Source organism: Nomascus leucogenys, chromosome 16, assembly GCF_006542625.1.
Source record: "Nomascus leucogenys isolate Asia chromosome 16, Asia_NLE_v1, whole genome shotgun sequence".
Lineage (NCBI taxonomy): Eukaryota > Metazoa > Chordata > Mammalia > Primates > Hylobatidae > Nomascus > Nomascus leucogenys.
In genome coordinates, this window is record NC_044396.1 from 25989584 (window position 1) to 26061672 (window position 72089).

General features: G+C 38.2%; 4 pseudogenes across 1 annotated transcript; 3 read left to right on the top strand and 1 right to left on the bottom strand.

The window, feature by feature from the left end:
• Positions 1–11932: 11932 nt before the first annotated feature.
• On the bottom strand, positions 11933–12441 carry LOC100587752 (annotated as a pseudogene). Its single transcript, XR_179519.3, has one exon. The product of XR_179519.3 is annotated as a calmodulin-like (transcript).
• A 1210-nt stretch (positions 12442–13651) lies between these two features.
• LOC100605339 lies at positions 13652–17749 on the top strand (annotated as a pseudogene).
• Positions 17750–20010: 2261 nt separating this feature from the next.
• LOC100604999 lies at positions 20011–45972 on the top strand (annotated as a pseudogene).
• Positions 32515–33590, top strand: LOC101177777 (annotated as a pseudogene).
• Positions 45973–72089: the final 26117 nt, after the last annotated feature.

Consider the following 72089-nt stretch of genomic DNA (forward strand, 5'->3'; position numbering starts at 1 on the left):
GAGACGGGGTTTCGCCATGTTAGCCAGGCTGGTCTTGAACTCCTGACCTCAGATGATCCACCTGTCTCAGCCTCCCCAAATGTGAAGATTACAGGCGTGAGCTGTGGTGTCCAGCCTAAGCTCCTCAGTTTTCAAACAGGGTTCTTAGGCATTCAGTTCAATAATAATTGCAAATAACTAAGTATGTGGTCTGGTATGTAGGAACCACACAATGATCATTATCTGATATTGTTTTAAATTTTACAATTACAGGATTTCAAATTGTTTTGTTCCCAAGTGCATAGAGCTATGCCTGACACATGGCAGGCATCCAATAAATATTTGTTGACTGACTTTAAAGATGAAGAGAACCATGATGGCACAAAAAGACAATAATGGAGATGAAATTAAACCACAAGGAAAATTCATACACTATTCGATGGAGCCTTTGTAAATTTAACATAACAAAGTGTTTCTTCTTCTTCTCCTCCTTCTTCTTCTTCTTTGAGATTGTGGCCTCACTCTGTAGCCCAGGCTGGAGCGAAGTGAGTGATGGGATCGTGGCTCACTGCAGCCTCAACCTTCTGGGCTCAAGCAATCCTCTCGTCTCAGCCTCCCAAGTAGCTGGGACTACTGGCATGTGCCACCACACCTGGCTAATTTTTAAATTTTTGGTATAGATCGGGTCTCACTATGCTGCCCAGGCTGGTCTGGAACTCCTAACCTCAAGCGACTCTCTTGCCTCAGCCTTCCAAAGTACTGAGATTACAGGCATGAGCCACCATGCCTTGCCTCAAAGTGTTACATTTTTGGGGAAATCCTAGCCAGAAAACAGAATTAGTGCTCAGAAATTGAACTCATAACTATCCCTAAGTGAAAAACTCAAATACGTTCTTCTCCATCTTCATCCACTAGAGGGCGTATATTACTTAACACAAGTCAGCCTTTCCCAAGCACGGCTGAAGCTGTTTTAAAACGATGGTTAATGGAACAACGAGTAGACCTAATGACCTATCCTGTACATTTTGATTTAGGCAGATGATTAAACTAAATGGTCTCAGATAAAAAATAAATAGTATCGAAAAGAAATAATCAAAATGTGATTCTTATAGTTCCTCAAACTTTGTAATAGAAGAATAAACATTAAAGAAATTACGTCATTTTCTTTTTCAAACATTTGTCAAAGTCATTTTGTTTATATCCTAACTCAAGATAATTCAGTTAAAATGTACTTAAGAACGAAATCATGAATAATATTAACATATTTCAGGACATTACACCAGTAATGTGCCAGTAAGAGTACAGTTTTTCATTTGGAAGAAGCTTAGCAGGTGCCAAAGAATAATCAAAAATTAACTGCACAAAATGACATTTGTTTTAAGGGGATCATTATGTGATGATTTTACTTGGATCATGTTTGTCAATCTAAACATTTATGATATGGCTGAAAAAAACTGAGAAATAAAAAAGTCCAAAACACCTATTTTTAGTTTGAAACTTGCTTCTAGAGATTTTTTTTTCCCTTATTTTGGTAGTGGAGCTTCAATCATTTAAACCATAAGATACCTCCTCTTTAGTCAGGCAGTTGTTTTATTCACTTCTGTGGAAGGAGGAAACAGTAAAATTAAAGGTATGAATCGACTGAGATAACATTTGTTTCTTTCAAATTTCACTGGGGAACACTTTAGACTGAAAGAAAGGATTCTTCTCCTCTACTAAATATTTTACATCCTTAAAAATGAAATTGTGACTGGTCACCAAAACAGACACTTGAATTGAATAAATGTGTCAGACTCTGTATTGAATATTAAATAATTATTTTGTCTCAGGCAAATGCTCATTTATGTTCTGTGTAAACCGCTGTGACTTGCTATATATTTCCTGTTGTTTATTTCCCAAGAGCCTGCAAACTACTTGAAATGAGGACTTTAGCCTGCTTTTCTATAAGCATGGAATGATTGCCATAGGGCTAGAATATAATTCATGCTCAATAATTACTTGTCGAATTATGTTTTTAATACTATAAGCCAATATTTCCCTAAATATGTTCTGTTGAGAATTAGGCTCTCTAGACAGAAGCTCGTAAAACATTATCTCCGTGGTCAAATAAATTTGAGGAACTACCTGGTGTATTCTTTTTTTTTTTTTTCATTCAACAAACATTTATTTAGCTTTGACAGTGTTGGGTGCTAGATTGGTCTTTGCACACAAGAGAGTACGGCAGAGAAACAAAGGCCATCTGGAAAAGTGACATCTACTGCTAGTGTAATAGTGTGAAAATAACTCATATATTATTATAATAAAATGTATTTTTTCTGGATTTATTATAATTCTCATTATAAAATGTTTAAATTTTTTTAATTTTTAATTTTTATAGGTATATAGTACATACATACGTGTATAGGGTACGTGAAATGTTTTGATGTAGGCATACAATGCATAATAATCACATCAGGGTAAGTGGGACATTTATTACCTCGCTTATCATTTCTTTGTGTTAAGAACATTCCAGTGATACACGTTTAGTTATTTGAAAATGTACTGTAAGTTATTGCTGACTGAAGTAACCCTGTTGTGATATCAAATATTAGATCTTATTTATTCTATCGAACTATATTTTTGTACCATTAACCATCCCCACTCACCTTGCCTCCCCTCTACCCTTCCCAGCCATCATTCTGCTATCTCCATGAGTTCAATTATTTTAATTATTAGTGCCCACAAATGAGTAAGAACATGTGAAGTTTGTCTTTCTGTGCTTGGCTTATTTCACTTAACATAATATCCTCCAGTTCCATCCATGTCCTCTAGTTCTTGCAAATGACAGGATATTATTCTTTTTTATGGCTGAATCATACTCCATTGTGTATATGTACTGATTTTTCTTTATCCATTTGTCTGTTGATGGACACATAATTTGCTTCCAAATCTTGGCTATTATACCACAATAAATCTAAGAGTGAAGATATTACTTCAATATGCTGATTTCCTCTCTTTTGGGTCTATGCCTAGCAGTCAGATTGCTGGATCATTTGGTAGCTCTATTTTAGTGTTTTGGGGAAGCTCCATACCGTTCTCCATAGAGGCTGTATTAATAATTTACATTCCCACCAACACTGTACAAGGGTTGCCTTTTCTCCACATCCTTGCCAGCATTTGTTATTGCCTGTCTTTTGGATAAAAGTATATAACTGGGGTGAGATGGTATCCCATTGTAGTTTTGATTTGCATTTGTCTGATAATCAATGACATTGAGCACCTTTTATATACCTGGTTGCCATTTGTGTGTCTTCTTTTGAAAAATGCCTCTTCAGATCTTTTGCCCATTTAAAAAATAGGATTATTAGACTTTTTTTCCTCTTGAGTTGTTTGAACTTCTTATATATTCTGGTTATTAATCCCTTGTCAGATGAATAGTTTGCAAATATTTTCTCCCATTCTGTGGGCTGTCTCTTCACTTTGTTGATTGCTTCCTTTGCTGGGCAGAAGCTTTCTAACTCGATATGATCCCATTTGTCCATTTTTGCTTTAGTTGCCTGTGCTTATAGGGTATTACTCAAGAAATCATTGCCCAAACCAATTTCCTACAGAGTCTTCCCAATATTTTCTGTTAGCCCTTTCATAGCTTGAGGTCTCAGATTTACATCTTTAATCCATTTTGATTTGATTTCGTTTTTCTTTTTTTAGGCAGGGTCTTGCTCTGTTGCCCAGGCTGGAGGGCAGTGGTGCGATCTTGGCTCACTGCAGCCTCTGCTTCCTGGGTTCAAGTGATTCTCCTGCCTAAGCCACCCCATTCACTGGGATTACAGCCGCACACCACCACACCCAGCTAATTTTTTGTATTTTTAGTTGAGATGGAGTTTCGCCATGTTGGCCAGGCTAGTTTCAAACTCCTGGCCTAATGTGATCTGTCAGCTTCAGCATCCTGAAGTGTTGGAATTACAGGCATAAGCCACCGTACCTGGCTTGATTTGATTTTTGTATGTGGAAAGAGATAGGGATCTAGTTTCATTCTTCTGAATATGAATATAGTTTTCCAGGCACTGTTTATTGAAGAGACTGTTCTTTCCCTAATATATATTTTTGGCACCTTTGTCGAAAATGAGTTCTATGAAGATATATGGATTTATTTCTGGGATCCTTTCTGTTCCATTGGTCTGTGTATGTGTTTTTATGCCAGTACCATGCTGTTTTGGTTACTATAGCTCTGTAGTTAATTTTCAGGTAAAGTGATTCCCTAGTTTTGTTATTTTTGCTCAGGATTGCTTTGGCTCTTCTGGGTCTTTTGTGGCTCCATATTAATTTTAGAGTTTTTTTTCTATTTCTGTGAAGAATGTTATTGATATTTTGATAGGGATTGCACTGAATTTGTAGATTGTTCTGTGTAGCATTGACATTTTAATAATACCATTTCTTCTAATTCATGGACATGGAATATTTTTCCATTTTTTGTGTCCTCTTCAATTTCTTTCATCGATGTTTTATAGTTTTCATGGAGAGATTGTCCTTATCTTTGGTTATATTTATTCCTAGGTACTTTATTTTGTTTGTAGCTATTATAAATGGAATCACTTTCTTGATTTCTTTTTCATATTGTTTGCTGTTGTCTTATAGGAATGCTACTGATTATTGTATATTGATTTTGTATCCTCAAACTTTACTGAATTTGCTTATCAGTTTTTTGGTGGAGTCTTTAGGTTTTTCCAAATGTAAGTTCATATCATCTGCAAATAAGGATAATTTGACATCTTTCTTTCCAATTTGGATACCCTTTATTTATTTCTCTTGTCTGATTGCTCTAGCTAGGACTTCCAGTACTATATTGAATAATAGTGGTGAAAGTGGGCATTCTTGTTTCAGATCTCCTCATTCAGACTGATACTAGCTGTGGGTCTGTTGTATATGACTTTTCTTGTGTTGAGGTATGTTCCTTGTGTACCCAGTTTTTGAGGGTTTTTATGATGAACTGGCTTTTCTACTTCTTCAAGATGCATTGTTAGGTTGTTTATTGGAAGTTTTTTCACTTTTTTGATGTAGGTGCCTATAGTTGAGTTTTATCAAATGCCTTTAAGCATCAATTAAAATGATCATATGATTTTTGTCCTTCATTGTGTTGATATGATTTATCACACTGAATGATGTGTGTATACTGAAACATCCTTGCATCCTTATGATAAATCCTACTTGGTCATGAAGAATAATCCTTTTAATGTGTTGTTGAATTCAGTTTGCTAGTATCTTGTTGAGGATTTTTGCATCAATATTCATCAGAGATATTGACCTATTGTTTTCTTTTTCTGATGTGTCTTTGTCTGGTTTTGACATAATGTTAATATTGGCCTTGTAAAATGAGCTTGGAATACTTCCAAGCTCATTTTTGGAATAGTTTGAGTAGGATTGGTATTAGTTCTTCTTTAAATGTTTGGTAAAATTCAGCAGTGAAGCCATCAGGTCCTGGGGCTTTTCTTTGATGGGAGACTTTTTATTATGACTTCAATCATTACTTGTCATAGGTCTTATTCAGGTTTTGGATTTCTTCATGGTTTAATCTTGGTAGGTTGCATGCATCTACGAATTTATCCCCTTTTTCTAGGTTTTCCAATTTATTGGCATATAGTTGTTTGTACTAGTCGCTAACAATCCTTTGAATTTCTGCAGTGTCTGTTGTAATGTCTCCTTTTTCATCTAGGATTTTATTTATTTGGGTCTTCTCTCTTTTTTTCTTACTATGGCTGAAGGTTTGTTGATTTTGTTGCCAAAAAGCATCTTTTTGTTTCATTAATCTTTTGTGTTGTTTTCTTCATTTTAATTTCATTTATTTCTGCTCTGATCTTTATTATTTCTTTTCTTCTACTAATTTTGGGTTTGGTTTGCACTTGCTTTTCTAGTTTTTAAGATGGGTTAGGTTGTAGGGTTTTTTTTTTGTTTGTTTGTTTTGAAGTTCTACTTTTTGATATAGGCACTTATAGTTCTAAACTTTCCTCTTTTTAGTGCTTTTACTATATCCCACAAGGTTTGGTATGTTGTGCTTCTATTATCGTTTGTTTCAGGAAATTTTAAAATTATTAATCTCTTTATTGACCCACTGGACATTCAGGAGCATATTGTTTAATTTCCGTGTGTTTGTATAGTTTCCAAAATTCTTCTTGTTATTGATTTCTAATTTTAGTCCATTGTGGTCAGAGCAGCAGATACTTGACATAATTTCAATTAAAAAAATTTTAAGACTTCTTTTGCTAGCTAACATATGATCTAACCTTGAGAATGATCCACGTGCTGAGGCGAAGGATGTGTATTCTGTAGATGTTTAATGAAATGTCCTGTAAATACCTATTAGTTCCATTTGTTCTATAGTGCAGATTAAGTCTGATGTTTCTTTGTTGATTTTCTCTCAGGAAGATATGTCCAATGCTGCTAGTGGGGTGTTGAAATCTCCAGGTATTATTGTTGGAGTCTATCTCTCCCTGTAAATCTATACATACATATATGTGTGTGTGTGTGTGTGTGTATACACATATATGCACACACATACACACACACACACACACACACACATATATATATACCCTCAGTGTGTGGTGCATATATGTTTAGAATTGTTATATCCTCTTGCTAAATTGATCCCTTTATCGTTATATAATGACCTTCCTTGTCTCTATGGTTTTTTCTTTTTTTGGAAATCTATTTTATCTGATATAAGTATGGGTACTCCTGTTCTTTTTTGGTTTCCATTTGCATGGAATATTTTTTTTCCATCTTTTCATTTTCAGTTATTTATGTCTTTATAGGTGAAGTGTGCTTCTTGTGTGTTTTTTGTTTGTTTGTTTTTTTTCTTGAGATGGAGTTTTGCTCTTGTTGCCTAGGCTGGAGTACAATGGTGTGATCTCAGCTCACCAAAACCTCCGCCTCCTGGGTTCAAGCAATTCTCCTGCCTCAGTCTCCTAAGTAGCTGGGATTACAGGCATGTGCCACCATGCCCTGCTAATTTTCTATTTTTAGTAGAGACAGGGTTTCTCCATGTTGGTCAGGTTGGTCTGGAACTCCCGACATCCAGTGATCTGCCTGACTTGGCCTCCCAAAGTGCTGGGATTACAGGTGTGAGCCACCACGCCTGGCCAAGGCTTGTTTTTTTAATCCATTTAGCCAGTCTCTGTGTTTTAGTTGGAGAATTTAGTCCATTTATATTCCATGTTATTATTAATAGGTAAGGATTTAATACTGTCATTTTCTTACTTATTTTGTGGTCTTCTTGTGGTCTTCTCTTCATTATTTCCTTCTTTCCTGTCTTCCTTTTTATTAAAGTGATTTTCTTTGGTGGCATGTTTTAATTTCTTGCTTTTTATTTTTTGTGTAACTGTTGTAGTTTTTTTATTTTTTAATTTAACTACCATGAGGCTTGCAAATGACATCTTTTTTTTTTTTTTTTTTTGAGATGGAGTTTCTCTCTTGTTGCCCAGGTTGGAGTGCAGTGGTGCAATCTTAGATAACTGCAACCTCTGCCTCCCAGGTTCAAGCAATTCTCCTGCCTCAGCCTCCTGAGTAACTGGGATTACAGGTGCCTGCCATCACACCTGGCTAATTTTTTGTATTTTTAATAGAGACAGGGTTTCACTATGTTGGCCAGGCTGATCTTGAACTCCTGATCTCAGGTGATCCACCCACCTCGGCCTCCCAACTGGGATTACAGACGTGAACCACCACACCTGGCCACAAATAACATCTTATAACCCATTATTTTAAGCTGATGGCAACGTAACTCCAATTGCAAAAACAGCCAAACTAACAAACAAGCAAAGAAAAAACTAATAAAAATTATATACTTTATCTCCCCAGTTTTTAACTTTTTATTTTCTATTTCTATTATATTATACTGTATATGTCTTGAGAAGTTTCTGTACTTACTATTTTCAATAGGTTCATGTTTTAGTCCTCCTGTTCATCATATGAGTAGTTTATACACAACAATTAGTGTTATGTTATTCTGTAGTTGTCTATGTATTTACTATTACCATTGAGTTAGGTACCTTCAATGATTTATTTCTCATTCATATCATTTTCTTTCCCATTGAAGAACTCTCTTTAGCATATCTTGTATGACAGTTCTGGTATTGGTGAAATCCTTTCTTTTGTCCAAGAAAAGCTTTCTTTTTTATGTTTGAAGGATTTGTTTTGATATAATTTTCTAGGATAAAAGTTTTTTTCCTTCAGCACTTTACATATGTCATGGTACTCTCTCCTGGACTGTAAGATTTTCACTGAGAAGTCTATTGCCAGATGTATTGGAGCTCCATTGTATGTTATTCGTTTCTTTTACTGCTTTTTGGATCCTTTCATTATCATTCACCATTGGGAATTGGATTATTAAATGCCTTCAGGCAGTCTTACTTAGCTTAAATCTGCTTGGTGTTCTATAACTTTATTGTACTTGAATATTGATACTTCTCTCTAGGTTTAAAAAGTTCTGTGTTATTATCTCTTTGAGTAAACTTTCTACCCTGATCTCTCTACCTCCTCTTTAAGCCTAATAACTCTTAGTTTTGCACTTTTGAGGATATTTTCTAGATCTTGCAGGCATGCTTCCTTCTTTTTTATTCTTTTTTCTGTCTCTGCCTGCATATTTTCAAATAGCCTGTCTTCAAGCTCACTAATTCTTCTTTCTGCTTGATCCATTTTGCTATTGAGAAATTATAATCCATTCTTCAGTTTGTCATTTGAATTTTTCAGCTCCAGAATTTCTGCTTGATTTTTTTTAAATTATTTGAATCTCTGTTAAATTTATCTGATATGATTTTGAGTTCCTTCTCTATGTTATCTTGAATTTCACTGAGCTTCCTCAAAACAGCTATTTTGAATTCTTTCTCTGAAAGGTCAGAGGACATATTTGTGTCACCCTGGGATTGGTCATGGTGCCTTTTTTGTTTCATTTGGTAAAGTCATGCTTTCCTGGATGGTCTTGAAGCTTGTGCATGTTTGTCAATGTCTGAGCATTGGAGAGTTAGGTATTTATTCTTCTCTTCAGAGTCTGAGTTTGTTTATACCCATCCTTCTCAAGAAAGTTTTCCAAGTATTCAAAGAGAATTGTGTTTTGATTTAAGTATTTGGTCACTGTCACCAATCTGCATGAGGGGTCACCCCAAACCCCGTAATGCTGTGACTATTGCAAACTCAGTAAGAGGCCTTCAGCAAGATCAGGTAGAATTTCCTGGATTAGCAGGCAGAGTCTCTTGTTCTCTTCCCTTGATTTCCTCCAGACAAATGGAGTCTCTCTTTCCATGCTCTAAAATTTGGAGAGTGGTGATGCATGCACTCCCATTGGCCACCACCACTGGGACTGTGCGGGGTCACAACTGAAGGTAGCACAGTACTGGGTCTTGCCAAAAGCCCATGGTGACTACTGCCCAGCTATTGCTGATGTTTATTCAAGGCCCAAGAAGGGCTTTTTAGTCAGCAGATGGTGAATCCTGCCAGTCTCATGTCTTTCCCATATGGGCAACGGGCTCCTTTCTGGTCCAGGGTGGCTCTAGAAATGTCACCTGAGAGCCAGGGCCTGAAAGAGGGGATTCAAGATTCTGCTTGGTGCTTAATTTTACTGTGGCGGAGCTGGTATCCAAGTTGCCAAAGTTCTCTTTACATTCCCATCTCTTCTCCTCAAGCAGAAAGTCTCTCCTAGCTCTGTGAGCTGAGCTGCCTGAGGTTGGGGGATAGGTGGCACAAGCACTCCTTTAAACACCCCAGATGGTATCTCACTGGGTCACCTGCACCCCAAGTCCACTGGCTTCAAGCCCAGCACAGCACCAAAACCTGCCTAGGAATTGCAGTCGTTGTGGCCTAGACTACCTTTCAGGTTTATTTAGGACCTGGAGCACTTTAGCCTGCAGTGATGGGACTTGTTGGAACTCAGGTTCCGACCACTGGGGTGAACTATTCCCTGTTGGCTGGGGCTGGTCTAAATGCTCCCTTTTTGGATACTGGCTGAATTCTTCCCCATGTTGCTTTTCACTGTGTACAGCATTGACTTGAATTGCAAAGCCCCACGGTCATTTCACTCTCCCTCCCGCAAGCACACAGATTTTCTCTCCATACCATGCAGGGCTACCAGGGGAAGGGAGAGGGGTGACGTTGGTAATTCAAGACTGTCTTTCCTATCCTCCTCAGTGCCTTTTTCTTTGATATGATGTTAAAATCAGGTACTGTGATTGCTCACCTGATTTTTGCTTCTTGTGAAGGTACTTTCTAGTGTAGATATTTGCCCAATTTTATGTTCCTGTTGGGGGGACAATTTGGTGGGTTCTATTTGGCCATCTTGCTCCACCCTCCTCCCCCGTTACAAAGTTCCAGTTTTTTGGCCCGATGCGGTGGCTCACGCTTGTAATCCCAGCACTTTGGGAGGCCGAGGCGGCCGGATCACGAGGTCAGGAGATCGAGACCACGGTGAAACCCCGTCTCTACTAAAAATACAAAAAAATTAGCTGGGCGTGGTGGCGGGCGCCTGTGGTCCCAGCTACTTGGAGAGGCTGAGGCAGGAGAATGGCATGAATCTGGGAGGTGGAGCTTGCAGTGAGCCGAGATTGCACCACTGCACTCCAGCCTGGGCAACAGAGCAAGACTCCATCTCAAAAAAAAAAAAAACAAATTTCCAGTTTTTGCACTCATATTATGAGGCCGTGAAAAGTTCTGTGGTTAAAAATTCACTTTGATTAACCTGATATTTTCAAATTAATGTGATCATAGAATCATATTTTAATATGACATAACCTCCTATGGGCCTATTGGGAAATCTAGTAAAAATAAATAATTAGAGGATTCCATCTCCTAATCATGGCCTTTGGTGCAACATCCAGAACTGTAATTCTGACTTGATTGGGACTAAGAATTAAAACACAAAATATTATAGCCATACCTGTTTCCTATTCTAGCTCAGAGAATGTAGCTGTAATCAACTGTGTCTCTGGAAGATTTCTAAAAAATATCACCTGCCACCCCCAAAATGGAAACATTGTAATAATCTGTGTTCATTGTGTGTCAAGTGTGGATAAACTGAATCCCTGGGGTGCTTCATGCCACAGGTGGACTTCTTTTTTTTTTTTTTAGGAGGGGGTATAAATTGTATTTTTTTTTTTTTTTTTGAGACTGAGTCTTGCTCTGTTGCCCAGGCTGGAATGCAGTGGTGCAATCTTGGCTCACTGCAACCTCCACCTCCCGGGTTCAAGAGATTCTCCTGCCTCAGCCTCCTGAGTAGCTGGGATTACAGGCATGCGCCACCACGCCCAGCTAAGTTTTTTTGTATTTTTAGTAGAGATGGGGTTTCACCATGTTGGTCAGGCTGGTCTCAAACTCCTGACCTTGTGATCTGCCCGCCTCGGCCTCCCAAATATACAACTTGGAATGGATTTGAGGAAAATTGTGCCATAAGCAGATTGTCTTTAAGTGGCTAAACAAAGATTTAAAAGTAAGTAACAGTAAAAGAAAATGTTTCTGGTACAGGACCAGCAGTACAAAAGAATAGCATACAAGTACCTGGATAATACATCCATTTTGCAATCGTGCAACTTTTAAGTACATATTGTTGACTGTCCATAGTCCACGCAGAGTTACAACTCCACACTTCAACAACAACATGCTGACAGTTCCTAAAGAAGACTACTTTAAAAAAAGGCGTAACTCAGATGTTCCCTCATTTGACCAACTCCATCTAAGTTTAGATGTGCAGAAGGGCTTAGATATATCAAGAGTAAGCCACATGCAACATGTTACTTGATCAATTTTCTAAAAGAAGGTTTCAGGACAATGACAGTAAGATAAGGGAAGAAAACATGGAGGAATGAAGTCCTAATTACTATATATGCATATTTTTTTGACAGTAGGGAGAAACCTTTTACAGATAAGTTACAAACAAAGAAAAGGCAAATAAACGATTTCGTACAAGAAATTTAACACACTCTGTACCAGGTCTTCACTTTGCTGTCATCACTTATGCAAACTCTTCATGGTTTACTTGACCATTGCCATCAATATCTGCTTCCCTGATCATTTCATCAACTTAACTTCTCTCCAAGGTTTGTCATCACATGACAAAGTTCTGCAGCACCAATATAGCCATTGCCATCCTTATCAAACACACGGAATGCTTCTCTAATTTCTTCTTCACTGTCTGTGTTTTTCATTTTTCTTTCCACCTTTGTCAGAAATTCAGGGAAGTCAATTGTGCCATTACCATCAGCATCTACTCCATTAATTACATCCTGTAACTCTGCTTCTGTAGGATTCTGTCCAAGAGACCTCAGTACAGCTCCCAATTCCTTTGTTGTTATAGTTCCATCACCATCTTTGTCAAATAGCGAAAAAGCTTCTTTGAATTCTGTAATCTGCTCTTCAGTCTGTTGGTCAGCCATGCTGCAAGCGCTCCCGGTTTCGGAAACGCAACTACACAACCACTTGGCTGGCTCCTTCCACGCGGACTAATTCTCCACAGGTGGACTTCTAAAGATACATGCAAAACTCTACTTCTAGGAATATATCCTATGATATATTCACATGCGAAAAATGACACGTGCACTTTTATTATAGTGTTTATTTGTAGTAAATAAAGGATGAAAAACGATCATTAGTAGAAAACCAATTTTTAAAGTATGATATATCCTCTGGTTGTTATTAGAGATGTTCAAATATTTTCAGTATTTCCTGGTACCATTTTGGTTATAGGTGGCCATGTGACCTCTTTGTCCAAAGTTGTAAACAAAAATGACATCTGCCACTTTTAGACTAAATTATTTCATTTCAGTGATTCTCTCTACAGTTCTCTTTCCTACTGCCAAAGTGACCAGATAGAGCCACATGCATTTGTCTGGGTTCCCTAGTAGTGTAGACATGAAATAGAACTTCTGGTCAACTCATGATAAACATGTAGCAGGAGCTAGAAATAAAACTTTGTGGGCTGGGCGTGGTGGTTCATGCCTGTAATCCCAGCACTGTGGGAGGCCAAGGCCAGAGGATCATGAGGTCAGGAGATCAAGACCATCCTGGCTAACACGGTGAAACCCCATCTCTACTAAAAGTACAAAAAAATAGCCAGGCATGGTGGCGTGCGCCTGTAGTCCCAGCTACTCGGGAGGCTGAGGCAGGAGAATGGCGTGAACCCGGGAGGCGGAGCTTGCAGTGAGCCGAGATCGCGCCACTGCACTCCAGCCTGGGCGACAGAGTGAGACTCCGTCTCAAAAAAAACAAAACAAAACAAGAAACAACTTTGTGGTTTTAAGCCACTGAGATTTGAGGATTGTTTGTGACTTGAACATATCCTAGACTATACTAACGTTTAATTGAATGTGAAGCAATTTTTTTAAAAAAAGTAAACTATTTATTATGGAGTGATGTCCAATATATATTGTCAAATACCTATTTTTAAGTGGAAAAATAAAGGTCCAGAAGAGTATATATAGTATAAAATATCTGTGTGTGTGTGTGTGTGTGTGTGTATGCCGTGTCTGTTATATATAACATAGAACATCTCTGGAAATATACTCAAGACTCTGGAAATTTTGTCTGTAAGGAAAAGTACTTGATGGAAAACAAACATTGGAGAAGACTTTTACTGTATACTTACCTGCATTTTTAATTGTGTGAAAATATTATGTATTAAAAATTATATTTAGAGAAATATATACAAAGATTTTATATGAATCCTTCATCAGAAAAAACAAGTTTTAAGGCCCCCTCTAAATGCCAGTTTGGCAAAGGTGACATTGAAGTGGGATTTTTTTGGTGCCTCTGATTTGGGATTTTATCACTATTGTTATATTACGCAGGTCAAATTGTAAGTAAAGATTAGGAATTAAAAGGAAAGAAAGGCATTAGCTATCTTTTTGGAAAGAAAGTCTGCAAGTATTAATTGATTCAAAATTGCTATTTAAATGTAAATACATGTGTTATCTATCCATTATAAAGATGTTATAAAGTTGTTCAAGTTATTCTTTTATATTCCCAAATCTCTATTGTGTCTTCAGCCATTCCATTTCATTTTTAATGATTTTCATTTGTACTTTTCTTTCTTTCCCCTTTAAACAGTACAGTTAGAGGTTTATCTTTATTTTTTGTCAGTCTTTTCAAAGAAACATATATCAGTCTTATTCCCCTATTGTTTCATTGCTTTCTGTTTCACTAATTTCTACTTTTTTTTTTTTTTTATTGAGACTGTGTCTCGCTCTGTCGTCCAAGCTAGAGGCTAGACTACAGTGGCGCAATCTCAGCTCACTGCAACAGCCACCTCCTGAGTTCAAGTGATTCTCCCACCTCAGCCTCCCGAGTAGCTGGGATTACAGGCACTTGCCATCACGCCCGGCGAATTTTTATATTTTTGTAGAGACAGGGTTTCACCATGTTGGCTGGGCTGGTCTCAAACTCCTGACCTCAGGTCATCCACCTGCCTTGGCCACCCAAAGTGTTGGGATTACAGGCGAGAGCTACTGCGCCTGGTCAATTTCTGCCCTTGTATTATCTCCCTCTCTCTGCTTTTTAAAAAGATTTTATCTGATGTTCTTTTTCCAATTCCTCACATAGGATGGGAAATTTATTGTTTTTAATTTACTTATTTGGATGGGATTTTTTATGATCTTTATTTTGATACCATTTAAAACGCAGGCAAATTCCAAACATAGTACATATAACTTTTCCATAGACTTTACCCAAATGCACCAATTATTTACCTTTGCCGTTTGCTTTATCATTTGCAGTCCCCCTCTGTCCATATGTATGCACATATTGATGTGTGTGTGCTTGTGTGTGTGTGTACTTAACTAGTTTTTGGTCAACTTGATCTATCAGTTTTTGAGACAGATGTGTTAAAATCTCCCACTATTGTGAGGTTTTATTCATTTTTTTCTTATAATTCTAATGGTTTTGCTGAGTAGTATATTATCAGGTGCTTAGAATTTCTGCATTGTTATATGCTCTTTATGAATGTTGCCTTAAATCCTCTTCTGAATTATAATAATATCATTTCACTAGCTTTTTTTGGTGAATATTTAACTATTATGTCTTGTTTTTATACCTTTATATTCAACTTTTCTGTGTTGTTTGTTTTAGGATGTCTGTTATAAGCAGCATATAGCTGGACTTTGTTTTTTAAATCCAGTTTTGTAATGTGTCTCTTTTATAGATGAACTGAACCCTTTATTTGACCAAGAAGATATCATTGTATGTTATAAACTTTACCATAAATCTGGTGACTGATGAAGAAGGGGAAACAAATGTGACTATTCAACTCTGGGATTCTGAAGGTAGACAAGAAAGACTCATTAAAGAAATCAAGAATGTGAAAGTCAAAGTACTCAAACAAAAAGACAGTCATCTCCAGGCACCAATGCATATTGATAGAAATATCCTAATGCTTATTTTACTACTAATACTGTTGAATAAATGCACATTTAGTTGCAATATTGAATTACAGGCGTTTCAAACAGCATGGAAGAGACCTTTGCCAGTAATTCTTGGGGCAGTTACACAGTTTTTTCTGATGCCATTTTGTGGATTTCTTTTGTCTCAGATTGTGGCATTGCCTGAGGCACAAGCTTTTGGATTTGTAATGACCTGCACGTGCCCAGGAGGGGTGGGGGCGGTCTCTTTTCTCTGCTTCTAGACGGAAATTTCACATTGGCCATTTTGATGATTTGCACATTAACATTATTGCCCCTGATCACGATGCCTGTCAATTTTATACATACAGTAAGATATTAGGGTTGTCAGGTACATTTCATATTCCTGTTTCTAAAATTGTGTCAACACTCCTTTTCATACTTTATCAGTATCTGTTGAAATAATCATCAAGCGTAGAATACCTGAAAGAGGAAACTTCTTAGAAAGAATAATTAGACCTCTGAGTTTTATTTTAATGTTCGTAGGGATTTATTTGACTTTCAGAGTGGGATTAATGTTTCTAAAAACAGATAACCTAGAGGTGCTTTTGTTGGGTCTCTTAGTTCCTGCTTCACATTTATCATTTGGGCACTTTTTTGCTAAAGTTTGTATGCTGTGTCTTCTTGTTTATAAAGCTGTTGCTATTGAAAGCTGGTTGTTAAATAATTTCTTAGTCCTGGCCATTATTCAGCTGTCTTTTCCAAGTCCAAGGCAAACTTAGCCTCTGTGGCTCCTTTTACAGGAGCCATGTGTTTTGGATGTGAAATGTTACTGTTCCTTTTGGTCTTACAAGGCTAAGAAAAGCTGTACCCTTATCTTAGAAGGTAAGAGAAAAATAAATTGCCTAGCTTAACAATTAAAGCGTTGCCGAATTCCTACTCAGGCACTGTGGGAGAGTCAAAGAATAACTAAAATGATGTCCATTCATGAGCCACTTATGAGCTGATAAAAAAGTTGACATGGGGTGAGGAAGAATACATGTGTGTATATACCCAACACCATAAATGTTAAGCATCCAATGAGTGCTTCCAACAGTAGAATGCTATACAGGAGTTCAGAGGAAGGCGGTAACTTTTCAGTTGTGTTGGTTTGAGAATGTTTTATAGAGTACAAGGTGAATATGATACTTTATTATGGTAGCAAAATGTAAGATCTTATTAGCTATCCTGGTCACTCCACCCCTGACCAGCTGCCATGGTATATATATAATTATATTAGGTCAGAGTCCACTGAAATCATTAACTATTAACTGAGAATATCATGGTATGTAGAAACTAAAACTGTTTTTTCAATGAAGAGAGAGGTCATTTAAAATAAGTCAGCTCCAAAGACAAAGTGCAGCTGGCAAGATGCGCATGATTTCTGGGGAGGGAAATTGCCCACTCATTCCTGTGGTGGCCTCTCTTTATTATGCAAATACAGGGCAAGTAAGCACTGTCATCCTTGCCTTTGGAAAAGGATAACAGACCTTCTTGTGGCTTCACAAAGGCCACCCTTCCCTAGAACTCTCTTGTGTACGCTCAGCTGTCTGGGGAGGTGTCGGGGCATTGGATCTCACCTCTCTTTCATTCTGAGGTTCAGAGTAATTACAACCTCTCTCATAGATGGGAGTCAGCTGACAGGAAAGGATACTAAAGGCCTCCAACAGGGAACTTCCCTTAGGGAAGGTTGGAAGAGTGAGGAGCTGGACATCATGCCAGGAAGCAGAGTTTGTGCTGCTGTCCTCTGCCCCTGACAACACCTGGGCACAGCAGATGTTCTTAGGGTTAGGAACAGTGGCTGCAGATGGGACCAGAGTTTTAGATACTGCCCCTTTGGGAACTCAGGGGTAATGCATCCTGTACTGAGGTCTCTGCAGCTTTCTGAACTGCTTTGACAATATTGGACCAAAGATCCTTTGGATTTGTGAGACCAGTTTGCAGCTTTGCCACAATCGAATCTGAACACTAAGACTTCCCTGTGTACCGACAGATTTTGCATTTCACTTTCAGTAGGCATTTGGAAGCAGAACAGCCTCTTTGGACTGAAAAAATCTAGGTTACCTGAGAACAATCGTGAGGCAGATGCTAAGGTCTCTAGAAAAATACTAGGCTTCTTGCTCACCTGACACAGGTAGCTTGAAACGTTATCATTTGAAGGAATAAGATGGGTGATATTTAATCTCTCTTGCTTCAAATTGGTTATACTGATTTTAGCAGCTTTGCCAAATCATTGGGACCACATTCATTTAAAAAGGTTAAAAGATGATGGATGACATTTCTGAAAAAGCCTGGAAAATTTTATTTAGTTATGAATTAACACTTGTCATCATGCAGTTGGCAAGATTTTTAAGATGATTGACAATGAAGAACGAAATAGCTAGTTTCTGAAGGCTTGTCTTTAAAACAAAACAAAAAATCTTTTAATAGGCAAATAGAGATATCCAAACCAGATACCTAAGGCATCATTCTTTAGACAATTAAAGACAAGTTTCTTGCTCTTTGTGGGTTGTGGGAATTGGGTCCACAGTTCACATCATTCATCTCTGGGAAGTGTTTCATTGGCAACATGATTATGACAACATCTTGTCCTTTGATTCAATGAAGAGAAACAATCACTTCCTAAGCAAGGAGCCAAATAGCTCACTTTTCTGGTCCTGCTGTGGCTTGGACATCTTATATCTGTGCAACAGTTTTTGTATGATCATGATGTATGTACCACGATGCCGCCCCTTCAAGAAGAGGAAACATTTTAAGGACCATAAACTAGTCCTTGTACCTCATATAATGCAACCTCCTTGTGCTGTACATTCTTTGCGTGAGGACTTTTGTAGGACCAAAGGGAAAATTTCCCTTTGTTCTCTGAATGCTTGCTGAAAATCAACTGACAAAAGACAGATTAATAGGAGAGAAGGATACAAATTTATTTGATCATAGTTTTAAGTGACATGGGAGCCTTCAGAATGAAGACCCAAGATACAGGTGAACAGTCCATTTTTATGTTTAGGTTCAAACAAAGTATAATCAGCTGTGTAGAAATAGGATTGGACCAAAGTGTATAATGTAATGCGAATAGACTGAGTGGGGAAACCTGGCAAAGCCTGTCTGTTTAGATTTTATTTGGCCTCTCTGTGGTGCATTCCTTCCTTCTGTGCATTGGGCAGGACCCTCTGTGGAATGGGGGTCTTGAGACCTACAATCAGAAAAAGTGGGTTGCATAATTTCTTTATGGTCTGTTTTTTACATGAAAAGTTGGGGAGATTAGAATAATATTTTTGGGTTTCTAGGACCTGCCTTGGGGAAGAAGAATTCCAGTTTCTAAGGCAAGCCTTGAGGGAGAATGTGGGACCAGAGACAGGAAGGCAAGAGGATTCAAATAACTTTTTTTCTGTGAGGCTGCTTCTGAGGCCTTCCTTTTGGGGTGTCGTTTTCTGAGCCCCAACACTTTGGAGTCAGTGTGTTTCACTGCTCTGCTCTTGCTGTGTGACCTGTGACCTGTGTGAAGACAAATCATTTACTTTCTCTGAGCCTCAGTTTCTTCATCTGTATGATGAAACTAATTATACGTACCTCAGGCAACGTTTAACAAAAATAATGCATATAAAAACACAATTGCTGAAAGCATAGTAAGTCCTCGATAGGTGGTATCTAAATACATCATTGAGAAAAAGGGCAGTTAGTTCTGGTTACTGACTATTAAAAAAAATTTAATATAAGTTTACCAGGTATTGCTTTGGCAAATAAAAGCTGCTCAACCGAAGTCATATCTCCAATTTGTGTTTTGTCAAAATGGTACTATGGAAAAATGAGAGAAAGGGTAAAGAAAGAGAAATGGGAAAAGATGAGTGAATGGAAGAATAAAGAAGAAAAGAGAAAAATAAAGAGGAATTGAATTTTAAAAAGATTTAGAGAAGAAAGGGCAAGCAGGAGAAAAGAAGTTAGAAGAACCAGAACTGAGAAAGAAGAGGCCAGATCTGAGGCTCCTGCGCGGGTGAAGACCCAGGCCAGGCCTGGCAGAGCCTCGCAGGGCACAGCTCGGGGCGGGGCCCAGCAAAGCAACCACGCCCCCTCATTGATGGGCTTAAAAAACGGGGGCCTTTTGGTCTCGGCCAGCCCATCTGCCTCCCAAAGCACTGAGGCTGGATAGCACCAGGCACCCAGCTAGCAGGACCCCCTCCGACTCGAGGTGAGGCCCCTGTTTTCCCCGCCCCCCTCGCCACCCTCTCCGGGTTTGGCGCTTCCCTCTGCTGGGGCCGGGGCGAGTGCGGTCTGCGGTGCGCGGTCAGCCCCTGGGGCGAAGGCCGCATCTGGGTGACTCCTGCCTGCCACGTTATCTGGAGCTGCCCTGGGGTGACCAGGAACAGTCCCGACGTTGGAGCAGCGGATAGAGGACGCCACTGCACTTAACCCCTGTAGCAGCTTCTGTGGAATCATTGCCGCTTTTCATTTTCCCTACTCCGAAAAGCTCAGAGAAACTTGGTGCATCCCAGGCTCAGTTAGTCACCGTAAGTGATGGGGCAGCGCCCGGATGACTGGCAGCGCCAGTCGCGCTGCTAGGGACAGGTGGTCGACAGATGGCAGAAAGCTCACTTACAGGTAGTCACCGTAAGAGATGGGGCAGCGCCAGTCGCACTGCTGGGGACAGGTGGCCGAGAGGAAGATGGCCTGGCTCCCACGCTGGGAAGGGTGTGACCGGACAGAAACAGCAGGAAACAGTTCAGGTGTTTATGGATTTGGGAAAATGAAAGTGAGCAAATACGGCCCCTTTCCATCAAGAAATGTACTTGCGATATGATATATAAGTGTATATCAGAATAAATGTATTATATACATATATATGTTTTCATCCACCATTACTGGCTCATAACTCCCATAAGCCATTGTTACAGTCTTTTGTTATAATGTCGGGGCACTGCAGCCCCCAGAAAAGTGGAATTTCTCTCTTTGACCTTCTGCCCTCCTTTCATCTGCTGCTTTTTCTCCCCAAGGTAAGAATCTTCCCCTACCTTTGTGTCTTGTAGCCAGTTATAAATAAATTCTCTGGCCTATCTTTGTCTGATTGTAGGTCATAAGACTCCCATTTCGGAAGAGGCCCTGCTCCATACCCAGGAGGAAGGAATGCTGCAAAGGGGAACCAAGAAGAATCTGAACAGACAGGCCTCACTGGGTTTCCCCGGTCTATTACTATTAGATCATACTGATTTTGTGGGATGATATTCCTACACAATTATCTATCAGTCATGCCTATCTGATGAAGTCCAGACTCAGGCCCTCAGTTGCTGTCTACTCAAGTAACTTACATGCTTATATCTGCAGGTGAAACCTCTCCTCTGAGCTCAAGGATCCATCTATTCAGCTGCGTAATTGACAGCTTCTTTTGATTTCGGGGAGGCCTCATATCTCTGCTAATTGAACTCTTACTTTTCCAACCCTTACCCACATCCCAAACTTGACTCTTTTTTTTGTTACTCCCCGTTCAGTAGATGTGACCGTTATGCATTCAGTTGCCAGACTGGAAAATCTGGTCATCCTTGAACTCTTCCTCTCCCTCGTACTCCATAGCCAATCTGTTACTGAGTCTCCCCAATTTTATCTCCCAAAACAGATACCTCTTGACTCCCTTAGCTTCTCCACCAGCAAAACTTCCCTCCCCAGGTTTCAGCCAATCATCAGGTCTCCTCCGCACTACTGCATCCTGAATGTAAATCGTCTAACCGTCTACCCACACCCACTTTCTGCCAGTCTGTTCAGTAGCCACAATGCGGTGATTCCTCAAGTGTCTCCCATCAAAGTCTTATCCCTGAGGTCCTGTAAGGTCCTGCAAGGACCTGTAAGGGACCTACTCTGTAAGGGACCCCACTTCCTCCCCAGCTTTATCCCTCCTAATTCCCTTGACCTCTGAGCTGTCACACTTAGGCCCTTCAGTTAGTCTTCATGTACCAGGCATCCTGCAGTTGAGTGAGTTCATGCCTGTTCACTTGTTCTTCTCGTCTTGGTTTAATCTTGTCTTCAGGGAAACCTGATCTGATGCCTAAGTCCAGGTGAAAGCTCCCCTGTTAGATGCTTGTCATTGAACTTCTCCTCCTTAGCCTTTATTATTACAGTTATGATTTTGCATGTGGCCTGTGCATTTTTGATTAATATCTGAGTCCCCTCGTAGAGAGTAAGTGTGAATGGGACCTGGTGTTCCTCCCCATGGTGCAGTGTATAGCATATAATAGGTATTCAGCAAACATCTATTGAAGGGTGAAACACATAGTGACTTCTGGGTGGAGAATCCCTAGAAGAGAGGGTAGCTTTTGAAATGGGCCCTGAAGAATTGGTCGAAGTGACATTAGTGCTGTGAGTGACTTGAGCCATTTCTGGCAGAAAAGCAGGTGCAACTTGAAAACATCTAGTTCTGTTAAGACTAGCGGAGCAGAATGAGTGTCAGAATGAAAAAAAGTTTGGTAACAATTCTTGAAGATCTCTAAGGAGTTACTTACATGACTCAGAGAGTGGCCTCCTTTAAAATTTTTTTTTGAATGCCTTTATCAGGAAGAAAAAGCAACAGGCAGAAACTCACTGTATTAGTCCTTTGCCCTCCTTTCCTCTTCTGTCTCTTTTCCTATAATGTAAGCCCAAGATAGGGATTTCTGAGTATCTTCAAGATGCAACTCTATGTTAGCCATTCTCAACTGTAAAGAAGACAAAACTAGGATTGCTTTATGCTGAGGCCACATTTTTGGAATCTGACAGCTTAAAAAGCTTCATTGTGCTAGGTACAGTCTTTAGAGTGTGGTCAAGCCACTGATGAGTTAGTTATTCTAGTCTTCAGAAGTCAGTGGAAAGCTGGACACTTCAGAACACAAATATATGTTGTTGTTTTTTCTCCTCTCTAATCTCAGTGTAATACATTTCATTTTTTTCTTTTTTATTATTCTTTTGGTCCTGGAATTTTCTTTTCTCAGAATGCCATAATAGAAAGAACAATGGAATTTAAAATCAGTTCAAATTCTTACCGTGTTATTTCTTTCTATCATCTTGGGTACAGAAGTTCTTATCTCTAAGCCTTAAGTTCTTGATCTTTATAATCTTATTAAAAAATTAATCTCCTGTGTAGAGCACCTACCTGCCTGGCATTTAGTTAGTACATGTGCCTTTTGCTCCTTCCTTTCAAAGCTTCTTTTATTTCAGTATTCCCAGTGTTCTTTCTTTTATCTTCACTTTATCCCTCACCCAGACATTTACCTATCTATTAAAATGTTTTCTTGTGTCCTTTTTCTCTATTTCCTAAACCAGTGTTTCGTTGTTGATTTTTTTTTTCCTAAAGTCCCTTTATTTCACCCAGCTATGCAAATTGCAAGGCCAGGGATATGACCACAAACAATTAAGGTTTAATTTACATGAATAAGCTTTCTTTCTCATGAAAATACTATGTGTCACTTCTCACTTGGTCTAACACCCACAAAATCCCCACCCTATCTGGCACAGATACACTCAACATGCAATATTAAGCACAATTTTTATTTTATTTTTCTCAATAGAATAGTCCGTCTTCAGTCTTTAAGGACTCAGCTCCTTACATGGGCTTTGGTGGGGGTCGTGGGGCAGCACCTGCAGGTCTAAATCAGGGTGGGGGTGTTCGATCCTTGCGGGCTTCACGAGATCGGTTCCTGACTACTTTGCTGTGAATTGCACAACTAACACAGTAATGTAGCTTCACATACAGTTCGGGAAGCAAATAGGCTTCAAAGACGCTTGCTTCAGAAATGTCCCTGACTTCTGTGGCCTCCACTAGGTTCCGAATGTCGAATTTCTTAATGGCCTTGTCCTTGGGCATGCATTGGGTACAGTTTGTGCTGGGAATAGGCTGCACGTGGCTGCAGCCCTTTTTTGGTACAACCGTTGTTCCCTCTTTTCTTTGTCATCTTGGAGGCGTGCACCGGAGAGTGTGTTTTGTATTTTAATGTGTTATGGTATGGACACATTTGGAGATAATTTAATAGAATTTTTTTATTGTATATTTCTGCATTAGTAGTGAAGTAATCCAGGTAGAAAATGTTCTTAATTGGTCTAGGAGTAAATCTTGGAAAAAAAATTGAACTCTGGAATAGGGCAGGGGGTAAATTTGAAATGAAAGTCTGTTGCTAATTAAGATTTTTTTGTGTGTGAAAAAACTATTCTATAATTAAGACTTTTAGAGAATTCTAACTACTTTGTGCTGACATGTGTTAAATATTTTCAGAAGATGGCTGATCCTTGGCAGGAATGCATGGATTATGCAGTAACCCTAGCAAGACAAGCTGGAGAGGTATGAATTAAAACTTTGTCAGCCATAATGTGATGGGTGTGAAGTGCGTGGTTGCCTTATTAAATAAAACATGTATTTTGTTCAGTCTGCATTTGTTTTCCTTTTACTAAACACTTTATAGTGAGTACTTCAATTTTATATCATTAAACGTCTTGTGATGACAGTTGTGCAGCTAAAATAGGGTGTTAGATTATATAATTCTGTACCTAAAAGGTCATAATTATTGAAGGCTTATGTTATAAACATTTTTATAAGAAATACTTAAGAATATGGTTTTTTTTTTTAGACAGAGTTTCACTCTTGTTGCCCAGGCTGGAGTGCAATGGCATGACCTCGGCTCACCACAACTTCTGCCTCCTGGGTTCAAGCGATTCTCCTGCCTCAGCCTCCAAAGTAGCTGGGATTACAGGCATGCGCCACCACGCCTGGCTAATTTTGTATTTTTAGTAGAGATGGGGTTTCTCCATGCCGGTCAGGCTGGCCTTAAACTCCCGACCTCAGGTGATCTGCCTGCCTCGGCCTCCCAAAGTGCTGGGATTACAGGCGTGATCCACCATGCCCAGCCAAGAATATCTTTAAGGAATGTTATTTAAAGTCAGATTGAATGTTTTAAACCATTTTTGTGTTTTATCTTTTTGTTTGATTTAAAATTACTTATGCTTTTCTATTTGCCTACCAAAAACCCTTTTTAGGTGGTTTGTGATGCTCTTAAAAATGAAGTGAATGTTGTGCTGAAAAGTTCTCCAGCTGATTTGGTAACTGCTACTGACCAAAAAGTTGAAAAAATGCTTATCTCTTCCATAAAGGAAAAGTATCCATCTCATAGGTATTTATTTCCATTTCAAATGATAAAATGAAATCAAAGTTGGAGTCACTTATACTAGGCAAGCATTTTGATTTTAGACACAGAAATTGACTTTAGTTAGCTTAAGCTGAAAAGGGATTTATGTTGTGGGTGTGGGCTCCTTGGGCCAGAACCATGGGAGGGAGGAGGAGTATCTGAGGGAACACAGGAGCTGTGGCTGAGGAGGCCACTGGTAGCCCCACTCCTGACTCTTGATGGTTTGAATACTTTCTAACTAACCTTTTATCTTTACCTCATTAGTTCAAGATTACAAATTCTGGGCAGGGATATGTGGTTTCTGAGCTTAGGTGCTTTGCATACGCTCAAGCTGACAGGGAGTAGGAAAGAGGAATATTTGGATTCCTTCACAGTAAAAGGAATGGTTGGGTGCTGGGAAGCTAATGTGACAAACGTCTGCCGTTGGCATGATTTAAAAGTTCAATTTCATTCTCTGTATCGTAAACTTCTTTATATGGTAGAGTGGCTGTAACTGTAGAAAGTCTGAGAGAAAATCCTGAAATTAGGGCTCCTTTACAGGCACAGAAATTTAACAGAAACATTATCATTCTAAACTGTTAGCACTGTGATTCTGGACTTCTTCCTAGTCATGTCATTGGCCATTCCTGGTGTTTTTAGCCATTGAGAAGAAAAAATGTGTAAAGCCGTGGCTAAGTATATTTCTTCCAAATAAAAATATTTATAGCTAAGAGAAATAGAGATAAATAAAGATGATGATCGTGGTTATTAAGACAGTTCAGTTTTAAATGAAAGAAAATAAATAGAAAAGAAAATAGGAAAGAAGAAAACCAGTGAACTCTAGCACCATTTATGGGATTTCCATAAGATTTAGTTAGAAACAAGTTACCAAGTGTAGCTCACACTCAAGGCAAGGGGTATTAGGCTCTGCCTCTTGATGGGAGTATTAGAGAGTGTCTGGACCCATTTTTAAAATCATGGCATTTCCTTAATGATTTCTCATCTCCAAAAACTGCTCTTGTCTGGCGTGTGTGTGTGTGCACACGCATGTGCTGTTACTTATTCTGGTATTACATTTTATAATTTTTTTTTTTTTTGAGACAGAGTCTTGCTCTGTCACTCAGGCTAGAGTGCAGTGGTGCGATCTCAGCTCACTGCAACCTCCACCTCATGGGTTCAAGCAATTCTCCTGTCTCAGCCTCCTGAGTAGCTGGGACTACAGGTGCACGCTACCACACCCAGCTAATTTTTGTATTTTTAGTAGAGAGGGGTTTCACCATATTGGTCAGGCTGGTCTTAAACTCCTGACCTCAGGGGATCCACCCACCTTGGCCTCCTAAAGTGCTGGGATTACAGGCATGAGCCACTGTGCCCAGCCACATTTTAAAATTTTGAATTCTGTAATTTTTCACATGACTTTACTTTCAGTGAAATAAAATAAAGCTTCCCCCTCACTGTTATCAGTCTTTCTAGGGACAAAGAAGCAACAATATAAAAATAGGGTGCAGACTTTTTATTTTATACAAGACTGTGTAGCTAAGGAAATGTTATGGTTTGGAAATTGTTAACAGGAGTGTGTTCTTCTTGCTTTTAGTTTCATTGGTGAGGAATCTGTGGCAGCCGGGGAAAAAAGTGTCTTAACTGACAACCCTACATGGATCATTGACCCTATTGATGGAATAACTAACTTTATACATAGGTATGTTTTAAACATTTTAATATAATTGCTCTTTTTATATTACCTGGATAGCCCTTTAGAGAGCTCTGTGCGGGAACATACACATTTTAGAGAATTGTGCACTTTGTTTATGCGTCTTTATTCTAAGAAAGGGTATCTAAAGTAAATAGAGCAAATTGTATTATGCAGACTTCTCATCGGATATGGAGGTAAAGAAATATTAATGGTGTGATCTTTTTAAGTGGAGTAGCATGCCCTGTTCACCATTCTTTTCTTACTCTTGGAGCCATATAAAAATGGAAGCGAACAACCTTGCTTCTTTGAGATCGATAAAGAAACTAATGAGGTCACTATTGGAGTGCTGTCAATATAGAGTGAGTTCAGTTCAGAAGAGAAAACAGGGTTAAAAATTGGAGGGGTGTTAGGTTCAACAGGCTTAGGCTTGAATTCTGGTGTTTTTTAAATTGACTTTGTGACTTTGGGCAAGTTAATCTTTTTAAGCCTCAGTTTTTAAAAAGACCATATTAATGTCACCTGTCTAATAGAATTGTTTATTGATGGGACTCTATGAGTGGTACATTTATGTAAGAACTTAGTATAATGCCTGGCACAGAGTTTAAATATATGATATCACTAGAAGAAAGCCTGATGGAATTGCGCATGGGAGTTAAAATGAGTAGCCAACTATGGTGGGATTCCACATAGATGTTACTTTTTTTTTTTTTTTTTTAAAGACAGGGTCACACTCTGTCACCCAGGCTGGAGTACAGTGGCAAGATCATGGCTCACTGCAGCCTCGAACTCCTGGGCTCAAAGTATGCTCCCACCTCAGCCTCCCAAGCAGCTAAGACTACGGGTGCAAGCCACCACACCAAGCTAGTTTATTTATTTTTGTAGAGATAGGGTCTCACTATGTTGCCCAGGCTGGTCTCAAACGCCTGGCCTTAAGCAATCCTCCCACCTTGGCCTCCCAAAGTGCTGGGATTACAGGCTTGGGCCACCACACCCCGCCCATCAGTGTTACTTTTGAAGTTGCCATGTAGTTGTACACATCTATACTATGTACAGAATCGTTAAAATCTATAAAGCTTTATAGATTTATATATGTGATAGTGTATCTTTTAAATGTGGAAAAGATGCTTATGATATATTGTAATGTAAGAGGAGAAGATTGTATGATACAGTGTGTATAGTTTGATCCTATTTTTGTTAAAACAAAAACTCATATGGAGGTTTTTATTTGTAGTAGTTATGTTTACCCTATTTTGCCTTGATCTTGACTCTCTTGTGAGTCAGAAATTTCAACTTATGTGTTTAAACTGTCAGGCAACCATAAAAATAATGGTGAACAGTCTACTTTTCAGATGTGAAGTTACAGGTTTGGTGTTGGAATAGAGACAAGTAACGACAATTCTGTACAATGCAGTACCTGTGTCTACCAAGGCTCCAGGCTGCAGGAAAAATGATGAAAATAGATTTTTTTTTTTTTTTTTTGAGATGGAGTCTCATTCTGTCACCCAGGCTGGAGTGCAGTGGCGCGATCTCTGCTCACCACAAGCTCCGCCTCCCGGGTTCACGCCATTCTCCTGCCTCAGCCTCCCGAGTAGCTGGGACTACAGGCGCCCACCCACCATGCCCGGCTAATATTTGTCTTTTTAGTAGAGATGGGGTTTCATCGTGTTAGCCAGGATGGCGACTCTTTTCTTTTTAACAATTCACTTTAATTTTCTTAAAACTCTTTTATTTTTTGAAAAGATATTTTCACATAGTCATTAGATTATGGGATTTGATATTCAAAAGATAGGAAATGGCATACAGTAGATGTTACCCTTGCCACTTCTGTCCCCAGTTTCTCAGGACCCATCTCTCAGGTGACCATTGTTACCCATTTCTTATGAATCCTTTCAGAGATGTTTCATGCCTGTAGGAGCATCTTGTGTAAATGCATGTAGGTGTATATAATATGTCCTCTTCACTCCTATTTACACAAGGGGTTGTATACAATACACACTGTTCTGCATCTTAGATATTGTAGGGAGGAGGGATAAGACTGTTTATAGGAAAAATTTTATGAGTACTTATATTATGAAAAGATGAATTTTATTAACTATATTAATAATAAGTTCTATCTTGGTAAATTTGTGTTTTGTCTTTTTTTAAGATTTCCTTTTGTAGCTGTTTCAATTGGCTTTGCTGTAAATAAGAAGGTATGTTGTTTTAAATGTATAGTTGATTAAATGCCTTGCTTTCATTTTCTGGGAAAGAGTAAATGTATCTTCATAGTAAATTCAGATGCCTTTATTTTCAATTCATATAACTGCATTATTTTGAATATAAGCTACAGAACTGTTAAAATGTTCACAATACATTTCCATCTAAGAAAATGTAATGTTTTCTGAGAAGCAGAGGTTGTAAGGAGAAAATGCACACAAGTAATTGAAAGTTCAGTATTTAGCCACCATTATATGTGCCAGAGAGTGAAATGGGATAGGAGTTTATGTGTGATCTAAAATGCTTCATGGAAAAGACGGGATTCAAGCTGGGAATGCTTTAATAGGTATCAGTGAAAAGAGCCCTTTAAAGACCAAGAATTAGCAAGGGCCAATGCATGGTCTGAAAATAGCAAGTGTATTGTGGGATCGACACATTATTGAATACTTGTGTCGAAAGCCCAGTAGAGGAAAATCCATCGCTATTGCATTTCCTTGCTGTTTGGCTGTTTGTTTTGTTAAACAGTGAAGATATTTGCTACTATCTTATATCCCTGTCTTCAGGGAATTTTTGATATGTTTGATCAACCTGTACACAAAAACACTAAAGAAATTTCTGAAAATAAAACACAAATTAGTACAAATGGAGGCTTAGCCCTAGGGTTGTATTAATCCTGAAAACGTCCAAAAGGAGCTAAGTGAGCATTCAGTCTATAATCAGCCCTGGGCTGTGTGCTGGTCCTGCCATTGAACTCACAGCTCAGCACAGAGTTGGATGTGTGAACAAGTAAAGATGATATGTGGTGGAACCATGACAAAAAATACTGTGGGAATACAGGATGTCACCAATTCTGCTGAGAGTGGGTTGGGAAAATCTTCATAACAGAAGGGGTCTTAGAAGTTGGTCATGTGAGTTAATTCTAAGAAAATTAGGGCTTTGCCAGATGGGGAAAAAAAGGAAAAGAAAAAAGGAAAGCATTTTAATCCAAAGAACAGCTTGGAGAAGTCGAAGACCATGATGTGTGTAGGGAACAGTGAGATGTTCATGGAGAGGGAAGCACTGGAAGTGGCCAGGTCAGAGGTTAGTTTGGCCTTACTGTGAGGCACAGTGGCCAGTCTATACGAGAAAATTTACTTTTTGTTTCTAGGTAGTTAGGAAACAGAAGAGGTTCTGGAGTGGAAAGTGACTGGGGTTTGGGTGATTCTGAACTAAGTAGAGGCAGTGAGAATAGCCAAGGAAATGCCAAAATTGGGAAGTGTTTTTAAGATTAAATTTGTAGGAGGAGATTTATGGGGAAGCAATGGGAGGTGATCAGGCAGTGAGTGATTTTGATCTCCTTGATAGAGATTCTGCAAGACTAGGTTCCAAAGTATATGTTTTCATCTATGATTATAGGGTTGATGGGAACCAAATTATTAATAAGTTGAATTTGTGGACTGGAAAGGCCAACCTATATGAATATGGAGAGCTACAAGGGAAATGGAAGTAATGGAAGAAGGAAGAAAAGCCTGAGGTACCTAACTTTTAAGGCTGAGGCAGAGTAAGAGGTTCTAAAATAGTGACTCTGAGATGGATTGGTGAGTGAGGTAGAACTGAAAGAGTAATTCTGGAAACACGGAGGTACAGAATTAAGTATTAAATAAGAGTTGATGATGGCCAGCAGTCTCCAATTCTTCAGACAATACATTTGGTCAGGAAAGTTCACTGATATTCTCTGAGGGACTTTCAGAAGAATAAGTGATCAGGGCAGAAGCCAAATTGTAATTAACAGGAGCACAGGAGATGCAAAGCGTAGACTACTCATTGGCAGTAAAGGGAAAAGGAGGGAATAACATTTTGAAAGTTTTGTAAGGGAGGGAGAAACTGGGTGAGAAGGTATGAGAAGAAAAATCCAAGAGAAGAGGTAGCAGTTGATGCAGCAGTTTTTCAGAGAATATAAGAGAGGCTAGAAATCCTAACATAGGATATGTGTTCACCTTAGAAAATAGAAAAGCTCTGTCTTCTTCTGGAGCAGGAGGGAGAGAGGTAAGGTGAGTGATATTAAGTCTGCACATAGGTGAGATGAGAATGAAGGATTCCAGCTCTGATGACCTCTTTCTCTGATTAGGCTGGAAAGCATCCTACAGTATAGCCATTTCCATCTATTATTAGTAGTATATGATATTTTCTTGTTACTGTTTTAGAACAATTCATTGATTTAATGGTGAAAAATACTCAGATTTGGTAAAGGAAACTTGTTTTTCTTCTGCAGATAGAATTTGGAGTTGTGTACAGTTGTGTGGAAGACAAGATATACACTGCCAGGAAAGGAAAAGGTGCCTTTTGTAATGGTCAAAAACTACAGGTTTCACAACAAGAAGGTAGGTTTGTTCTCCAAGTTTTAGTTCAATTGATATTGTGCACTCATATTTGATTGTTCTTTTAATGTTTACCTATGGAATTCCCCAGTTGTTAAGTGATTCATAAACTGTGTTTATTTTCTCTTTGTTCTGTTATTTCAACTTCAGTTTTGAATGTGGAGTGGAAATAGGGAAAGCAAATGTAATTGAGCAAACACTTCAGGCTCAGCACTGGATTTGGTGATGGAGATAGGAAGATGATTAAGACTGGCTTCCTATCCTCGTTTGAGTTCATGGTTTATGTATTAGCCATTGTAGCTAAAATTCCTTGTGGAATTCCTCTGATCTGATGCCATTGTGACAAATTACTGGAAAGTAATTTGGGGAAAAAAGTCAATTAAAGATGGAATCACTTAAAATGATACACATACATTTTATATGAACTGGATGATTGGCATTTGAAGTCTTCTTCCTCTATGACAGCTGTCCACCTAAAAGGAGAAAGGTCAGGCAAAATTAATATAGAGAGTTTATTTGGGCCAAGATTGAGGTCTGCAGCCCAGGACGCACTTCCAGGTTGTCTTAGAGAGTGCTCCAGAAAACGAAGGAGAGGCTCAAGTTTTTAAAGAAAAAGGGATGAATCAGAAGAAGAGGTCCTTTCTAATGTTTTTCAGGAATTTTCTTTGGTTTACTGGTATCACATTAATTAGTGATTGGCTATACATTGTTGAACTATAGAGCATATGGCATTTTATGGCTACTTGGCATCAGTTAGTCTAGAGCCTGAATAGCAAGTGGCTTCAAGAGGCAATTATTTAGCTCAAGGGGGAGTGAGACTGACTGCTGGTATACTTTAAATGCCTCTCTGGGCCTGATAATTTGAAGGGGCTGACATTCCACAGATAAAAAGTGATTTTTTTTCTTCTTTCTCACAGCTGATTGAAGTTTTGAGTTACCTTTCTTCCACAAACTACATCCAACATTTTTCAGTTTGCACTTTTTCTTTTAAGTGCAGCAAGAACTTAAAGATACTTGCAAAGCAATTTGAGTTCAGAATCCTCCTAGATTTTATTTAATTTTTCTCCTCAATCAATTAATTTGAGAGCAGATTTTTAGGTCATTTTCTTTTCATTGAATTCTAAGGCCCCAAAGATTGGACGAGGCGTCCTAGTTTTCGAGATGTTAACGTGAAAAAATATGCATCTTAGAACTGAAGGAAGCGGAGCCAGAGGTCCTGGGGCAGGTTCTTCTTGGCGCTTCTGCAGGGAGGAAGCTGCACAAGGATGCCGCCAGGAAGGCTCGCACCTCCTACCGGGATGGCCTGCGCAAGACGGGGCGGTCTCTGTGCGGGTGTGCGGGTGTGCGGGTATGAGCCACGGTACCCAGGGCCAGATCGCGGAAGGGAAGCCGGGAGGCTGACCTGCAGACTGGGGTGAGGTCGCCACTCCTTCCTTGTAGGCTGGAGCTACTCTGCTAGGGTTTAAAAACTTGAAATGAGAATAAAGGGTAGTATTTACGAGAAAATGAGAACGAGTAAATCATATCTAACCTCCTCCAGCCCCCCCCTTTTTTTTTTCCATAAGAGACCAAATTAAACTTATGCACTCTCCTAGCTGTGATTGCCCTTCAGTTACAGAGAGTGAGAGCAGCGTGAGACCAGGTCTGAGATAGCGAAGCAACTCATTCCTTTAAGGGCATTCACACTGATGGCCTATTTTCAAACTATTTGAAAGTTGCATCATTCTGCCTCCAGTACTGGCAATTTCTCTGTTCTGTGATCAATGTGATTCACAGGAACATTTTGTTAAATGAGCCAAGGGTGTGGAAAATATGACGTTTATATTGGTCTGGGATTAGCTATGAGCTCCAGCATTTTCACTGGAGGAAGTTTCATTTGGGGCGGGGAAAAAAAGGCTTTCTGCGACTTGCCAGAAAAGGTTCTATGAGAGCAGGTCAAGGTGGCCACGCATATCCTAAAGAATGGTTGTGGTAGGCCAGACTGCTGTCAATGGGAGCTGGTGAGGTGGCCAACTCAGCTGCATATGGGTTTGCACCGGCCACACTGGTGACTCCACTAGGAGCTCTCAGCGTCCTAGTAAGTGCCATTCTTTCTTCATACTAACTAAATGAAAGATTTAATCCTTATGGGAAATTTGGATGTTTGCTAAGTATTTGAGGATCTACAGTTGTGATCACTCATCCTTCAAAAGAAGAGGATATTGAGACTAAATAAAATATCTCACAAGCTAGGTGATCCAGGTTTTGTGGACCTTGCAACACTTCTGGTCATTATGGCCATGATATTAATCTTCCTGGTGGGTCCCCACCATGGACAACAATCTTGTGTGTGTAACAATCTGCTCTGTAATTGGCACATTTTCAGTCTCCTGGGTGAAGAGCCTAGGCAGTGCTATCAGAGAGCTGTTTGCTAGAAAGCCTGCACTGCCTCATCCCCTGGCCTGTGTTCTGCTGCTAAGTCTCATTGTCTGTGTGAACACATAGATTAATAACCTAAATTGGGCCCTGGATATATTTAACACTTCCATCATGACTCCAATATATTACATATTCTTTACAACGTCAGTTTTTAAACTTGTTCAGCTATTGTTTCTAACGAGTGGCAAGATATGCCCATTGATGATGTCACTGGTACTTTTGACTGGCTTTACAATAGTCGTGGAGATATTCTAGTTGCATGCTTTTAAAGGTGTCAGCAAGTCTGCCTGTGTCTCTTCAAAAAGACAAAAAAGCAATGAATGGCAATCTCTCTAATATATAAGAAGTTCTTAATAATAATGAAGAAAGCAAAAGCTTAATCTGTGGAATCAAACAACACATTGGTGAAAATATCTCCTGAAGAAAGGGAATTCTGACAGCTTTTTAAGAAAGATATAATTAAAAGGTTAATCTATAATTTTGTTATAAAGTGAATTTGAATATCATAATATGTCTGAAAAAGCACTGTTCTCAAATAATGATCTTTAAAGACAATCCTCTTAAAGATTTCACTAATTTGAAGTAAGAAATTACTTTTCTGATTTTTTTTTTTTTTTTTTTTTTTGGAGATGGAGTCTCACTCTGTCACCCAGGCTGGAGTGCAGTGGAATGATCTGGGCTCACAGCAACCTCTGCCTCCCAAGTTCAAGCTATTCTCCTGCTCAGCCTCCCAAGTAGCTGGGACTACAGGAGTGCCGGCTAATTTATTGTATTTTTAGTAGAGATGAGGTTTCACCATATTAGCCAGGATAGTCTCAATCTCCTGACCTTGTGATCCACCCACGTTGGCCTCCCAAAATGTTGGGTTCACAGGCGTGAGCCACCACGCCTGGCCCTACTTTTCTGATATTTAAACGATGGTAGCTCACTAAAATGAACTCAGTGCATGACTAATTTCTATTAACATTATATTATTATAGAGATTTTTTACATTTTGAATCCTTCTCCAAAATCTAAAACTGCTTAAAATGACAGTTTTAAGTCTATAAAAATGCTTTATTTTTTCATTGGTGATGAAAGTCTGAAATGTACATTTATTTGTCATCCCCACTTGATTAATCCCTAATCGTATAGGCTTTTTGATTTTAATAAAGAACAAACTTATCCCAAAATTATCCTGTGATTTACCTTACCCATTATAACAAAATATAATATATATATTATATAAAAATTATAATAAAATATAATACATGTTATATTTATGTAAAAATTATAATTATATAAATATAAAATAGATAAGGTAAATCAGAGGACAATCTATATAAGATAGGTAAAGTAAATCATAGGATAATAGAAATATGTATGAACCAAAGAAATGTGGTAGCTTTCATAGAAACAACTCTTTTCCTTTGCATAATTATTCCTCACTTTACAAAGTATTAAATTATTTAACTATTAAAAGTAGTACAACAAAAAAATAAAATGCCTAGGAATATAGCTGTCAAGGGAAGTGAAGGACCTCTTCAAGGAGAACTACAAACCACTGCTCAAGGAAATCAGAGAGGACACAAACAAATGGAAAAACATTCCATGCTCATGGATAGGAAGAATCAATATCATTAAAATGGCCATACTGATCAAAGTAATTTATAGATTCAATGCTATTCCCATTAAACTACCATTAACATTCTTCAAAGATTTAGAAGAAACTATTTTAAAATTCACATGGAACCAAAAAAGAACTCATATAGCCAAGAAAATCCTAAGCAAAAAGAACAAAGCTAGAGGCATCATGCTACCAGACTTCAAACTACAAGGCTATAATAACTGAAACAGTATGGTACTGGTACAAAAAGAGATACATAGACCAATGGAACAGAATAGAGAACTCAGAAATAAGACTGCACATCTACAACCATCGATCTTCAACAAATCTGTCAAAAACAAGCAATGGGGAAAGGATTCCCTATTTAATAAAAGGTGCTGGGAGAACTGGCTAGCCATATGCAGAAAAATTGAAACTGGACCCTTACACCTTATACAAAAATTAACTCCAGATGGGTTAAACCCAAAACTATAAAAAACCTGGAAGAAAATCTAGGCAATACTATTCAGGACATAGGCACGGGCAAAGATTTCATGACGAAATTGCCAAAAGCAATCGCAACAAAAGCAAAAATTGACAAATGGAATCTAATTAAGCTAAAGAGCTGCTGCACAGCAAAAGAAACTGTCATCAAAGAGAACAGGCAACCTACAGAGTGGGAGAAACTTTTTGCAATCTATCCATCTGACAAAGGTCTCATATTCAGCATCTACAAGGAACTCAAACAAATTTGCAAGAAAAACATAACCCCATGAAAAAGTGGGCAAAGGACACGAACAGACACTTCTCAAGACAAGACATTCATGAGGCCAAAAAACATGTGAAAGCAAGCTCAACATCACTAATCATTAAAGAAATGTAAATCAAAACCACAATGAGATACCATCTCACACCAGTCAGAATGGCAATGAAAAAAGTCAAATAACAGATGCTGGCAAGGTTGTGGAGAAATAGGAACACTTTTACATCATTGGTAGGAATGTAAATTAGTTCAACCATTGTAGAAGACAATGTGGCGATTCCTCAAAGATCTAGAACCAGAAATACTCTTTGACCTAGCAATCCCATTACTGGGTATAGACCCAAAGGAATATAAATTATTCTATTACAAAGATACATGCACACATATGTTCACTGCAACACTATTCACAATAGTAAAGACATGGAATCAACCCAAATGCCCATCAATGATAGACTGGATAAAGAAAATATGGTACATACATACTATGGAATACTATGCAGCCATAAAAAGGAGTGAGATCATGTCCTTTGCAGGGACATGGATGAAGCTGGAAGCCATTACCCTCAGCAAACTAATGCAGGAACAGAAAACCAAACATTTCATGTTCTCACTTATACATGGGAGCTGAACGATGAGAACACACGGACACAGGGAGGGGAACAATACACACTGGGACCTGTCGGTGGGGGGTGAGTTGAGGGGCGGAAGGAAGAGCATCAGGAAAAGTAGCTAATGCATGCTGGGCTTAATACCTAGGTGATAGATTGATAGGTGCAGCAAACCACCATGGCACACGTTTACCTATGTAACAAACCTTCACATCCTGCACATGTACTCTGGAACTTAAAATTAATTTTAAAAAGGAGTACAACAGTTACAAAAATGCTCAGGACAAACACACTTGGTGAACATACATCTTGTCTGATGGGAAGAGGTGACGTGTGGGATGTCGAGTGTGTCCTGAGCTTCAGTCAGGATGTTTCAGAGGAAAATGGAAAGCCTTGGATAATTTGCCAAATTTGTAAATGGAAGTCAGAGAAGAGCTACCATGTAATTTTCGTTTTTGTTTTCTTTCAAATCTATATATAAGTTCCCTACTGAATTTAGTTTCTAACACCTACTTTTTTGTGTTTAAGATATTTGCTTGTTTTTCACTACACATATCATGCCTGCAGGCAAATTGGTTATATTCTGTACATTTGGGGGAATGGTCTAAGGAGCTGAACTCTTTTTGATGCTTATAAAAAGCTGACTTGGAAATAACACATTTATCAGTTTTAATATTTAAAAGCTTAGAAATGAATTTGATAAAACTAGGAAGAGGGATAAACATGTTATATTTTCTTCTGAATAAAAGTGTCATTTTTTTTAGAATTCTAGCTATTAAAATCTAGTGATTATTTAAAACATTTCCTTTTTAGATATTACCAAATCACTGTTGGTGACCGAGCTGGGCTATTGCAGAACATCAGAAATTGTAAGAACTATTCTTTCCAATATGGAAAAGCTTTCTTGAATTCCTATTCACGGGTGAGCTCTTTTCATTTTCCACCTAAAGTTCTAGATCATTTAACATCTTAAAATAATATATTTTCCTTTAGAAATGAAATATTAATAGAAATGGGATTGGTACCATAATTCTAATTTTGTAATGTAGCTTTGAAATGTTTTCTTTGAAAATAATTTCAAACATAACAAAAAGTTGTAGAAATAAAATACTGCAAAGAACAATTGCCTTTTTTAACAGATTTGTCTGTTGTGAATATTTTACTCCATTTGCTTTATCATTTAATTATTCTTTCTTGTCTTCTCTCTCTCTGTATGTGTGTGTGTGTGTGTGTGTGTGTGTGTACACACACATTTTTTCTCCCTCATTATTTTAGAGTATATAATATACCTCATGGCTCTTGAAGAATAGGATTTTTTTTCTGTAACCACAGTACAATTGACTTCACAAATATACTTTTTGTCTAATCTACCATCCATATTCAGTCTTGTCAGTTTTGTCAGTAGATCTAATAATATCCTTTATAACATGTGCCTTCCACTGGTACAGGATTCAGTTTAGGGTGAGCATTACATTTAGATGTCATGTCTCTTTAGCCTCCTTTGATCTGGAACATTTCCATAGCCTAAGAAATTACTCATTTCCTTTAAGTTTTCAAATTATTTGCATAGAGGTCTGCAAGGTAGAATTTTATAAACAATTTCTGGCTTCTCCATATCAATAATTATTTCCCCCTTGTCACTTATTTTGTGTATTTGTGCTTTTCTTCTTTGTTCATATTTTTAGTCTTGTTACCTAGTCGTTTATCAAAGACCCAGAATTTTGATTTATTTACTGTTTTTCTCTTTTCCACCCTATTATTTTCATCCTTGTGCTTTTTGTCCACTTTGTTTTCTTTTTTTGGGGAGGGGTTTTAAACTGCACTTTATTTGTTACTGTAACATTCTTTTTTAACTGATCAACCATAAGCATGCAAAAAGTTCTCTGAAACTGCTTCCACTGCCTGCTGTATAGAAATAGGTAAATTATAAAGGTGATTCAATTTGGAGCTCTTTCCTTTTTTATAGCACTTCTAAGCTGTGTGCGTGACGCACACCACAGAGGTAGGAAGGACCATCTTTAATAAGTTATCTTCTTAATCACAGAGAATTTCTGAAGATAAAACTGACAAAATGCTAAACCAAGGCTTTGATGAGTCCCAAAGGACCACAGATCCATCAGCTGCTATTTGAAGAATTCATCCCCTGGAGTGTTCTAGCCTTTGTAGGGCACTGGATTAAAGATCCACCAGGGCTCTGAACAACTGCACTAAGAAGCCCTCTAACCACTCTGATTTGCCGATTCTTTGGATCACCCAGTCCTGCCGGCAGAGAGGGCAGCGATTGTTCTGTTTCACCCATAGGGACATGCAGTAGTTGTGAAAGGAATGATTACATTCTCCCCAGACCACAACACAGTCCTCTTGCTTATTTTCAGCTTGACATCTAAGACAGGCATCCATCACCTGGACCCTGCAGATGGCGCACGTATCGCACTCCACGTCCCAGCTCCACATGGCCACCGCGTTCCAGTTCTTGAGGGAGAACATCTTGTCGCCTCCCCGACTTGGAGCCTGAGCTCCCGGAGTGAGAGGCCAGGGCGCAGGTTGCGCCGCGGAGCCGACGGCCTGTTTTCTTTTTTCCCTTTTGAGTAGAAAATTTTAATTCTTTGATATTTATTGATATAAGTTTTTAGGCTATGAATTTTTATCGGATCACTGCTTTCAATATCTTCTATACATTCTGATTATTTATTGTTTTCATTATAATAAGTGTATTTCATAAGTTCTGTAATTTGTTTGTAGTTCCTTTTTCACCCAAGAGATTAATTCTTAAATTTTCACAAGGAGAGATAGTCTTAGCCTGTTTTCTGCTGCTTATAACAGAATACCTGAAACTGAGTAACGTATAAAGAAAAGGAATTTATTTCTTTCAGTTACGGAGGCTGAGAAGTCCAAGGTCGAGGGGCTGCGTTAGGTGAGGGCCTTCTTGCGGGTGGGGACTCTTTGTGGAGTCCTGAGGTAGCACAGGGCATCATATGGTGAGGGAGCAGAGCCTGCTCGCTCAGGTCTCTCTTCGAGTTCTTATAAAGCCGTATTCCCATGAGAACTCAATAAACTACTAATCCATGAATGGATTAATCCATTCACAAAGGCAGAACCCATGCAACCCAATCTTCTCTTAAAGGCCCCACCTCTCAATACTGCTACTAGAGATTAAGTTTCAACATGAACTTTGAAGGAGACAAACACTCAAACCATAGCATTCACCCCTGACCCCCAGAACTCATGTCTTTCTCACATACAAATTCATACATTTCATTACCATTATCCTAAAGTCTTAACTAATAGTTTTACAATAATATCTTAGAATTGCTTATTCTGCATCAATTTTCTATTTAATATGTAGATACATATCTTGTTTACTTATGGAAAATTTTCTTGAGATACAATTTTAAATATTATTGCACTTCGGTTATCATTTTCCTCTTCAGAGACACCAATAAGAATATTCCATCTCCCTGTGTCTTCCATTCAGCTGCTTTCTCTCAGTCTCTCTTTATTGCTTTTCCTGATTTCATTTAAGTTTTCTTTTGCATCTGTGCCCTTTTGGGCACCTTGTAATTTATTCTTCATTTTCTCCCCATTTCTTTGCTGAGTTCACTTATCCTGTTTTTTTTTAAATTTTTTGTTTCATTTCTGCGTTTAGTCTCTATTTCAGATTTAACAATTTTTTTTCATATTCACAACCACAAGTATTTGTTTGAGGCTATTTAACTCAGATTGTATTGATGTTTCAGTTTTCTTCTGCTTCATTATTGTTTTTTATTTTAAAAGACAGAATGTTGTTTTCATTTTCTTTTGTCGTGTTACAGCAGCAATTTTTTTAAAAAATTTTAAGTTACGGGATACATTTGCTGAATGTTCAGGTTTGTTACATAGGTATACATGTGCCATGGTGATTTGCTGCACCTGTCATCTAGGTTTTGAGCCCCGCATGCATTAGGTATTTGTCCTAATGCTCTCCCTCCTCCCCTTGTCCCCCACTCCCCGACAGGCCCCAGGGTATGATACTCCCCTCCCTTTGTCCATGTGTTCTCACTGTTCACAATGTTGATTTTCTGGAGAGACTTCAAACAAAAAGAAACCCATTTTTATTAGCAATGTCTGATGTTTTGCAGGTTTGTGAGGATGTGCTCTACTTTTTTCTATTTTGATTCATTTTGTTATCAGGGCTCTTTGGTTCAGAGCTCTGTATTTTGTCATTTCTGCCCTACTGTGCAGTTTCCTTTATAATATCTGTTGAGTGGTTATGGTAGGCAGGGTTGGCTTATCTTGCTTATCATTGATCTCTGCAGGATCCTTAATCTTTCAATCTTAGTTCCAACTTTTCCTTGAATTCTTGGTCTCCAAGAGGTACCACCTCTTCTGTCTTATCTGATTCTCCTCCAAAATCACAGTTTCCCCAAGGTAGCTGGACTGTGAATTACCAAGTGCTGATCTGTGCTCTGTGTTTTTGTATTTATTGTCTCACTTATACTCTTTTCTGAGGGTGGTTTTTTCTGTGTTCCCTGTGGGTCCTTGGCTCCTCCCTGCTATCCCTCACAAAGTCTTTTCTGCCTCTTCTCCTCCACTCTGTGTATCCACAGGCTAGGAATGCTCTGTTAGAATTAGTTTGTTTGCTCTTTCTTCTGCTCACAGGTAGTTTGAGATTTGTATTTTCCGATTCCTAGAAATGCTGAGGGAATAGGTCTTGTGGGTTTTATTTGCCTTCCTCTTTGATTTTATTTAATTTTATTTTTCAGGTGGGTAATAGGGAGTTTCAAAATCAGCATGCCACTATTCCTCTCTAAACCTCAGAGTCCTTCTGTAATTAGTTTCATAAATGAAGAAATTAAAAGCAAATATCTATCCTTACTTTCATGTTTACATTTTCAAGAAAAGCTAGACTTTTGAGGTCTTAATATAGTTATGCTATATTAAATAGAATTTCTGACCTTTATTATAGTTGTTTGCATTAAAAAGCATAAATTTTGTTATTCAACAAAAATCTGTAAGTTTTGAATAACAGATATTTTACTGCCTACTGTTTCTACCTTTTTTCCTTTTAAAAATATCATCACTGAGTTATAAGAGTCTTAGACCTGATCAAAGATCATCTAATAATCCAGCCTTATTTTGTAGGTGAGTCGACTGAGGCTCAGAGAGGTGATGTGGTTGCTTTAGATCGAACAGCTGGGTGGAAATATGACTAGAATTCTGGCTCCCAGATCATTTCTCTTTCTCCAGTATTGGATTTCTCTTAGGAGTCGGGACCTTAAAAATATAGTTTGGCCATGTACAAACTAATTTTGTACTACACATCTTTGTTCTATATAGTAACGAGTAAAGTAAAAGAGAGAGCGCCTCTGTCAAATAGCTACAGAAGCTCTCAGAACGATGTCCTTGAGGGAAGGGCAATAAATCTGCTGCTACAGGGTGCTGTCTTGAAGCAAGGACTGTAACAACGGGCTATAAAATGGTTATGTTAGTCCTAAAAGAGCTGTAAGAGGTTTACAATTTTAACCTTTAATTTTGCTGTTGGATAAAGTAAAAACTAATTTTTACTTCAGGATTTTTTCAGAAGTATAACCAGGGAAATATTACAAGGAGAAGTTCTGACATTGATTTAAGATCTTTTGCATTCAGCTGCTTCTTTAGTTTAGCAATGTGATTTCAGAGTTACTTACACAAAACAATGAAACTAAAGGGAGTCATAATCTGAATGAATCCTTTAAACAAGCAGAAACAGTCTAATAGGTTCCTAACTAGGAGCAAATATTTTTGAGACAACAATTACTGTGGCTCAATTTCCTTTAATTTTTCAAAATTTAATTAGAAGAAATGTACCTGGTGTATATTTTCTGGCATCATCATTTGAGAATAATTTTATCATAAACATAGCTACTTTTTATTATGGATCTTTTATATGCCAGGCACTCTTTTGGTGCTTTACAAATATTATTTGTAGTTATTGTAACAGTGATCTAAGGTAAATTGGTATCCCTATTTGATGACAAGAAAGCTAAAACTCAAAGAAGAAACTTGGTCCAGATTCGTTTTTTTGGTTTTTTTTGTGATGGAGTTTCACTTTTGTTGCTCAGGCTGGAGTGCAGTGCTGTGATCTCGGCTCACTGCAACCTTCACCTCTTGGGTTCAAGCAATTCTCCTGCCTCAGCCTCCCAAGTAGCTGGGATTACAGGCATGTGCCACCACACCGGGCTAATTTTGTATTTTTAGTAGAGACAGGGTTGCACCATGTTGGCCAGGCTGATCTCAAACACCTGACCTCAGGTGATCCACTCTCCTTGGCCTCCCAAAGTGCTGGGATTACAGGCATGAGCCACAATCCTTGGCCTAGATTAAGGTTTTTAAGCAGCTGAGCATGGAACAAACTCAACTCTCTGTGACCCCAAACATAGTCTTTTTTATGATATACCCTATTAGCTGTATGGGAGGATCAGACTAAGATAGGATTCAGAAGGCACAGTGTAGAATCTATTCCATAGCCCTAATTACCTGGTAATATAAGTAATCTCTTTGGTAATATTTGCTCACAAAATATATGCTCTAGCCGACTACAAGACTCCTTGCCTGAGATCCCATGATGTTCATTAGAAGTGATGGAAGCACCACTAGTTGCTATCACTGTTGTTCTGCTAGCCTAGGATTCTCTCTGAATAGAATACTAAGGGATTACATATAAAAGATCTTGGTCTTTGCTTTCTATAATGTGAGATATCAGCTATCACATATCTCATATGAAAAGGGGAGAAACAAATCTTTCTTTATAACTGAAAAAATGCCGCAAAAGCTAATTTGATTTCATTCACTTGGGAAACAAACATCTTGGAAATTTATTGCACCCGCTAGTTCTTTCTTAAATTTGATGTGCAGCAAAAACATAGGCAGGAAAAAATTCCAAATCAAAGACATTATGTCATGCTAATCCTTTTTTTAAAAAAATCGCTTTGAGATGAAGGATGTACTTAGGTGCAATATTTTTTATAGATACAAAATAAATACATTTGTAATCAATTTATCATTACTTTAAAAAAAAATAAACTGGGAAAGATCTTGGTAAGTAGAACCCACTGCTTTATTTCCAGAGCTTTAAACAGTCACAAAAGGAGTTTGAATAAAAACCATTTGCAATTAGCTTGCAGACATAACGACCTTTTTCTTCTAAAAACACATTTCAGTGTATATTTCTTTAATAAAAAGGAACATTGTCTAACACAGCCACAGTACAATTATAAAAGTCAGGAAATTAACATAATCTAATATGAAGACTTTATTCAAATTTTGAAAAAAATTTTAACCCAAGGTCCAATCCAGACTCATACATTGCATTTAGTTCTCATTTCTCATCAGTTTCCTTTAATTTAGAACTTGCTTGATCTTTCTTTATCTTTTATGACCTTGACATTTTTCAAAAGTATAGGCCAATTATTTTGTAGTCTATCTCTTGATTTGAATTTGTCTAGTTTCTTTATGATTACATTTGGATTATGCATTTTTGGCAGGAATGTCACAGAAGTAATGTTCTATACTTCTCAGTGCATCATATCAGGAGGCACATGGTATCTTTTTGTCTTATTATGGGTAATATTAACTTGGATTACTTGGTAATGGTAGCTAGATCATTGTAAAAATGCTGTTTTTTCCTCACTGTACTTATTATATATCTTGTGGAGAGATACTTTGATACTGAAAATGTCAAACTTTTACCCATTAATTTTAACATTTATTGATGATTTTCTTTTTTTTTGAGATGGAGTCTTGCTCTGTTGCCCAGGCTGGAGTGTAGTGGCTTGATCTTGGCTCACTGCAAGCTCCGCCTCCCATGTTCACGCCATTCTTCTGCCTCAGCCTCCTGAGTAGCTGGGACTACAGGTGCCCGCCACCACGCCCAGCTAATTTTTTATATATATATATATTTTTAGTAGAGACGGGGTTTCACCGTGTTAGCCAGGATGGTCTCGGTCTCCTGACCTTGTGATCTGCCTGCCTTGGCCTCCCGATGTGCTGGGATTACAGGTGTGAGCCACCACACCCGGCTGATGATTCTTTACTGAATAAGTTATCACTATAATTGCTATCAAGTAGTATATTAATTATTCTTACTTGTATCTTACATATTCATCTTACCTTGCTGTATTTTCAAGGAAGAGGTGCTATGAGAGGAAAAACCTGTAGTAATCTTTCAAAGGAGACCTAAGTTTATGCAGAACCCAGGTGGGTTGCAATCCCTTTAGGGGATTGCACATCCAGATATGATGCACATCCAGTTGGGAATGATCAATATCATGATACTTTATGCTCCCTAGAGATTATTGTGCATTGTTTATGTGTGTATGTGTGTGTGTGTGTATCTGTGTAAAATAAGCTGTAGTTGCTTTGGGTTTAAAAAGTATGAATACATTTGCATGCTGTTATAGTAGAATTATAGCATTATTTTTAGGGCTTTTTTCCTGCAAAATTATTGTTTTCATGTTTATCTTATTAAATTATTGCTTTGTGAGGATTAGTTTTGGGATTTATATAGTACATCATAACTGGATTATATATATTTTTATTTTAAGATTAAATACCATCTTTTTTTACATTTATTCTCTAGATTGGTTCAACTTATCTCAGTCAACATTCAAACTGAAGTTAGGAGGAATACCTTATTTGAAAGGTTATATTTTTCAATCTGCCATTTTTGAATACTATTTTTTAGGATCCGGAGTGCTGGAACAGCAGCTACTAATATATGTATTGTGGCAAGTGGAGGAGCAGAGGCATTTTATGAAATGGGAATTCACTGTTGGCATATTGCAGGAGCTGCCATTATTGTTACTGAAGCTGGTGGTGTGCTAATGGATGTTACTGGTAAAATTATGAGATACTGAATCATTTTTCCCTTTACATCTCTTGGACTGTCCTCTGTATATGGAGTTTTAAAAAAGTTTGATATATATGATAGCTTGGATTTTAAGACAAACAGCCTATATAATTTTGTGCAAAATCAAAATAAACATTAGGAGATAGAGGCAAGGATGAGAACTAATGGCAAAGTGGGACTGATAGTGATAAATGGCTAAGCCTTTTCAAATGTGAGTAACAGGAACTCCTGAAAGGCTGTAGAGAAAGCCTAGACAGTCACTGAGTCTGAGGCTTGTATTCAGAGTTCTTTGAATGCTGACCATTGTGATAGTTGATGATGGACTTCAGTCCTCCACCATCACCTTCTATGTTGGGACTAAAGAAGTTAAATATTTGCTTTGAGCTGATGGTGAAATTTTTGAAGTGAAGAGTGAACCTGGGTTCAAAGAATTCACCAGTGATCTGAAAGAAGGGCAACAAAGAAATAAGGAAATGGGAAGGACAGTGGTATGAAAATTAACTGGAGTCACATTTTCTGTCCATAGATTCTTAAACAGTAAAGAGGTAATAAGAGTGTATACACACACACACACACACACACACACACAAACAAAGAAATAGAGAATAGATGGCATTTTTCGGATTAGCATGACTTGAGACTCCCTCTCTCCCCCACCAACCTTGCCAGTAAATACCAAAAAACTGGTATTTTTAAAAACATATACTTAGACACTCAGCTATGGATTGCCAAAGCTTAAACATTATAGTTATGTGACAGTGCAGTAGATTTTTAAAAGAAAACTGAAAGTATTAAAATGTCATGATTGACCATAGTGCACATTGCTGTACTTGTTTGATGTAAATTATTTTTGTACCAGATATAACTATTTACCATACTTGATTTGTTTTAGGTGGACCATTCGACTTAATGTCACGAAGAATAATTGCTGCAAATTGTACAGCATTAGCAGAAAGGATAGCCAAAGAAATTCAGGTAGTACCTTTTCAACGAGATGATGTAGATTAATTACAGCAGCCTCATAGTCAATCACAGTTGCTTTTCCCCAGATTTGCTGACTCACTGATGGGTATGTGTTTCAGATATATTATATGCTTAGTTTAAATTGTCTTTGCCAAGATTAAGAATTTTGAACTTGTTTCAGATTTTACTATGGCTAGGTTTGCAAGAATAGACATAATGTTTACTTCATTGTTTAAAAAAATTGCATGTAAGAGCTTTAGGAAAAATACACAAAAAGTACAGTTGATGAAATAAGTATAACATCAACTGAAATAGTTAGTAATTTTGCATTTCTGAGTATCAATGGTCTGAAATTTTGACTTGCTATATATATGTATGCCTAGACACTCACTTAGAAAGTTACCTATTTGGAAAAAAAAATTTTTTGGTTTCAAAAGCCATATTTAAATTTGTAAGGATATATTGAGTACTTCCTAGACCAAGATTTTTTTTCTTTGCAGAGAACCTTTTTTGTTTTATTCAGTGTTCATATAACACCTAGCACCATGCTTGTCAGTTGGCAACCAAAATTAAACATTGTAAGAATGAATATTTTGAAGTCATCAATTCCTAGTTATTATATAGAGTAGATACATAATGAGCTCGCTATTCTGTACTTTTGCTGTATTTTTCATGATGATGTGAATTTTGAAGTAAAAACAGTCTAGTTATCTTTTGTATATTTCACATTAACATACTGCCAGATAGAGTTGCTTATTGTGGGCATTTCTGCAATAAATATATTTTCCAAAGCACTTACTTAAGGTATGTATTTTAATTTGCTTTAAACTCCCTAAGAGAGAAGAAACTTTTCCCCAAAAGCAGTCTCATCAGATATCTGATATATTTAGATACAGTGTAACATTTTACTAATTTCAATAGTCACATTTCAAAGATGTTGATCCTGATTTGTGTTGGCAAATTATGTGTCATTATTAATATTCAACTATTTGGTTTCCTTCCAAATCCTTATATAATTTCATTGTAACTGGATTCCATTCAGCCTTTAAGTAAGAGAATAGATGACATTTTTCAGACAAGTCTGACTTGCAATTCCCTCTGTCTCTCACACCAACCTGGCCAGTAAATACCAATAAATATCTTTTTCTTTTTTTTTTTTTTTGGGACAGAGTCTCACTCTGTTGCCCAGGCTGGAGTGCAGTGGCACAATGTCGGCTAACCACAACCTCTGCCTCCTGGGTTCAAGTGATTCTCCTGCCTCAGCCTCCCGAGTAACTGAGACTACAGGTGTGCGCCACCATGCCCAGCTAATTTTTGTATTTTTAGTAGAGGTGGGGTTTCACTATGTTGGCCAGGCTGATCTCAAACTCCTGACCTTGTGATCCACCTGCCTCGGCCTCCCAAGGTGCTGGGATTACATGCGTGAGCCACCACGCCCAGCCACCAATAAATATCTTAATCATCCTTGGCTCATCAAACACAAAAAGAAAATTATACTGGTTCATAGATATTTTTAAAGGATTAATTTATTGTTTACCCCTCGGCACATGAAAAGGCTACTAAGTTTTATTGTAGATTTCTAAATGCCTTGTATTTGATACAATGAAAAGTGCTGCTATAAAGTTTTCAAGGTAGGGATTATTTTGTGCACATCTAAATAAATATATATGATACTAGGATTTGAGTACTGTAATTAATTTATTAATACTATTGATCACATGCAGTTAAAACATCTGATACTGTATTATTCTAGGGTTGTTTTTGCAATAAAATTTATTTTAATATAAGAAGAGTGTTATAAATATAATTTTAAATATTTCAATAAAATTTTAATGAAAAGTATAACTGATATTTACATTATTAATGTTTACAGTTTAAACTACTTTTAGGGGTTTTATGTTAAGTTACAACACAAACTTTGCCATTGTAATTGAATATAGATTCTTATTTTTTGCCTATAGTTTTTTGAATTTAAAAAAGCTAAAGATGTTTTAAAATAGGTCACTTTTACATATTTTTATTCTAAATGCAATTGGATATTCTGTGGCTAAAATTTCTCTAGATAATGAAAAAGGATGATTGAGAAATGAATTATCGAATACTATTTGAAAATATTTCTTTGAGTAACAAGACTTCTTAGACTTAACATGTATGTGCTATAGTCAGATATATTATCTTTCTGTATGTGCATACACACAGAGCTACATACAAAAATAGTTGTAGTTGAACACCCCTCCTCTGCTTTTTAAACAAAAAAATTTGGGGGATGCAGGAAAAGCATTTTGCTTAGAGAAATCTAGAGCCTTAATGCAAGGCAAGGAAACAAAGTAGAAGGGTGGATTGCTAGAAATAAAAGTGATTCACAGTCTATGTGATTGTCCACTTAGAAAATCTAAAAGAAACTACAGACAAACCATTAGAATTTCTGTCTTTGGTGATGTCACCAGAGACACACTCAGTGTATGGAAATCAACTGCATTTGTTTAAGCTAGCAACCCATAAGATAGCATTTAATACTATTTATGCTGGCATTTTTTAAAAGCCATCAGATAACTAAAAATTATTCGAAGGAAAGATGTGCAAAAACTCCACGAGTGGTTGGGCACAGTGACTCACGCCTGGAATCCCAGCACTTTGGGAGGCCGGGGCGGGTGGATCACCAGAGGTCAGGAGTTGAAGACCAGCCTGGCAAACATGGCGAAACCCCGTCTCTACTAAAAATACTAAAATTAGCCGGGCACGGTGGTGCGCACCTATAGACCTGGCTGCTCAGGAGGCTGAGGTAGGAGAATCACTTGAACTCGGGAGGCAGTGGTTGCAGGGAGCCAAGGTCGTGCCACTGCACTCCAGCCTGGGTGACAGAGTAGGATTCTGTCTCAAACAAAACAAAACAAACAAGTGAAAAACAACTCCATGAGGAAAAATTATAGAACATTACTGAGAAAAATTTGAAAATATCATTATAAATGGAGTAATATACCATGCTTATGGTTTGGAACACTCAGTATTGCTCAGATGGCAATCCTTGACAAATTGATCTATAGATTTAATAGAATCCCAATCCAAGTCCCAATAATGTTTGGGACTATCAAGACTTTTTAAAGAGCTCTATAATTAAAACAGTGATATTAGCACAAAGCTAGACAAATAGACCAATGGAACAGAGTGTCCAGAAATAAACCCAAACGTATAGAACTACCTAGTTTATGATAATGATGTCATTGCAATGCAGTAAGGAAAGGTGGTATTTTCAATTAAGAGTGTGAAATCATTTGGATATCCATAATGAAGAGGAAAAAGAGAATATTTATCCCATCATACCATATGCAAAAATCAATTCCAGATGGATCCTAATCCTAAAAATGAAAGCTAAACGAAAAGATAGCATATCTTCCTGACCTTGGTAGACAAAGACTTAATAAACAGGAGACACAACAAAGCACTAATTCTAAAGGAAGACTGATAAATTGGGCTACATTATGTCTATCATCAAAATACACAATTAAGAGTCAGCAGGGCAGCCCATAGAGTCTGCAATACATCTATCTGACAAATTATACTGAGGATATAAATAACTCCTATGTAACAAAAAAGTCAGCAAAAAATTTAAATACATATTCCACAAAATAATATATTCAAACACTAAGTAAATGTAAAAATGTTCCCTATTGTTAGTCATCAAAGAAATGAAAATTAAATAGCTAATTTTACTCCACTACGTATACCAGAATCATTAAAGCAAACCACGAATCTAACAACAATAAAAGCCAAATCAACCCCCAACAATACCAAGGATTGGTAAGCCTGTGAAACACCTTGCCTTCTCATATGCTATTGTCAGGGGTGTGCACTGTTATAACTACTTTGGAAAATTCTGGTGGTGTCTACTAAAGGCAATTTTCTGCTTGCCCTAGGACACAGCAACTCCATCCCTCTGCACCTATCCACAATAAATGCACAAAAAAAGCATGGACAACTATGTTCACAGTAGCATCCTGTTATAATAGCCCTATACAGTAAACAATGCAAAACTCTACCAACAGAACGGATTTTTTTTTAAAGTGTGGTCTAATCACATGAAGAATGTTCTGTAGCAATGAAAAAAATAGACTCCAGTTACACACAATAATGTGGATGATTGCAATCTGGCTGAAGCTCTAACTTCCAATGGTTCTGCACATTTTGATGTCACCAATGATATCCTAATAATTTACAGAAGCCAAATTGTTTCTGCTTTGAACTTAACCTCTCTTCAGTTCTTCCCCCTTGCTTGTTCTGTTTTAAAAAAAATCCCATGTTGAAATGTTCTTTGTTCCTTTCTTTGTTTCCTTTGCTGACTTTTCTTCTCTGGTGATAATACAGTTCTGTAGAGTGCTCTCCTTGGTGGTTTACCTTCTGACTATCAAGTCACTCTGAGGAGACCCATGCAAGCCCCATGGTTTCAACCATCACATCCTTTCTACTGACTCCCCAGTCTTGACCTACAGCCCATATTTCCCATCTGAATTCTCCCGCTGCATCTCCTGCCCATAATTGATCTGCTCAATATATTTCTAACTATTTTTTGCTCACACTTTTCTACTACTCTACTGCAGCATTCACCTCTGCCCTTTCAAATTAGCATCTAATATATTTGAGTTTTCTCTTTCCCTAGTCTTCATATCCAATTTGTCATAAGTCATGTTTGAATTCTCCAACCAAACTGGAACAATAGCTCTTCACTGGCCTCCTCTGAGCCTTTTCAGATGACAGTCATTCTGCCCACAATAGTCTACACTAATAATCGATTACTTTTTTATGATTGTGAAGTTTACTGTAAGTTACAGTGATTCTCCTTTCTCTGGGAGTTGCTCTCAACAAACAGGACTGTGCCGACTGTCACCACATCTGTAGATGGTGTGGCTCTGTTCCTTGTTTAATTCAGGAAAGGATATCTGACCCAAAAGGACAAATTAAATTTGCTAGGGCATTTGATATTTTGAACCCAAAGGCAGAGATTAGGAAAAATTGGGAATAATTCAATGTGTTATAAAGCACTTTAGGTAAGCACTGGAAAAGAAGTAACAAGCTTCTCAGATGGAGCTGGGTATCAGCATTCAACCCCACCAGGCTGCCTGTTAAAGAGGAATGGAAATATGCCATAGGTAATATGTTCTTATTTCCAGTATGTACTATATAATACCTCCATATCCCTTAGGTAGTTTAAGTAATTCATGAAATATTTTCCTTGATAAAATGTTATTAATAATACGTAGCATTTGCTGAGCACAATGTACCATGCATTATGCTAAACACTTGATACTCATGATCATACTTAAACCTCACAATAACCCCAGGAAACATCATTATCCTCCTTGTACTGAGGCACATAGATGTTAATTAGCCCAATTTCCCTGCTCAGGGTGACATAGCTAAGCAATGACACTTCTGCAGAGACACGGCTGGGGTGCACAGTCTTAACCCCCTGCCTAGTGGTCCTCCTGCTGGCTGTACGTTAGAACCACCTGGGGAGCTTATAGATAAGCCACTGCTGGCATCCCACCTGAGTGAGTCTGACCAGGTCTGGAGGGTCACCTGGCCATCTGTATTTTTTAAGTTTCCCAGGTGATACCAAGCAGCCAGAATTGAGAGCCATTTTGTTTCCTAGATGTAACTTTTTTTTGTCTTTCAGACTGGATCTCACTCTGTCTCCCAGGCTGGAGTGCAGCAGCCCAGTCATGGCTCACTGCGGCCTTGACCTCCCAGGCTTAAGCAATCCTCCCATCTCAGCTTCCTGAGTAGTTGGGACTACAGGCGTGAGCCGCCACACCTGGCTTTTTTGTTTTTATTTACTTTTTATAGAGATGTAGTCTCTGTGTTGCCCAGGCTGGTCTCAAACTCCTGAGCCCAAGCAATCCTCTTCTCTTAGCCTCCCAAAGTGCTGGGATTACAGGCAAGGACCACTGTGTCTGGTTTGATTTCTTAAAAGTAGCCAATTCACATACCCACCTACTCATCCACCTCCACGAACCTTAGAGGGTCTTAGGACACAACTTGATAACTTAAAATTAAAATGTTGCTTTGCCACCTGATGAGCCTCCTTGGATATTATTGTACCTGCCTTTTTAAATTCCCACAGATTAACACTAGATGACAAACTACACATAAGGAATCATCTTATATTAGGTATTTCCATTTCTGAAACACTACTTTTTTCTTCAGATAACCTCATTAGCCAATATTTGAGTTTAGTAAAATAGTATTAAAACCAAGGGAATCCTTCGTAAATTGAATTACTCTGGGTCGTGGGTTAACTCACATTCCCTTCAGCAGAGCCATAGGTGCCCTGTACACGCTATGGCCTGGATTTCAGTTGCCTTCCAGGTTCAGCTGTTAAAAGATGTTCATTAATCACAAACATATAGAAAATAAAATACTTGTCTTTTGTTATCACATCTGAGAACACTTTTCCACAAATATATTTCAATATCCCTGTTAAATAATTGACTCACTAACAAAAACATTTGGGAGCTTGTATCTCCAGGGGTACAAGGCAGGGGGCGCTCAGACACTACTATATGTCCACTTTCCTTTTCTTTTTTCTTAGAAATCGTGTTTGCTTGCATGATGGAGTAATGGAGGTGGGGTTTGTGAGGAACAATATAATAGAAGTATACAATTACTATTTATGTTATGTTGAGGAACAATGTAATAACATTATCATCGATTTAGTTTCTCATAACTGGCAACGTACCTTCATATCCCTGACCTCAAAGTGGTAGCAGCCTGTCTGGCCACTTGAGAGTTGGCAGACTCAGGGCAGTGAGGACTGTGTGCACCTGTGCATGGTGCTTGGGTTTTTCCTACCATAGCGTTCTCCATTCTGAATTTCTTTTACTACCTTAGAGTTTCAAGTATTAACCCCTTAACATCATTCATCTGACTTTACACATGATGAAAAGTGAGGTGTGAGGGCTGTAGATGTTCGAATACTCTTTCTAAATGCAAATCAGTGATCACCAGCTTAATGGCTCCTCAGTTTTGGGATGAAGTCTAAATTCCTTAATATGGATTGTAAGGTCATCAGGTTTGATTCCCTCTCCCCATCTCAGGGTTTTCACCTCCAGCTTCATGCACTGACATAAAATTCAGACTGGATTTCTTTCAGCTGCAGCAGCATTCCTTCCTCTGTTGTGAACCTTCACAAGCTGAGATTTTTTTTTTTTTTGAGGGGTAAGAGGTAATACAATCCTCCCTTGGTGTCTTTGGGGGTTAGTTCCAGGAACTCTGATGGATAGCAAAATTCGCAGATGCTCAAATGCCCAATATAAAATGGTGTAGTATTTGCATATAGTCTATAGGTATCCTCCTTTATACTTTAAATCATCTCTAGGTTATTTATAATATCTGTATTAGTCCATTCTCACACTGCTATGAAGAAATACCCAAGACTGGGTAATTTACAAAGGAAAGAGGTTTAATTGACTCACAGTTCTGCGTTGCTGGGGAGGCCTCAGGAAACTTACAATCATGGCGGAAGGCAAAGGAGAAGCTGGAACCTTCTTCACAGGGTGGCAGGACGGAGCGAGTGCAAGCAGAGGAAATGCCAGACACTTACGAAACCATCAGATGTCATGAGAACTCACTATCACAAGAACAGCATAGGGGAAACTGCCTCCGTGATCCAATTACCTCCACCTGGTCCTACCCTTGACACGTGAGGATTATGGAGATTACAATTCAAGGTGAGATTTGGGTGGGTACACAGAGCTAAACCATATCAATACCTAATACTGAAACTGCGTTTGCAAAATTATGATTGAGATAGTGAAAAAGATCCAACTTAAATGACTGCATCTTGCCTCTAACCTCCAAGCTGTCCTTGTTTATTCCTGGGCATACGCCGAACTTACTTTGGGAGGAACTTAGTTTATAGTTTAAAACAAAGACAATAATAGCCCTTTCCCCAAACAAACCTCCTTCTTGCCTGGGGACTAGACTACTAACATAAGCCACGAGATTAGAAATTATGGTTTAGGAGTCATGTGGCTGGAGGCTACAAGTTTCTGACCCTCCCTAAACTGCTCTTATGATCAATGCTTGAGATGTTTTGCAGACCCTTCACTTGATGAATAGCCGGCACCACCCAGATTGAGAAACTGCCCCATCTGATCTTGTGACCCCCACCCAGGAACTGACTCAGTGCAAGAAGACAGTGATGCCCCATGATTTTATGCCCGACCCAACCCATCAACACTCCCCGGCTCAATGCCCCTCCCCTCCCACCAAATTGTCTTTAAAACTCTGATCCCCAAATGCTCCGGGACTGATTTGAGTAATAATAAAACTCCAGTCTCCCCTACAGCTGGTTCTACGTGAATTACTCTTTCTGTATCGCAATTCCCTAGTCTTGATAAATCAGCTCTATCTAGGCAGCGGGCAAGGTGAACCCCTTGGATGGTTACATCACAATATAAATGCTATGTAAATAGCTGTCATACTGTATTTTAAAAGCTTGTATCATTCCTTTTTGTTGTATTTTTGTTGTTGTTGTTGTTGGTTGTTTTTCTCAAATATTTTCCATCTGCCTTTGGTTTAATCTGCAGACGCACAGCCTGCAGATACAGAGGTCAGACCATAGCCTCTTCCACCTTCTATTTTGAACCCCATCCCAACTCACACTGAACCCACCCACACATGTCTAACTTCCACTTGTATATTACCTACATATTTGGTCTTACCTTCCCTGTGACTTCCTTCAGGAAGCCTTTCCTGACAACCCAAGGGTGGGTTTATTTCCTCTCCTGAGTCTTCTGCATTTCTTCATTCAGACCACTTACCGCACTATGTTATAATTGCATTTTGCCTGTAAGGACATGACTGTAAACACCGTGAAGGCAGAGTTTTGCTCATGCTTGTACTCTAATTATCTGGCACAGTGCTTGGCAAATACGAAGTTCTTATAAATATTTGTTGAACAAGTGAATGAAGTCTTAATATCTAATAGCATCTCTCTTATGCTATTTTATACTCAGGTTTGAGGGCTATAATTTTATGCACACCTGCAAATAATAGATAATCTAAAAGTAGTCCAGATTTTCTCCTTTTCACATAAAGGACCGTCTCATATAATACTTGATTTGTTAAAAAACAAAACAAAGCAAAACAAAACCCCGTGAAGCACCCCAAAATCTTGCAGTCATTTCAGATCAAACTGACAGATATGAGATGTGAAAAATATAATAAAACTTAAATATTTTCTGCTACAAAACTGAAATGAAGGAAATTTAAGTGATTATGTAAAATGCATCTATATTGACAACTTCATCATACTGAGAAATTTGGATGATTTTAGCCCACTAAAAACAGACTTAGGTCTTCACAAAGAGCAATCCCCATAGTGGGGACTTACTCAGTCCCTTCCATTCCTGCTCTCTCTGCCTCATCCCTCCATCACAACTAAAGCCCTGAAGGAGAATAAACTTTAACGCCAAGATTAATTAGATTACACTCCTTCAAAACCACATTATAGTTTGTAGATCAGCCTCGGTGCTGACCTGAAGCTTGTATGCTTTGCTGGGATAGTTACTAAGGGGTTCTTACCTTTTTGCTTGGTATAAAGATGAGATTGAGTAGTTATAAAGCCCTTTTTAGTTCCTATCCTGGGTCAAGCCAATTTGGCAAAAATCAGGTTCCTGGGAAACATTATTATATATTTTGCCCTCGTTTCCACTTTCACCAAATCTCAATATAATTACTTTTACAAAGCTCTGTGAAAGCCTGTTTGAATGTTATTGTAAGCAGCAGCCAGTGACTTCTGAAACTCATTTTGCATCACTGTAAGAATGTTCATTTTATCTCACAAGGTTCTCTTTGTTACTCCCTAGAAGAAAGTTCACTATGATTTTAAGATTTTAATATAAAAAATAACTGTTCTTTTCTTGAGTCCTTATGTGTTTATCTCCAAGGTCAATGGGAACTTGCTAAAATTATACATTCTAGGAGCCTTCCACAGAGCTACAGAATTTGAAATTATGGTTATCATTTTATAAGCTCTTCAGGTGACTCAGATGCACACAAAACTTTGGGAACCTCTCTTATAGATCAGAATTACGTAATTGACCAGGTTTCTCTTCAAACGTGGCCACTGGAAAACTTAGAGACAAATTTGTGATTCCCTGGTAGCAGATGTGTGGAGCATTATGCTTTTTAGTTATTTCTCTGTCTGCTGTGTTTTCATCTTTGATTTGTTTTTATTTCTATTTTTATCTCACTTCTAATTTAAGTTCTTGTTATGTTATATATCCACATAGCCATCTTAAATGATTTTTGAAATAGGGCAAGAAACAGGCAGATAGATAGCCAGACAAATAGAAAAATAATCATTACACTCAGCTTCTGTAGAGAACAAGGTATTCTTGGCAATTGGTGCAGAGTAAGCATCCTTGGCCGGCCTGGAGAAAGCTGTGTGTGTGTGTGTGTGTGTGTGTGTGTGTGCATGCTCACTTGTGCTGGAAGTATGGAGGAGGAGGTTGTGCATGTGAACTAGAGAACTATAGTACTTGTTGATCAGTGAATAACTTTTTTATTTTACTGTCATAAAGCAACTATATGTCCTAGTTTCTCTTTATTAAACTCATGGTACCAGCTAGAAAACTCATCTGAAACAGTGGGGTGGATGTTTGATGAGACAACTTTTCCCCATTTGTGCCCTTTCTTGCTTGGGCATAAACCTTTCCTCCTTAATCACTGTCTTGTATTCATTACTTGCTAGCTAATCACCATAAAGCCATTAATTTATAGGAGCTTTAAAGAGTGATTCTTAGAATTAGTGGTAGTGAAGGCTACCCCTAGATTGTTTTGAAATGTTTCCATAAGGGAAAATTCATTCTAACATTTCTATCTATACCACAACCACCCTGCCTGTGAGAATCACTACAAATGGAGTTAAGTCAGGAAATTGTACCACATCGGGACTGGGGACTGTCTGATTTATCTGTCTAATGATTGGCCATGTGTTACAGCTGGAAAATGCAGATTTTCTTATCTTGTTTTACTCTCCCCAGTCATTTCCATGAGGAACCTCCAGTGAGACCAAAATTTGAGACCTCTCAGCTAAATGACTCCCAGAAGCCATTAGAGGATGCAGCGTAGTGCCACTTTCTGCCTTGGAAACCAGGATTGAGGTTTTTGGACGTCATTGCATTTACTGGGTTTTCACTTTTTTGAATACTTACGTGTCACATACCTTCATCTGTTCTGAAACATAATGACAGCTGGGCTTCATCATACCAACAGCAGCTTTATAATAATTGGGTAAGAATTGGGCCATTTCCATCCAGCTGAAACCCAAGTCTGACTAATTTCATGGGGAAATATCCTTTAGTGCTCCATCAGTCAGCACAGTGCTTGTCAAACTGCTTCTAAATTCTGAGGTAAGTATTAAGTGAAAGGACCCACCTAAAGACAAGGTACTTCAGTTCAACCAAGCTTCTGAGCACCTGTTTTCTGGAGGTATGGGCAGGGCATTGCAGGGGACTGGAGATGAGAAGGCTGAGTGCTCCCCCTCTGGATAATTATAGTTAATAAGAGGAGCATTTAGTGAGTACCTGGTAGTTAATATACATAATTTAATTTAATTTGAAAAAGTTGAGCATTACTCCCTTCTCACAAATAAGAAAAAAGTAAGTCTAGAATGGATAAGGAAACTGCCCCTGACTATGCAGATAGGTGTTAGAATTAGGATTCAAAGCACCTGCTTTTTCCTGTGTAAACCAAAAGGTATCTGAGATATGTCCCAATCAATTTAGAAGTTTATTTTGCCAAGGTTAAGGACATGCACCTGGGTGACAGGTCTGTGCCTTTCTCCAAAGATGATTTTGAGAGCTTCAATATTTAAAGGGGAAAGGGTAGATAGTGTGGAAAGGGGAAAAAATATTTAAAAGGTGTGAGTAAATAAGAGGCAAACGATTGCATTCTTTTGAATCTGTGATCAGCCATTCACATGTGAGAGGTGGGCAGAAGAATAGTCACTTTTTTTTTTTTTGAGACGGAGTCTTGCTCTGTTGCCCAGGCTGGAGTGCAGTGGCGTGATCTCTGCTCACTGCAAGATCTGCCTCCAGGGTTCACGCCATTCTCCTGCCTTAGCCTCCCGAGTGGCTGGGACTCCAGGCACCTGCCACCATTCCCGGCTAATTTTGTTTTGTATTTTTAGTAGAGACGGGGTTTCACCGTGTTAGCCAGGATGGTCTTGATCTCCTGACCTTGTGATCTGCCCGCCTCGGCCTCCCGAAGTGTTGGGATTACAGGCGTGAGCCACTGCGCCCGGCCAGAATAGTCAGTTTTGCATTTATCTGGCTCAGTGAACCTGCATTTTTACATAAGATAAAATAAAACACATGGCAAAGGAAGCAATCAGATATGCAATTGTCTCAGGTGAGATGAGGGATGACTTTGAGTTCTATCCTTCCTCCCGTATCTATCAATTTACATTGTCAGTGTGAAATTCAACAGAACTGTTTTAGGGTAAGGATCTTGGGGACCACAAGGAATCTCCTAGTGAGAAAATTGTGAGAGAGGTATGTAGCTTTTAAAAATCTTTGTAGCTATCTTATTTAGGAATTAAATGGGAGGCAGCTTTGCCTGTTACGCAGTTCCCAGCTTGACTTTTCCCTTTGGCTTGGTGATTTAGTGGTCCTGAGACTTATTTTCTCTTCATGCCTGATTGCTGTACCACATCCAGCATGGGGGTGTGGGGGTATAGGGGGAATAATACACATAAAGTAATGTGTCTTATTAATAAAACATATTATAAATTAATAAAAATTATATTAATAACTCTAATACCAAGCAAAAAAATAAGGAAAGTTTGATGAAATTAGACAACAATGTGCGATAAAGATTTGGAGGGAAAACTCCCAGGAGGAATTGGAAATACTTTGTGGAAAAGTTGGCTTTTGAACTTGAAGGCCTTAAAGAATGGATGAAATCCAGAAAGATAGAGATGTGACTGGCATATCATGGAGAAGAAATAGTACAAGAAACCCCGGGAGACAGGGGAAGACTCAGTAGTTTAGGGAAGGGCGAGAACTCTGGTTTAGGGAGCACGCACTTAGGTTTAAGAACATATTGGGAGACACCCTATTGCGCAGGGTCCTGGGTGCCAGGCTGGGCTGCTCAAGGCTGTTGAACAGCAGAGAGATTAATGGCAACTTGCACACCAGATTTAGAGATTGATGAATGGCAGCATGCAGACAGAAGTGTATTTGGAAATAATAGAAGCCAGTTAAAAGGCTTTTATAATAGTCCAAGAAATAATGAATGAGGGCAATTTGACTGTGGGCAGCAGGAACTCACAGAAGGGGGACAGATCCAAAATCCTTGGTAGAGATATCATCCATGGGATTTTGGCAATCATTAGGGAGATGGTGATGCAGGAGCAGATTTGGAGATGAGTTCTTTTTGGCACATGTTGAGCTTCAAGTCAGAGTAGGAAATTAAGGTAGAGATATCCAGAGGGCAGCTGGAATCGCCAGCTGAGTGTGGGAAGGAGAATTAGGAAGACTGAGAGTTGTCTGTGAGAGGTAATAGTTAACACTGTAGGACAGGAGGTGTTTGCACTAAAGCAGAAAGATGAAATCGGAGACAAAGGATCCTCAGAGGATCTACTTAGTGTGAATGTAGCCTCTTGAAGAAAGGTTTATCAAAAAAGTTGTTACATAGAAAATAAAAATAGTGACTCTAAGAGCATTTTAACCCACCAGAAATTGATATCTTGACCTCTCTAATTAAGACGTTGGTTGTCAATTATCACCATAATCTGACTGTGGAGAAAACAGTCAGGGTGAAATGAAGAAAGAACTGCAGAGAATCAATTGGCAAGCTTATCTTTCAAAACTCCGTGTACAGAACAAGCTTGACAAGGAGGGAAGAACCACTTCTGTGAATTTAATGAGGTTTGGATGACAGGCTGGGCCTCTTTATTTGCAATATTCAGAATCACCCTGTTTTGGTTTTTGTTTTGTTGTGTCTTGTTTTTTAAAACTGTTGTCCTAAAATAACCCCTTTTTCATTTGCTCTTTTTGGTTTGTTTTACTATGCCTTGTGTAATGTGAGCAGACAATGATAATTCCCCTTTAAAATTCAAACATAAAGAGTAGGTTAAGAGAGATCCACCATAAAACCTGTTCCTGCACCTAGTAATTTTTTCTGCTTGTTCTAGCACTGGAAGTTGATCCTGCCTTTTTACCTAGTGATTATCCAGGCAGTGCTACAACCTGAACAAATATTTATTGTAGCCAGAAAACACTTCAAATGGTAAGATAATTCTTTCAATATTTACTATTCTGCAATTGGCCAGAACGCTAATGACTTTTAAACACACCAAGAAAGGTTAATGGATTTCAATGATAGCTATCACACTCTCAAGTTACTTGGTCAGTGGCAAGTAATGGTATAGAGCATATAATGATTGATGAAATAACTACTGTAGAATAACAAAATAGTACCATGCAAATGGGCTCCTTTATACTGGCATTAGATTCTACTCACAGCAGGTTTTGCTGCACATGCAAGGGCAGCTCATTTCTGTCCAGCTCATATAACAACTTCCTTGATAAATCTCTCCGCAATAGGATGGATCCACACTAAGAAGATCCTCTAAGGAAAAATTGTTTCTAAATCATCTTATCCTCCTGCCTTTCTGCAGTCACCTCTTCTACAATGTCAACTATCACCTCTCAGCAGATAACTCTTAATCTTCCTAATTCTCCCTTCCCAAACTCAGGTGGCTCTTCCAGCTGCCCTCTGGGCATCTCTACCTGGACTTCCTACACTTGCTTAAAGTTCATCATGTCCCCAAAAGAACTCATTCCCACATCTGCTCCTGCAACACCATCTCTTTTATCATTGCCAAATTCCAATAGATGATATTTCTAGCGGGTTTTGAATCTGTTCCTCTCTGGTAATTTCCTGCTGCCCACAGCAGAATAGGCCCTTTCAGGGGAATACATTCCTCCAGAAGTTGAAGGCACCTTTAGCTTCTCCCTCATGCGTCTAGTGGTAAAACCCAGGAGAGTTGGCAAATGAGAACCTGTTTAACCCCTTTCCCATTCTCCCTGAGAGTAATTGCCAGTGGCGCTGGCAGCTGCAGCATTTACTACGAGATAACTTCCACGAAGTATCTCACTTTTATTATTTTCACATGTCTCTAGTATAATGACTTTGGAAACAAAATCCGTCATTCTATTTATAGCATTCTGTTTTTAGAGGTGGTATTTCCATTTACAAAATACAGTAATTCTCATTCACTGAAAATGTCAAATCCTAAAAAAAGTGGTATTCCTACCATTGTTCTCGAACAATTGTTGGCCAAAGATTCATTTGATGAATCAGATTTTTCCAAAATAGACAATTCTAATGATTCAGACAGTTTTCATATTAGTTCTGTTTAGAAATAATTCAAAAAACAATTTTTACATTTTATTTTCACGTTGAAAATCAGTGAGATTTGCTTCAGCCTCAAAGAGCAAGTTTATGTAAAATTAAATGAGCACTGGCAGCGAGCTGCACTTTTTTTTTTCTAAACAGGAAAAGGGCTAAAGATTTTTAAATCTTCCACAGAATCAGATCTCATTCATATTAGACTCATTTTCTTCACCTACTCTTTAAGAAAATGGAGCCGACATATAGCTCTGAAATAATTCAACTGAGCCATCCAGGAAGGGGTTGCTTTCTGTTTTCTGGACACTCATGCAGGCAGTAGAGACATCGGTGAGAAGGACTTTGCTGCCAAATAGTTCAGAGTTTGACTCTCTGTTCATTTATTTCATTATCCTTAAGTCATTTAACCAGGTGTTTCTGGAGAACCCAATGGAAGGTTTCAGGTGCCAGGGTTATAATGATGTTAGTTGGAGAAGACAGACAATTTAAAAAAGCATAACACAACGAAAATCAAGACAGGGCCACTCAGAATTACTGGGTTGTCTGTAACTGACCAGATGGTCAGAGAAGTTCCTGAGGTGTTCTGGTCCGTCAGTTTCTGTGTGATCTGCGGCAAGTTTCTTAGCTTCTCAGTTTTCAAACATGGTTGTCGGGAAGACTCAATTTAATAATAATTGCAAACTACTAAGTACATAGTCTGGCATGTAGAAAGCACATGATGATAATAATCCAATATTGTTTTAAGTTTCCCAAAGACAGGATTTCAAATTGTTTTGTTCACTCAGCTGCTGTATCTCCAGTGCATGGAACCGTGCCTGACACATCGTAGGCATCCAATAAATATTTATTAGCTGAATGACTTCAAGGATGAAGAGAACCATGATGGAAATAAAATACAACAATGCAGATGAAATTAAACTACAAAGAAGTTCATACACTGCTTGCTGGAGCCTTGATAAATTGAATCTAGCAAAGTCTAGCTTTTGGGGAACCCAAAACAAAAACCAAAAAAAACTCAGTCTGCTCCTCCCATCTTTATCCACTAGAGGGAGTCTATTACTTAACATAAGTCAGTGTTCTCCAAGCTCAGATGAAGCTGCTTTAAAATGATGAGTTAATGGAACAATGATGAGATCTAATGGCCTGTCCTGCACATTTTTATTTCAGTAGATGGTTAAAATAAATAGTCTTAGGCTGGGAGTGGTGGCTCAGGCTTGTAATCCCAGCACTTTGGGAGGCCAAGGTGGGCAGATCAGCTGAGGTCATGGGTTCGAGACCAGCCTGGCAAACAAGGTGAAACCTCATCTCTACTAAAAATAGAAAAATTAGCTGGGCGTGGTGGCACACGCCTATAGTCCCAGCTACTTAGGAGGCTGAGGCAGAAGAATCGTTTGAACTCAGGAGGCGGAGATTGCAGTGGGCCGGGATCGCACCACTGCACTCCAGCCTGGGCAACAGAAAAAGACTTCATCTCAAAATAAATGAATAAAATAAAATAAATAAATAGTCTTAGATCAAATCAAGTAGTAATCAAAAGAAATTATCAAAATGTGATTCCTACAGTCATTCAAACTTTGTAAAAGAAGAATAAACATTAAATAAATCATTTTTATTTTATTAGCAGAAAGAAGCAAAATAAGTAAAGCTGAATTTAAAAAAAAAATCTTTGGGCATTCAAATTATGATGCTTTAAAAATGTTATCACTTGATTGTTTTAGGAATGAGGGTTAGCCAATATTGCTTTTTTGCATGTTTTCTTGAAGGCTCAATCCAGACAATTTGAGAATCATAATATTTTGCATTTCATTACAACTTCTTTCTGTCTCTTATTCTTGGATGTAGTTTGTAAAGTATAAATGGTCCCTGTAAAACCAATGCTGAGCATATGCTGAAATGGTGAGACAGGAAGCATAAATAGAACAATAATCCTCTAACACAGCCTGGAAATCCTCTCACCTCAGAGGACTCGTTGGTAAATGCTGCCTCTGCATAATGTGCAGATGGAAGTCCCATGGTCCTTCCTCAGGTTCACCTCAATTCTCTTCTTGGAATTCTCAGGTAGGACAATCTATTGCTTAAATGGAGATTATGTTATCACAATTAGAACAATTTTAGAAATGCCTTTTGAACTGATTATATATGTGTAAATAATAGAATGTTGTCTGGAATTTTTCATGTTGGAATTTCAGTGGCTCAAAGCCATGAACAAAAGTCATTATATGGTTCAAATTTTAAATTCAAGAAAGCATCTATGTTTAAGGCCAACTATTTCCCAAAAGGCTAACTAGAGAGAGACCACTCAAAGCCAGCTGTCTTCTTTGGGTACTTGATGCCTGCCTGCAGAGAGGGGAAAAGGCAGCCTGTTTTAGAAGGTGCAGTTTGCAGGGAGAGAGAGACACTTTGCTCCCAGCAACCCAAAGAGCTGGAGGTGCCAAAAGAGTCTTCATAAGGTATGGTGCTGTCTAAAAAAAAGGAAGATAGACACTTATTTTTTAAATGCCTGCTTAAGCAGGGCCTTGTCAATCTTTCTTATTCTCCCTAAACAGGGGGAAAGTGAATTGGGTGACCTGCTGTCTCAAGGACTGCCAGGTTAGGAGTGGGGTCAGGGGGAGGTCAGGGCTGTTTGTGATTTATGGGAGGTGAAGGTGATGGATCCCCTGTGTTTTTGCCAGCTAGAGAGATTGTTGCAGACAGGAGAAGAGTAATTTGTTTTATTTTTTCTAGAGACTAGGTCTCACTATGTTGCCCAGGTTGGTCTCAAACTCCTAGACTCAAGCAATCCTTAATCCTTGGCCTCCCAAAGTGCTGAGATTACAGGCATGAATGACCCTGCCAGGGCTTGTTTTGTTTTAAAGGATTCATTTCTGTTCATTTAAAAAAATTAACCAATTAACTCACAAATTTAATTTGAAGATTCCTCCCATGACTCCAGCATTGGCAAGATCCAACTATCCAGTCCCAGTATTTTTCCTTCGGGAAGGGGGCATGATTTGCTCTTTATGGAGCTTTCCCTTTTCTCTCTTCTAGTTGCTGGTTCCTTCAGCATCTTGAAAGGTATAAATATATCCCTATTTATGCAACCTGAGTGAGGTCACAGTCACCTCATCCATAGTTGCTGATCTGGAGTGCTGTGCTTAGGGATGGGCTGTTGGCTTCAACATGCCCTACTGAAGTGGGTTCAAGCCTTTAAAGCTCCCCTGATTCACTTCTAAGTTTGGACACATCCACTGCCAGCCCCCAGCTGGGATATTCATATAGCTTTCGTCTGATGACTGCACCTCTTTGTTTCTCTGCCTGTGGTGTTTCCAGCAAACCTTTATCTCCAAATCCCTTCTCCTTAAAGAGTCTGTTATTGTACTGAGTGGGGAAACATTTAAGACCTTTCCTACAAGATTTAAAATAATACTAGAATGCTTACTTTCACCAGTTTCATTCAACATGATACTGGAAGTCCTGGCCAGAGAAATTAGGCAAGAGAAAGTAATAAAGGGGCATCCAAACTGTAAAGGAAAAAGTCAAATTAGCCTTATTGACAGACAGCATGATCTTATACTTAGAAAGACATAAAGACTTCACAAAAAAACTGTTGTAACTAATAAATTCAGTAAAGTTGCAGTATACAAAATTAACATACAAAAATCAGTAGCATTTATACATATCAACAGTGAACAATCTGAAAAAGAAATCAAGTAAGCAATCCCATTTGTAATAGCTACAATTTACTAAGAATATAAAATACCAGAAGTCCTAGCCAGAGCAATCAGTTAAGAGAAAGAAAGAACAGGCAACCAAATAGGAAGGGAGGAAGTCAAACTATTTCTTTTCACAGAAAATATGATTCTATATCTAGAAAACCCCACAGTCTCTGCCCAAAGGCTCTGTGATGGTTAATATTGAGTGTCAATTTGATTGGATTGAAGGATGCAAAGTATTGTTCCTGGGTGTGTCTGTGAGAGTGTTACCAAAGGAGGTTAACATTTGAATCAGTGGACTGGGAGAGGCAGACACACCCTCAAAACTGGGTGGGGATCATCTAATTAGCTGCCAGTGTGGCTAGGATAAAAGCAGGCAGAGGAAAGTGGAAAAACTAGACTGGCTTAGTCTTCCAGTCTACATCTTTCTCTCATGTTGGATGCTTCCTGACCTTGAACATCACACTCCAAGTTCTTCAGCTCTTGGACTTTGGGACCGTTGACCACTGACTGAAGGCTGCACTGTCGGCTTCCCTACTTTTGAAGTTTTGGGACTTGGACTGGCTTCCTTGCTCCTCAGCTTATAGATGGCCTATTGTGGGACTTCACCTTGTAATTGCGTGAGTCAACACACCTTAATAAACTCCCCTTTATTTATATGTCCATCTATCCTATTAGTTCTGTCCCTCTAGAGAACCCTGACTAATACAGGCTCCTAGATCTGATAAACAACTTCGGCAAAGTTTCAGGATACAAAATTAATGTACAAAAATTAGTAGCATTTCTATACACCAATAATGTCCAAGCTGAGAGCCAAATCAAGTTATTGGCTCTCAGTTTGGACATTATTGGTGTATAGAAATGCTACTAATGCTTTTGTGGCTTCAAAATAGCCAAAAGAATAAAATATCTACAGATACAGCTAACCAGGGAGGTGAAATATCTGTACAATGAGAATTACAAAACACTGTTCAGAGAAATCAGAGATGACACAAACAAATAGAAAAACATTCCATGCTCATGGATAGGAAGAATCAATATTGTTAAAATGGCCATACTGCCCAAAGACATTTACAGAGTCAATGCTATTTCTATCAAACTATCAATGACATTTTTCACAAAATTGAAAAAATATTCTTAAATTCATTTGGAACTAAAAAAGAGTTTGAATAGCCCGAACCTGGGACCATCACATTACCCAGTTTCAAACTATCCTACAAGGCTACAGTTACTAAAACAGCATGGTACTGGTCCAAAAACAGACACATAGACCAATGAAACAAGTCAGAGAACCAAGAAATAAAGCTGCACACCTACAACCATCTGATCTTCAAAAAAGCCAACAATAACAAGCAGTGGGGAAAGGGCTCCCTATTCAATAAATGCTGCTGGGATAACTGGCCAGCCACATGCAGAGGATTAAAACTGGACCCCAACTTTTCACCATATACAAAAATTAACATAAGAGAGATTAAAGACCTAAATGTCAAACCCAAAATGATAAAAATCCAAGAAGAAAACGTAGGAAATACTATTCTGGACATCAGCCCTGCCAAAGACTTCATGACAAGGACTCCAAAAGCAATTACAATAAAAACAAAAATTGGTAAGTGGGACTTAATTAAACTAATAAGCAAATGTACATCAAAAGAAACTGTCAACAGAGTAAACACACAACCTACAGAATGAGAAAAATGTTTGCAAACAAATCAACAACCAAAAACCAGACAGCCCCATTAAAAAAGTGGGCAAAGGACATGAACAGACACTTCTGAAAAGAAGACATACAGGTAGGCAACAAGGACAGGAATAAACGCTCAATATCACTAATCATTAGGGAAATGCAAATCACAACCACAGTGAGATACTATCTCACACCAGTCAGAATGGCTATTATTAAAAAGTGGAAAATAATAGATTCTTGTGAGGTTGTGGAGGAAAGGGAACATGTATACACTGCTGGTTGGAACGTAAATTAGTTCAGCCATTGTGGAAAGCAGTCTGAAGATTTCTCAAAGAACTTAAAATAGAACTACCATTTGACTCAGCAATCCCATAACTGGGTATATACCTAAAGGAATATAAATTGTTCTATCATAAAGACACATGCATGTGTATGTTCATCACAGCACTATTCATAATAACAAAGACCTGGAATTAACCTAGATGTCCATCAATGGTGGGATGAATAAAGAAAATGTGGTACATATACATCATGGAGTACTACACAGCTATAAAAAGAATGGGATCATGTCCTTTGCAGCAAAATGGATAGAGCTGGAGGCCATTATCCTAAGAGAATTAACACAGGAATAGAAAACCAAATACTGCATGTTCTCACTTACAAATGTGAGCTAAACATTGAGTACACATAGACACAAAGAAAGGAACAATAGACACCGGGGCCTACTTGAGGGTGGAGGGTGGGAGGAGGGTGAGAAATGAAAAACTACCTATTGAATAGTATGCTGATTATCTGGGTGACAAAATTATGTGTACACCAAACACCCACAACATGTAATTTACCCATGTAACAAACCTGCATGTGTACCCTTTGACCCTAAAATAAAAGTTGGAAAGAAGAAAAAGAAAGAACATAAAATACATAGGAATCAATTTAATCAAAGAAGTTAATGATCTATACAAAAAAACAATAAAACAGTGATGAAAGAAATTGAAGAGGACACACAAAAATTGGGAAGTTATTCCATGCTCATGGATTAGAAGAATTAATATTGTGAAAATGATAATACCCAAAGCAATTTACAGATTCATCGAAATTCCTACCAAAATGCCAATGGTATTCTTCACAGAGATACATAAAACATCCTAAAATTTATATGGAACCACAAAAAACCCTTCACAGGTAAAGCAATTTTAAGCCAAAAGAACAAAGTTGGAAGCATCACACTACCTGACTTCAAATTTTAACATAAATCTATAGTAACCAAATGAGCAGAAGACTGGCATAAAAACAGACACATACCAGTAGAACAGAATAGAGAATTCAGATATAAATCCAGATATTTACAGCCAACTCATTTTCAACGAAGGTGCTAAGAACATACAATAGGGAAATGACAGTCTTTAATAAATGATGCTGGTAAAACTGGATAACTATGTGCAGAAGAATAAAAATAGAACCCTTATCTCTCACTATACGCAAAAAACAACAAATCACAATGAATTAAAGACTTGTGTCTAAGACCTGAATCTATGAAACGACTAGAAGAAAACATTGAAAGGATGCTCCAAGTCATTGGTCTTGGCAGATTTTTGGGGTATGGCCTCAAAAACACAGGAAACAAAACCCCAAACTGACAAATGGTATAACATCAAACTGAAAAGCTTCTGCACAACAAAAGAAACTATCAGCAAAGTGAAGAGACAATCCACAGAATGGAAGAAAATATTTGCTAACTATCCATCTAACAAGGGATTTATAACCAAAAGATCTGACTAGATATTTCTCAAAAGAAGACAAACAAATGGCCAACAGGTATATGAAAAGGTGCTCAACACCACTAACCATCAGAGACATGCAAATCAAAACTATAATAGATATCATCTCACACCAGTTAAAATGGCCTTCATCAAAAAGATTATTATCTAATAAATGCTGGTGAGAAAACGAAGAGGAACCCTTGTACACTGTGGGTGGGAATGTAAATTAGAATATCCACTATGAAGAACAGTACGGAGTTTCCTCAGAAACACTAAAAATAAAATCACCATATGATCCAGCAATTCCACTTCTGAGTATATATCCAAAAGAAAGGAAATCAATATATCAAAGAGATATCTGCAGCAGCTTGGCTCACAGGGGATTGGTCAGGGTAGGAAGTCACACACCTTGTGTTCCTAATCTAGGGCAATGCAGCTGTGTGAATTCCTAGTAGCTCTTCAAACTGGGCTCAGAAATTGTGAGGACTGTGGAATTTGCCTGTTGTAAAAACTGTAGGTATCTGCAGTGGCAATGGGGGCTGGTAAGAATCTTTTGCTTACTTACCTTTTACCTATAATGGGAAGTCCCTTCTGAGTCCAGGCCAATCTGATCTGGGTGGGGAAGATGGAGTTGCAGAGGCTGGTGCCTCCATGCTCCTCTCCTGGACTTCCAATCACCACAGGTACATCTCCACTCACCTCCTGCACTCTAACACCAGGACTTTGACACTCTAGCCAAATCTTAGCTGTTTATTCATTGACTTAGTCCTTTCTTGTTGGTGGAAGAATTCTAGGCTTCTTTAGTCAGCCAACTTGCTGATGTCACTCTCCAGGATGTTGAATTTTATCAAATGCTTTTTCTTTGTCCATTGAGATGATTATGTGGTTTTTGTCCTTCAGCCTATTGATATGATGTATCACATTGACTGATTTGTGTAGCTGAACCATCTTTGCATCCCTGGAATAAATCCACTTGATTATGGTGTATTACTTTTTTGATGGGGTTTTGGACACAGTGTGATAATATTTTGTGGAGGATTTTTGCATCTACATTCATCAGTGATATTAGCCTGTAGGTTTTTTATTTTTGTTGTGTTCTGTCTGCTTTTGGTGTCAGGGTAATGCTGGCCTTATGTAATGAGTCAGGGAGAATTCCCTCCTCCTCAATTTTGGAAGAGTTTGAAGAAAATTGGTGTTAGTTTTTCTTTAAATATTCGTTAGAATTTAACTGTGAAGCTATCGATTCCTGGCTGTTTCTTTGTTGGGAGACCCTTTATTATTACCTTGATATTATTACTTGTTATTGGTCTGTTCAAGTTTTCTATTTCCTCCTGACTCAATCGTGGTAGGTTTTATGTGTTCAGGAATTTATTCATTTCCCCCAGGCTTTCCAGTTTTTTAGCGTGTAGTCATTCATAATAATCTCTGATTCTTTTTTGTATTTCTGTGATATCGGTTGTAATGTCTCCTTCTTCATTTTTGATTATGTTTATTTGGGCATTCTTTCTTTTTTTCTTGATTGGTCTCACAAATGTTTTATAAATTTTGTTTATCTTTTTAAATGAACAAACTTTTTGTTTTGTTGATTCTTTGTCTCTATTTTGTTCAGTTCTGCTCTGATCTTTGTTATTTCTTTCCTTCTGTGAATTTTGAGTTTGGTTTCTTCTTGCTTTTCTAATTCCTTGAGGTGCATTGTTAGATTGTTTATTTGAAATATTTCTACTTTTTTGATGTAGGTGCTTATTGCTATTATAAACTTCCCTCTTGTCACTGCTTTTGTTGTATCTCATAGGTTTTGACATGTTGTGTGCTGATTTTCATTTGATTCAAGAGACTTTTGATTCTTCATTAACTTCTTCCTTGACCCAGTGGTCTTTCAAGAGTCTGTTGTTTAATTTTCATAGATTTGTATAGTTTCAATGTTTCTCTTTTTATGGGTTTCTAGTTTTATTCCATTGTGATCTGAGAAGGTACTTAATATAATTTTGATTTTTAAAAATTTGCTGAGACTTGTTTTGTGTCCTAACATGTGGTCTATCCTGGAGAATCTCCCATGTACTGAGAAGAGTATGTATTCTGTAATTGCTGAATGAAATGTTCTGTCAATGTCTGTTAGGTTAATTTGATCTAATGTTCAGTTTAAATCCAATATTTCTTTGTTAAGTTTCTTTCTAGATAATCTGTTTAATGCTGAGAATGGGGTATCAAAGTCCCCAACTATTATTGTATTACAGTCTCTCTCTCCCTTTAAAGCTAGTAATATTTGCTATATATATCTGGATCCTCAGTGCATGGTGCATTTATGTTTAGAATTGTTATAATCTCTTGCTGAATTGATATATTTATCATTATATCATGACCTTCTTTGTCTCTTTTTACTATTTTTGACTTAAAGTCTATTTTATTTGATATAGTTATAGCTACTTCTGCTTGCTTGTGGTTTGTTTCAATAAAATATCTTTTTCAATCTGTTTACTTTTAGTCTACATGTGTCTTTACATGTGAGGTGAGTTTCTTATAGGTAGCTTATAGTTGGGTCATTAAAAAATCCAGGGCTGGGTGCAGTGGCTCATGCCTATAATCCCAGCACTTTGGAAGGCCAAGGTAGGCGGATCATAACGTCAGGAGTTTGAGACAAGCCTGGCCAACATAGCAAAACCTTGTCTCTACTAAAAATACAAAAATTAGCCAGGAGTGATGGAGCACGCCTATAGTCTCAGCTACTGGGGAGGCTGAGGCAAGATAATCACTTGAACCCAGGAGGCAGAGGTTGCAGAGAGCTGAGATTATGCCACTGTACTCCAGCCTGGGTGACAGAGCAAGACTCCATCTCAAAAAAAAAAAAAAAAAAGAAAAAAAATCCAGTTAGCCAATGTATTTCTTTTAAGTGGAAATTTAATCTGTTAACATTCAAGGTTATTATTGATACATTGGTGCTTATTTCATTTTATTAATTGATTTATGGTTGTTTTGTTTATTTTTTGTTTTTTTCTTTCTCTCTTCTTGTTTCAGTGTCATTTGGTGGTTTTCTGTATTGGTAACATTTGAGCTTTTCCTCTTCCTTGTTTGTGTGTTTGCTCTACCAGTTGTTTTTATGTTTTTGTGTGTTTTCATGGTGGTGGATATTGCTGTTTCACTTCTAGGTGTGGGACCCCATGAGCATTTCTTGTAGAGTCAGTCTAATTGTGATTAATTCTCTCAGTTTTTGCTTGTTTAGGAAAGACTTTATTTCTCCTTCATTTATGAAAAATAACTTTGCTGGGTATGGCATCTGTGGCTAACTCTTTTTCTTTCAGCATTTTGAATATATTTTCTCATTCTCTCCAATCTTGTAAAGTTTCTGTTCAGGAACCCACTGTTAATCTGATGGGGGTTCTTTTATAAGTGACTAGATGCTTTTCTCTTGCTGCTTTTAGAATTCTGTCTTTGACATTCAAAAAATTGACTGTAATATGCCATGGAGAAGACCTTTTTGGCACCGTATCTGTTTAGGGATGTAGAAATGTTACATTCCCTTATTTGTTCAAAATGAATTTAAATCTGGTTCTGAGCTTTATCCCCCCAGGATGCTAAGAAATTCAATCTTAGTCATGTGGTAGGGAATTC